The following is a 72089-nucleotide window of genomic DNA, read 5'->3' on the forward strand; positions in this document are numbered from 1 at the left end:
TAAGAATGGACCTCCGGAACGAATTAAGTTCTTAACCCAAGGTAACCCAAGATATTAGCCAATATCTTCTAACATAGTCGCAAACAGAAAAGGTGAACGGGTCAATGTATATATACTAATTATGCCTTCTGCTCCCCAGCTATTTATGCTGGCTTTATTGCACCTTGCATATGTGCTTTGCTTCCTCATATTGCGCTGACTTCTGACCATCACCAACAGAGGAGTCAATGACATGAGGTCGACTTAGTGAGAAGTTTCAAACTGGGGTAGCATCTGCTTGCACTGAGAGAAATGCACAGATTGTTTACATCAGTTTCCTAATCATTAGACAAAAGGGTGACAGTTGCAAGTTAGACCTGGTTAAAGAGCAACATGAAAACAATCAATCGAGTCCATCAATTAATTGCACCAATCAGCTAGCAAATCATTTAGTAGCTTCACACTTAGTTAAAATTAGAATGCCCTACCGTGAGCATTTAAATAGCGGGGCATCCTTTGGGGAGGAGTACGGAATTTTAAAAGGCAGCCAGTTAATTTTAGTGACAAATGCCCTTATGAAGACAGCCTATAAATGAGAAGAAAATGATGGAAGTCATTGTGTGAGTAATTGCCTGAAGTCGTAGCTACCCATTTATTACTTGAATAGATGACACTCCCGTTGATAAAGGTCTTCTTTCATCAAAGTACCTTGCCATTAAGTTATACTGGTGTTCACAAACAAACAAATAAGTGATATTATTCCTGCATTGTTGATAAATTGGTGTATACCTGAAGGAGCATCTCTGCCCCCATCATTCAGCCCGGACACTGAGGTCCGGCACCAAAGGCCTTCTGGTGGTTCCCTCACTGTGAGAAGTGAAGTTACAGGGAACCTGGTAGAGGGCCTTCTCGACAGTGGCACCCTCCCTGTGGAACACCCTCCCATCAGATGCCAAGGAGATAAGTAACTATAGAACCTTTAGAAGTCATCTGAAGGCAGCCCTATATAGGGAACCTTTTTAAAATGTTTAATATTGTATTATACTTTTATATACGTTGGAAGCCACCCAGAGTGGCTGGGGCAACCCAGTCAGATGGGTGTGGGGATCACACAGGGCCCCCGGACGTTTGGCAGTCTATTGACCCTGTGCCACCACTGTGATTGTTTTTTTCAGTGCCACCAACCCGTTTCTCCTCACGGGTACACATGGAGTCCAGTCAGTTGGTATCATTAATAAATAATCAAGTTTATTTTATAGGCATGAACAAGCTTATGGTTTCAGTTAATTTTTCTTGGCAGTTTCTTAATCTTAGTTCCTTAACTGTCCTATTCGTTCCTAACAACTTCAAACTGATTATCCCAACTAACTATCTGACTCCACCTATCGATTCCTCTCACTCTCTCACCACACAACTCGACCAACCCATAGACTATTATCCTCCCTCTTCCTTCTCCAACTCCCAACTCTCAACTGACTTTCACACAACTCCCCCTCTAACCCTAACTCCTCCTATCAGTTTCCACTGGCCAATCACATCACACTCATTTTAGCCCTTTCCTTATGACCCTCCTAGGAGGCAAACGCCACATAGGGCAAGGTACAAATAATCAAAAATATTATTATTGTTGCTGGCGGGTGTTATAGCTGAAAAAGCTCTTAGCATCAGCCTGCTGACAGTGGCTGTGATTCAAGAGGGCACTAGGTTAGTTGTGGGTGCGAGGCATTCAAGCATTTCAAGATTTTACTGGGCTGCACCCTCATAATCCCTGACTCATAATCCCATGATTGCATCCAGCAACATCCAGAGATCTGCAGGTTCCCCACCCCTGGCTTAAAAGGTAAAGGGACCCCTGACCATTAGGTCCAGTCATGACCGACTCTGGGTTTGCGGCGCTCATCTCGCTTTATTGGCCGAGGGAGCCGGCGTACAGCTTCCAGGTCATGTGGCCAGCATGACTAAGCCACTTCTGGCGAACCAGAGCAACACACGGAAACGCCGTTTACCTTCCCGCCAGAGCGGTACCTATTTATCTACTTGCACTTTGATGTCCTTTTGAACTGCTAGGTTGGCAGGAGCAGGGACCGAGCAATGGGAGCTCACCCCGTCGCAGGGATTCGAACCGCCGACCTTCTGATTGGCAAGTCCTAGGCTTTGTGGTTTAACCCACAGTGCCACCCGCGTCCCTCTACCCCTGGTTTAGCCAATAGTTAAATTGTTAGCTTCCCTTTGTTTTTGTCTAATCTACTGAGTCTGGGGTTGCAACCGTGGGGTGCAGGTTGGAAGGAAGGGCAGAAATGAAAACGTTACAGCTTCATTTAACTTCAGTATATCTTGGAATCTGTCCCAGCCCACAGTTCATGAGGAGAAGTTGGAAAGCACACTTTATGTATTGCCTTGTGCCTTTACTTTAAGAAGTGTTTGTGTGTGTGTGTGTGTGTGTGTGTGTGTGTCCCCTATCCACATTCTGTTTGATGTGGCAGTTGCTACGGCAACACTACTTCCCTCCTTTAAGAGTGAAGTAAATAAGAGTATAAAATTCGCATGCAGTAGATTGTCAGTATGTAAGCTACTGTTGCCCGGAGGCAGAAATCATTTACAAAGTCTCTGCTTTCAAAAGATTGCTATTTACTTTTTAACACATTACTGTAACACACATCCAAAATACAGTATACTTTCATTGCTTCTTCCTCCTGCCTACCAAATCATTGATAACAGCTGATTTAGAGATAAGGAGTAATTACTGACCACTAACGTATATACGTTGTGGAAGGTATAAAAAATAAGTGAGCAGGCTAAGCCAATTCTTAAAAGAAATATGCTGGAATGGAAGAATCAATTTCAAATGACTTGATATCAGACCTTAGTTTGACAGGTTTTTGAGGTTTGTTGAATGTATCTTTGACATATTTTAGGGAATACCTTTAAAGAGCATTTTTCCAGTCCCTAGATTATTGGTGTATCATCCCTTATGAGTATGCAGCAATGAAAATTCCCAGAAGATTCCAGTCCTTTGGACGTTAGCAGCTACTCACACTAAAACCAGCTAGCAAGTTTCATTAAGGAGGATTTTCTGGTTGTCAAATGCTGCCACCCCCCCACCCCCCCGCTCACTTTATTCTTTACTGAGTGACTCAAAAATTATCCAGGGGAAAAGAGTGACACTAACTATATTTATTCTGTTTTCATGAGTGTAATCTCACTCCACTGCAGAAGTGTCATTTTATGGGAGAAATGAGTTCTTCACACCATTAACAGTGTGAACAGAAAGCCTATTGTCTACTGGAGTTGTTTCTTCACTATTAACAGTTAATAATTAGTGACACTTGCTACTGATAGGATCAGGCATTACACAGACTCTGCAAGCAGATCCAATTCTCCAAGGGAATAACTCCTCCGAATGCTGGGAATACAAAATGAATAAACATTGCTTGTAGTGGAAAGGCATAGCTGGTTTACTCTCCAACATTTCTCTGGTGAAAATAGGGATGTCCTATATTATTATGAGGGACGTGGGTGGAGCTGTGGTCTAAACCACAGAGCCTAGGGCTTGCCGATCAGAAGGTCGGCGGTTCGAATCCCTGCGATGGGGTGAGCTCCCGTTGCTCAGTCCCTGCTCCTGCTCACCTAGCAGTTCGAAAGCATGTCAAGTGCAAGTAGATAAATAGGTACCGCTCCGGCGGGAAGGTAAACGGTGTTTCCGTGCACTGCTCTGGTTCACCAGAAGTGGCTTAGTCATGCTGGCCACATGACCCGGAAGCTGTCAGCGGACAAACGCCGGCTCCCTCGGCCTATAGAGCGAGATAAGCGCCGCAACCTCAGAGTCGTCCGTGACTGGACCTAATGGTCAGGGTTACCTTTACCTTATATTTATTATTATTATTATTATTATTATTATTATTATTATTATTATTATTATTATTATCACTCCCCGTCCATCTGACTGGGTTGCCACAGCCATACTAGCAGCTTCCAACATATATATAAAAAAATAACAAAACATTAAACATTTAAAAAGCTTAGGGCTGATTTCAGACCCACTTTCATTTTATGCACAGTTGTGTTTTAGTCCATGATTTATCACCAGCTGAAGGCATTATGTTTGAGGTAATATTATATTTCTGCATGTGATGTTTGATTTGGCAGAGCTGTTTCACACCTGTAAAGTCACCACTTGGCATTGATGTCTTGGAATTACAAATGTGCAAAGCCATCCCTAGACGGATTCAACCTTCTCATTTGCCCTTCACAAGACTCTGTGAGACAAGAGCCGTCAAAAAACCTTATATCTATTAATGCAACAATGAGGCCTGCACAAAATTAAACAAACACATGCAGGTAGGGGGTAACCTGTGCAGGTAAAAGGTAAAAAAGGTAAAGGACCCCTGGATGGTGAAGTCCAGTCAAAGGTGACTATGGGGTTGCGGCGCTCATCTCACTTTCAGGCCAAGGGAGCCGGTGTCTGTCCACAGACAGTTTTCTGGGTCATGTGGCCAGGGTGACTAAACCGCTTCTGGCACAACTGGACACCGTGCTGGAAAACAAAGTGCACGGAAATGGCCTTTAGCTTCCCGCCGCAGTGGTACCTATTTATCTACTTGCACTGGCATGCTTTCGAACTGCTAGGTTGGCAGGAGCTGGGACAGAGCAATGGGAGCTCACCCCGTTGTAAGGATTCGAACCGCTGACCTTCTGATCGGCAACCCAAGACATAAATGTGATGGAAGGCACAGCTTCCCCCTCCCCTGAAAAAAAAGCATTGGGTGTGCATGACCTGAGTGTTGTCAGCCACCTCTACTATTCAGAATTCAGCAAACGGCACCCAGCAGGCCTCAATAGCACCCAACCAACCGGCCACACAAGCTAGTCAGCAATAGGATATGGTTAGTGAAGATGCCTTGAGTTGCTCACCAGTCCATAACTGTCTGCACTAAATGCCAATCATGTCCCTATTTTCATTGGAGAAATGTTGGAGGGTATGGAGTTATCTGACTCCTGAGCTGTCTGAAGGCAATCCTGTATAGGACTTTTTTTTTTAAAAAAAAGTGTAATGTTTTATTATATTTCTACCTGCTTGCCCCATTGTGTGTGCCTGCCTGCCTCCCTTTCTGTATGTCTGACCTCTCCGGAGTGTGTGTGTCTGCGTGCCTCTGTGTAAGGTGAGTGGGTGTGCGCATGCAAGGTCTGTGTGCATGTGTGTTGACCGCACCCAGTTTGCCTACACACTCTTGCTGCCATGTGACTCTTGGGGGTGGGGTGGCCGACAATGCATACCCTCCAACATTTCTCCAGTGAAAATAGGAACAGCCTATTCCTCCATGGTGATGATAATAATAATAGTATTACAGTGGGACCTTGGGTTACATACGCTTCAGGTTACAGACACTTCAGGTTACAGACTCCACTAACCCAGAAATAGTACCTCGGGTTAAGAACTTTGCTTCAGGATGAGAACAGAAATCGCGCAGCGGCAGTGCAGCAGCAGCGGGAGGCCCCATTAGCTAAAGTGGTGCTTCAGGTTAAGAACAGTTTCAGGTTAAGAACAGACCTCCTGTCAGGGAACTGACATCGGAGCCAGAGGCGGAGGCGAGGCTCTCAAACGATGCTGGAGAAGGGCCCAGCAGGGGGAGAGGCGGCTCACCAGCTGGGGAAGCAAATCAGCGTAACACCAGGGATAAAGGGGGGCAGATGGGGGAATCGGCGAGGGGGCTCCAGGACTCCTCGCCGGAGACCAGCGGGGAGAGCACGGGTCCTCCGCTACCCACGCCCTCCCTGCGCAGAAGACTTCCGCTCAGGGAGAGTAGGAGGAGACTTGGAGTCAAACAACTTTTATGTTGGAGAAGATTTAAGAAACGCCCACTGACGGATTCTGCTAGCGACTGAGGCAGCCACGAAGTGTAGGGCTGTCCAGACAGAAAAGGTTTAACAAGGCAAACTAGCCAGGAGTGGCACCAACTTGCGCACGAGTAACCCCTACATTTATTACACCTCCGGAACGAATTAAGTTCTTAACCCGAGGTACCACTGTATTTATACCCTGCCCATCTGACTGGTTTGTCGCAGCCACTCTGGAAAGCTTCTAAAATGTATAAAAACACAACAAAACATGAACATTAAAAAAGCTTCCTTATGCAGGGCTGCCTTCAGATGTCTTCTAAAGGTTGTATAGTTACTGATCTCCTTGGCTCGGGGGTCGCATAACTCCATACCCTCCAACAGCGGCGTAGCGTGGGTTGTCAGCAGCCGGGGCAAGGCAAGTAATTTGCGCCCCCTAACCCGGGGGCAAGGCAAGTAATTTGCGCCCCCTAACCCCTAACCTGCCGCCGCTGCCAGCTTCTTCTTGCTGCTGCCTGGTCTGGTCTGGTGTGGTTCTCTCCAGCGCTCAGCGCTGCGCTGGGCGGCCGCTGCACTGTCCCTCCCCCAGATAGTCCCTCGCTCTCTCTCCGCACCGCACGCCTGGCACCCACCCCCTCCACAGTGGGCGGCGGATTCGCACAGCCAGCACTGCAGTGAGAGAGAGTGAGCCAGGTAGGGGCAGAGAGCTGCGAGTGCGAGCGCGCCCCCCCCCCAGATGTTGCGCCCGGTGCGCCCGGCCCCCCTGCACCCCCAACGCTACGCCACTGCCCTCCAACCTTTCTCCAATGAAAATAGGGATGTCTTGTCGGGGGTGTGTGTGTGTTGGGGGAAGGCAGGACAGGCCCCCAGGCAAACGCGCTGGCCCGTCTCTTACTTCTGCATGCCGCTCAGGAGATTCATCAGTCTTCTTCCCTTCCTTCTTCCTCAACCTCGGCCCTCCAGATGTTTTTGGCCTACAACTCCCATGATCCCTAGCTAGCAGGATCAGTGGTCAGGGATGATGGGAATTGTAGCCTCAAAACATCTGGAGGGCCGAAGTTGAGGAAGCCTGGTGTAAAACAAGCTTCTGCTCTCGTGACTCCAACAATCCGTGCTGGAATGTAAATACACAGAGGTGATAAAACAATCCCACATATTTGCACAGTGGGGGAATGGAATACTAACACATCTACCCTATCCTCCAAAAGAAATAGGGATGTCCTATGGAAAGGTGGGACATTACAGTTTCAAATCAGAAACCTGGACAGCTCCTTTAAATCTGGGACTGTCCCTGGAAAATAGGGACACTTGGAGGGTCATGTCAATGTGGCCCTTGAGTGGGATCTGAAAGTAGGCTGTCCTTCATCTTCACCCAGCACATTGTTCACAGTCCGCACCCATACACACGCCTCAGGTGCCAATATAAGACACAACACCACTAGAAAGTAGTGTTTTCTTTTTAACTCTGTGCTGTATTGGGAGCGTCCCTGATTCATGATTTCGCCTATCCCTCCTCCTGCTTGCCTGTTTCCCGTGGAGTTTCCAAGCGGCGCTGCACTCACGCTCCCAGTCTCTCCCCGCCATTAATTGTTCATAATGCATCCCTCTGAAAGAAACACTCTTAATGACATCTCCGTAAACATTTCATATTGCTTAGAGCACTAAGTGCTCTAGGAAGTTTTCTGGAGATGCTCTCTCATGGGGATAGAAGCAGCCAGCTTCATGGTTTTCGACACTGTACTGCCTTGGGACTTGGAGGAGCAGACGTATATTTTAAAGTTACATATGATTAATTTTTCATGCCACTGAAGCAAATTGGCTTTGTAATTAAATTCATTTCCAATTGCATTCCTCCCCTTAACAGTACTATATGCACATGCACCCAAAATACTGTACATAACAATTAAGGGGAGTGTGTGTGTCTCTGTGTGTGTGAGTGTGTGTGTGTGTGTGTGTGTGTGTGTGTGTGTGTGTGTGTGTGTAGGCATATTCTAAGTTCAAATTGTTGATGACTGGTTAAAAAAATGCCAAGTTACCCTTGTACTGTGATTTTTCTCTCTCCATGCATTTTGCATCAGAGTCTGCTAACAGAAAGGAAATGCTGTAAGGATAATATTCATAACAGCATTTATAATTCTATCACTTCTTAGAGTGAGCAACGGAACATGATGGGTACTCAGCAGCATTAAATTAAGGACAAATATGTTATTAAACCTGCATTATGCATGAATGTGCTGAACGAATGGGGTGGGAGGGGTGTGTGTTGTCTTTTTTTATACGGCTCACTCTTATGCTTTTGGATTCTCTTCTTCAGGAAGATGTGCTATCCTTTCTAAAAGTGCTGTAAAAATCCCCACCGAGGCAGATGAAGCTGCTTAAAGTCCATATATGCATTTTCACATGTTTAATGGATAACAACACACACCACATCAGGGCCGGATTTACGTTTGAGGAGGCCCTAAACTACTGAAGGTAATGGGGCCCTTTATATGTCCAGCTGTCCTTTGTCAACAACAAATTGTCGCAGCTTTTTTGAGTTGAATATATGCCACATGGTAATTTATGGACCTAATAGGTATCTAAAGCCAATTTTACATAACAAAATATGTGATATTTTAGGGAGCAGGCTAGCAGGCGGGGCCCATTACTTACATCATAGGAGCCTTGTTGTTGTTGTTGTTTAGTCGTTTAGTCGTGACCGACTCTTCGTGACCCCATGGACTAGAGCACGCCAGGCACTCCTGTCTTCCACTGCCTCCCGCAGTTTGGTCAGACTCATGTTTGTAGCTTCGAGAATGCTGTCCATCCATCTCGTCCTCTGTTGTCCCCTTCTTCTTGTGCCCTCAATCTTTCCCAACATCAGGGTCTTTTCCAGGGAGTCTTCTCTTCTCATGAGGTGGCCAAAGTATTAGAACCTCAGCTTCAAGATCTGTCCTTCCAATGAGCACTCAGGGCTGATTTCCTTAAGAATGGATACGTTTGATCTTCTTGCAGTCCATGGGACTCTCAAGAGTCTCCTCCAGCACCATAATTCAAAAGCATCAATTCTTCGGCGATCAGCCTTCTTTATGGTCCAGCTTGTTCAAGGAGCACCACTCAAAAGGACATGGCCACAGGACTAGAGACCTTCTGGGCTTATATTGGCACCATTGTGCTTCCCAGGGATATGACGTGTCACCATGCTGTCCTTGCATCCTTCCCTAAGGGTAATCGTAAAGGACCCCTGGATTGTTAAGTCCAGTCAAAGGCGACTATGGGGTTACAGTGCTCATCTCACTTTCAGGCTGAGGGAGTCAGCGTTTGTCCACAGACAGCTTTCTGGGTCATGTGTCCAGCATGTCTAAACCGCTTCTGGCTCAACGGAACACTGTGATGGAAACCAGACTTTAACGTTTAACCCAAACTTTGGAGTGAGCCAAGCAAATGAAATTGTAGCTAAATTCCTGTTGAAAGCAATGAGGAAGTCAGTTGAAATCTTAGCTAAATTAATGTTGCCACATTTTCCTATCTGTCAATAGACTTTTCTCAAACTTGTACTTCAATTTTATTTCTTTTCCAGAAAGAAGCTGCCCATAAAATGATACCAACGCACTCTATAGAAATCACCAACCATTAGAAGGATCCCTTTCCTCCTTCTCTTCCCTTTATGTTGGCGTTAGAGCTTATTGCCTTGTTTATATGGTTTCCTTCTCTTCCGTTTGCAGCACACGCTTTATTCTGAAAAGTGCACACTGTCTTGTTTAAACGATGCTCCGGTATGCAGCTGTGAAATTCAATAAAACCTGTTATATACGGCCTTTGATCAGCTTGCAAAAACACCTACTGGCAACACAGCGAGTTTATTCGCAGATCTAGATTACCATAATATTCCAACCTTTAAAAAAGAACAAAAAACCACAGCTGAGTTGAGGGCTCCGTTAGAGGCAGAGCTCTTTACAAACAGCAATGCCTTATGGAGCACATGAGCTAAAAACAAATGAAATGCTAGCATTCTAAATGCAGCGTTCACCAAATTCTGATTCAGCTCCTTTAGTTGGCCACACATACCAAGGGAAAGGCTTGTTCACATTTCCTCTTGTGTCACTGCTTTCCTCCAGGGAAAACCACTCTTTAGTGCTCAATCGGAACAAATAACAATTCAGGTTTTTCACGGGTTGATGTTTGCTCCGATTTAGAGGTAGAGAAACCATTTCCCCTGGGAATGGAGTGAGGTATGGAGAAAAGTTGTGCTTAGAAAGTGTTGTCAAGTGAAAAACTGCTCAGATTTGTGCTTGGTAGGCATGGTACCAGTGTGGAAAAACTAAAAACTGAGATGTGAAATGGCACAATGAGAAATCACAGTTAGGTAGCATAAGTCTTCTCTCTCTCTCTCTCTCTCTCTCTCTCTCTCTCTCTCTCTCTCTCGTTTTTACCAAAATTGGTAAAAGCCTGAAGCCTTTTATCTTCTTTAACGAGGACTAAAAAGCCAAAGTTGCAAAACCCCTCTGTTGAATTTCATTCACTTTAGGAGCCTTCCCCAACTGGATGCTCTCCAGACCGAAGGCATGATATAAATACAAGAAAATAAACTTGCATTTAAAAAAAAATATGGATCTGCTAAGGAAGACTCAGTACATTTTAAGTACCGGTATTCATCGTCGTATAGTTTACATTGGTTCATCATTTTCCACAAGAAAGCATCTTAGGATGACTTCCAAATCCATAAAAGACAAAATAATTTCATCATCAAGTAGAAAAACTGAATACATAGGAAAAACCACCATACAATAGAATTCCTAGAATTGCTGCTGTAAGGCAAACCATAGTGTTTGGGAAGGTCCAGTCAACCACAATATTTTGAGATGAAAAAAAAAGGGCAGACAAGGCTGGCCCACCCGTGAGGCAGGCTGAGGCAGCTGCCTCAGGCAGCAGAAGTCCATTAGATGGTTCTCTGCAAGATCTCGTGAGAACTCTGCAAGATCTTTCTGGGACAAACTGCTGGCACGGGCAGCACAGCAGGGCAACAGCAGAGCAGTTGCACCTCAGGCAGCAACATGAGACGTACTACCCCTGAGGGCAGGCAGCTTGAGAAGAACTCATGCCTCTAGTTTCAAGGTTGTTGTTGTTTAGCCGTTGAGTCGTGTCCGACTCTTCGTGACCCCATGGACCAGAGCACGCCAGGCACTCCTGTCTTCCACTGCCTCCCGCAGTTTGGTCAAACTCATGTTGGTAGCGTTGAGGATTTCCCCCTCATGTGGAAAGAGTTCGACAATTTATCAATCAGAAGCAAAACAGGGACTGCCTGGACTTTTGATTCAAGTTTATAATCCAGGTTTATCATTTTCTTTCTTTCTTTCTTTCTTTCTTTCTTTCTTTCTTTCTTTCTTTCTTTCTTCTCCTGCTTGTTTGCCTGAGGGTGAAAAGCAGACACCTGCTTGTGAAGCTCCAGCGTTATACCCCATCTCTGCTTTCATGTGGTTACTGTGCCTGTCCTCTGGAGTATTAAATGAGCAGAATGCATTATAGTTTTCAACTTTGATGCTGCATTAAGATGAATATGCACCTAATGAGCTGAAAAATTACCATTGCTGCCTTGGGGGGGGGAAGCAAGATTGCGTAGGGCAAGCTAATAAGGGCGAGAGTGTGCCTCTTGATGCTCCCATCTCATTCACATGGCTCTTTGAATGAGACTCATAACCAAACACAGGTTGCATTCACATGACAGTTTATCTCATTTCCCTGACGCTTCCCTGTTTATATTTGACCTTTCACATATCTGAAGAAGTGTGCATGCACACGAAAGCTTATACCAAGAACTAACTTAGTTGGTCTTTAAGGTGCTACAGGAAGGATTTTTTTTATTTTGACTATGGCAGACCAACACGGCTACCTATCTGTAACCTTTCACGGGACGTACAAGCCACTTCCAGAAAGCAAATGGGATATAGCTCAAGTTACACACTTATTTCCACATTCGTTAACTCCAGAGGAAATCCATTCACAGCCCACTTTACCTGGAGAATCATCAAAGGGAAGTGGCAAGAATTGGGTAGCATATCAGTGTGGATTTTTTTCCTGGTGTTTCATGGGGGAGCAGAAATATGCATGTATGGAAAGGGTGGGGGAGTCACAACGCTGTACAATGGCATTCATTGTTGTGTCGAGTGACGGCCACTTGTGCGAACGAAATTTGGCACGGCAGGTTGGTATATCGGTCCAAAGGCCACAGTTCTGTAAGACAACAGGTACTGCAGTGTGACAGAAACAATCGAAAATGGAACAGGAGTGCCAACATTATAAGCAGCTAAACTACTGCAATATTCCCCACCTCTACAATTTCACAGTGAAGGATGCCTGAGGAATTTGTTCTTTGCAAACTCCAAAAAAAGAACTGACCTGATCTGGACCTTGCGAAACACCTTTTTTTTAATTGACAAGAAATAAAGTTAAAAAAAGGAAAAGGAAAAAGAAACACTTGAAAAAAGAAAAGAAAAGAAGTGAAAAGAAAAAAGAAGAAGAGTTTGGATTTGATATCCTGCTTCATCACTACCCGAAGGAGTCTCAAAGCGGCTAACATTCTCCGTTCCCTTCCTCCCCCACAACAAACACTCTGTGAGGTGAGTGGGGCTGAGAGACTTCAGAGAAGTGTGACTAGCCCAAGGTCACCCAGCAGCTGCATGTGGAGGAGCAGGGACGCGAACCCAGTTCCCCAGATTACGTAACTACAGCTCTTAACCACTACACACACTGGCTCCCAAAGAAAAGAAAAGAAACAATACTATACTCAAAGAAAAGAAAAGAAACTATACTATACTATACTGAAATGTTTCAAAGTTTTTTTAATTGTCCTTGAACCTTCCTGCCACACTTGCCACCCTGTCCTGCCACACCAGTGTGATGTGCCACACCTTTTGAGAACCACTGTTTTATACATTTGTCTGGTCCTGCTGCTGAATTTGAGGATCACTGTATCCCTTACAGCTAATTCAGCCATCTACGATAGGCTGGCTACTGCCCTGAATTACCCACATGTTATTGTACAGAAGATTGGGAAGACCTGAAATGTTTCTTGCTCTCAATCTTACTTCAGCTCTGCCAAAATCAATTTAACTCAGTCCTAGGGATGCAAGTGGTGTTATGGGACGCGGGTGGTGCTGTGGGTTAAACCACTGAGCTAGGGCTTGCTGATCAGAAGGTCGGCGGTTTGAATCCCCACAACGGGGTGAGCTCCCGTTGCTCGGTCCCTGCTCCTGCCAACCTAGCAATTTGAAAGCACATCAAAGTTCAAGTAGATAAATAGGTACTGCTCCGGCGGGAAGGTAAACGGCGTTTCCATGCGCTGCTCTGGTATGCCAGAAGCGGCTTAGTCATGCTGGCCACATGACCCAGAAGCTGTACGAAGGCTCCCTCGGCCAATAAAGCAAGATGAGTGCAGCAACCCCAGCACTGGACTTAATGATCAGGGGTCCCTTTACCTAGGGACACGGGTGGCTCCTGTTGCTCTGTCCCAGCTCCTGCCAGCCTACTAGATTGAAAGCATACCAGCATGAGCAGACCGTAGGTACCATTGTGGTGGGAAGGTAAATGGCGATTCCGTGTGCTTTGGCTTCCAACACAGTGTCCTGTTGCGCCGGAAGTGGTTTAGTCATGCTGGCCACATGATCCAGAAAGGTGTCTGCAGACAAACGCCGGCTCCCTCGGCCTGAAAGCGGAGATAAGTGCCACACTCCACAGTCGAATTCAAGTGGACTTAACTGTCCAGGGTCCTTTCCCTAAGACAGTCCTAGTTTAAGAGAAACCTCTTGCTCTGTTTCAGTTAGGTCAGTTGTTACCGAGATGTGGCGATCGCAGGCGTTTTCAGCCAATGTTATTTTCCACTGTCATTCACAGTGTTCCTTGCCTGCCAACTGGATTACAGGAAGCCTTATTCATGCTATGTTCTGTACAGATGAATATGAAGTTCATTTTCCCCTCTGGGGAAATGTTGCGACAATAAGTTGGCAGAGGAGAGAACAAGTGGAAAGGAAGACGTGGAAAAAATCTAATAAATGTGTTGCAAATTAAGAACATGGGAAATAAAAGAATTTGGAATTGTCCTTCCTTGGGGAGAAAAATCTGTACAGAGAGGAAAAGCAGCCATGAAGAAAAGATTGGGGAGTGTGTGCATTGCTGGGCTTCAATGTTCGTGCTTGCTATGCACAGCATTTAATCTTCAGATATTACTGGATGTTTAAGGCTCTAGTGAACATGATGGCAATGCAATGACCTTCAGGGAATAATATTCTGAGGTCCACTTATAGGCCTGGCTCCACTGGGCAACTCCTTCCCTTGAACTGTGCCACCTGGTCATTATAGGAATAGTTGTTTAGAAATTGGCACCTGGGTTTAGATTTCCTCTTCCCGCCATGTCCCTTCTCTCTTGTGTGCCGTGGTTTTCGTTTGTTCATTTTAGATTGTAAACCCGATAGTAGGGGCTGTCTTGTTTTCACTGCATGTAAGCTGCTCTGGAAAGGGACCCAGGTGGCGCTGTGGGTTAAACCACAGAGCCTAGGGCTTGCCGATCAGAAGGTCGGTGGTTCGAATCCCCGCGACAGGGTGAGCTCCCGTTGCTCGGTCCCTGCTCCTGCCAACCTAGCAGTTCGAAAGCACATCAAAGTGCAAGTAGATAACTCTGGCAGGAAGCTAAACTGCATTTCTGTGCGCTGCTCTGGTTCGCCAGAAGCGGCTTAATCATGCTGGCCACATGACCCGGAAGCTGTACGCTGGCTCCCTTGGCCAATAAAACGAGATGAGCGCCGCAACCCCAGAGTCAGTCACGATTGGACCTAATGGTCAGGGGTCCCTTTACCTTTACCTTTAAGCTGCTCTGGGAGTTTTTTTAGACTGAAGTGCAGAGTACAAATGCTCTAAATAAATAAAATAAATATAAATTTGTACCTTAGGGGGTGCACAGGCACTGAGAATTGGTGCTTCCTTTAGAATAAGCCAGTTGCCAGATTCTCTCCTTCCCTCTCTTCCTTCCGTTATTTATTATTTAATTTAACTTACTTAAAACACACGCACTTCTATAGCATCTTTCATCATCTTACATTTTAGGGTAGTGCACAACATAGAAGATCAATACAATAAAACACAAATATAAAAGAACTAGGAGAAACCTTGCTGCAGGCCTGGGTTAAGAACCCTGCGAGGGAGTTGTATATAACTTTGATATGAATTAGCTTAGTAACCAGCAATGGTATGTGGAACCTGATTCCAGCAGTCAAGATTCAACAGGCAATACTGTAAGGTTGTCACAGGCCTAAGTCCATTGATTTCAGTGGATCTGCTCTGAGCGGGTGGCGTTGTGGTCTAAACCACTGAGCCTCTTGGACATGCTGATTAGAAGGTCAGGGAATCAAATCTGTGAAACCGGGTGAGCTCCCGTTGCTCTGTCCCAGCTCCTGCCAACCTAGCAGTTCATACCAACGTGAGTAGATAAATAGGTACCACTGCAGCGGGAAGGTAAACGGCGTTTCTGTGCACTCTGGTTTCCGTCACGATCTTCTGTTGCTCTGGAAGTGGTTTAGTCAGGCTGGCCACCAGCGTCGGAGCAAGCCGATGGGGCGCCTGGGGCGGGGCACGGGGCACGGCCAGCCAGGTCAGGACACTCTGTGGGGCCTCTGGAGTCTGCCTGCCTCCTCCCACTCACCACCCTACAGCTGGGGGGGGGAGACAGTGAGCAGACTGTTGGGGCCTGCAGAGAGATGCGTGGCTCGGGCGCGCTGCAGACCCCTCACTGGGTGCTGCCCAACATTTTGTCACCCCCCTCAGTGGTCACTCTCACCCTCACCACACACCCCTTCCTATGCCCTTGCTGGCCACATGGCCAGGAATGCTGTCTGTGGACAAATGCCAGCTCCCTTGGCCTAAAGCGAGATGAGTGCCGCAATCACATAGTCTCCTTGACTGGACTTAACTGTCCAGGGGTCCTTTACCTTACTCTGCATGTGACCAACAATGAAAATCATCCATTGTGTTTATACGTCTGAGAGAAAAATATTTATATGTCATTTATTTATGCTAGCATTTTCAACCTGCCTTCCTGTGATGAGGACATTCAAGGCAGCTGAAAAAAATAAAACTGTACATCATAAAGCAAATTGAAAGAAAATTTAAAAAAATCATAGTGGCATAGTGGCAGTACTGTTGTTCTTATTATTCTTATTAACCTGTCCTTCACCAGAAGGGTGCAGTTACAGCAATATTAGCAATGAAATATTAATATGGCAAAATGAAATATTATAGAGCATCCATGTCCAAAGTCCATTTCGGGGGCCTAATCCAGTCCGCCGGTCAGTTTAATCTGGCCCCTGTGGCAGTTGGTTGGCCCTTTGGTCGGTCCTCATGGCCCTTCACTTCATCAAATGTGGCCCTCTTTGAATAATGTTTGGACACCACTCTTATAGAGCATTGCAATGTAAGCTCCATGTGGCAGACTTTGTTGATGCTGGTTTAGGAAAGCAGGGGGTGGGCCCGAAAGTAGGTAGGGAATTGAATCAATGAAATTCATCACAACATAACTGTTGTGGGTACACATAACTGACACACAACAAAGTGGCAGTGAAAATTTCCAGCTGGCAGTTGGACAGAATAGTGTGGCAGTGGGGGGGGGGGCGAAACAGCGGAGTCAGATAAATTGATTAGTTTTCTTTACCGATATCGTGAATGATGAGAAACTGAGTCAATATCAAAACAAAGAAAGTAGATCCTATAGTTGTGTACCTATTTTTTGGGCCATCCTGTATCTTTTCTTAACAAAAGATTTCACTGAATCCAAGTTGCCCTCCTCCCCCCTCTCCCTTTTGAATAACATATGGTGTTGTAGTAAGCGATAGCTACAGCTATGGATGACTCAGAACCCGCAATTTCATAATGCCCCTTTAATGCTCATAATGGGGCTCTCTATCACCCGCACAGCTGCATGGTTGCAAGTTAACACGTAATGGTTCCGCTAAGTAGCTGTGCGAAAGACGTCCCAAATGGCCGCCAGCACTCTCTCGTCCCTCACGGCCAGCTACAAATCAGCTCCTATGGCAAAGCACAAGGCTGGAAGATATTAAAATAATAATAATAAAAAAATACCCCAGCCATTTATTTCTGACAGTGATTTGACACCTGGCTGATGGAAGAAGCTCACACTCTGACCTCTAGACTGTAAGTTCTGCTAAGAGAGAGATTCGCTTGAAATGCCCATGGGTTTTTGGATTCCTGCTAATAGCAGGCAGTCGAATGGATGATAACATTATGGCAAGGAAGAAATGCTCTCTCAATTAATTTTCCATCATGTTACAGCCATTATCATTGGATGTCATCTAGAGAAATGTGATGGGGGTGGGGTAGAAAAGTTTTGAAAGTGCCAGTCATTGAGCCCATTATGTAACAGCAAGATCAGAGAGTGGAGTAGCCCATATATATATATATATATATTTAATGCTATTGATTCAAAGTTACTTTGGGTAGAAAAATGCACATGAGAAAAGGTAAAGATGTTCAATGGAGAAGTGCATTCACTGTTACTTATTATTATTATTAATAATAATAATAATTTCAAAAACATAGACTATATGATTTGGTTTGGACATTCAGGTAACCTAGCTCCATTTCATTGGGACAGGATTACCTGGTCCTAAAGAAATCTGGTCAGGTTATCCAGGTATGTGTATATGTGCATTTGTTTCCTTGCCCAACCAGGCAGAGTTTGAGCTCAGCAGTGGTGTAATGTGTGTGAGCCACAGGGGCGGTTGCCCCAGGGAACAAAATTGTTAGGTGTGGAAAATTTCAGTACCAGGTGCTGCCTCAATACAGCTCCATGCTTCCATTTCTGGGCTCCATTGAAAACGGCGTCCCCATGTGAACCAGGAAGTGACCTCTCCAGATAATGGAACGACTCTTCTTTTATTATCTTTGGGGCTGCGATCTCCTGGGCGAAGCAGGCACTGTTAGGCAGTTGAATATGCAAGTGTACTCCATCCATTTCTCTCCCTCTCATGCACCCCTCTGACTGCCCCGGGTACTGGCAACACACGCTATGTTACTGGAGCTCTGATGACATTGCACCTGGGTTGGGAGAGAGGTGGACCACCTTGACATGTGATGTAGAGATCCATGTGCTGATGCCAGCCTTGGCTAGAACCTATTGGGCCATGAGGAAAGTGGCCATAGCTCAATGGTAGATCATTCGCTTTGCATGCAGGAGGTCCCAGTTTCAATCTGCTGAGAAAAACCCATGTCTGACGCTTGGGAGAGTTGCTGCATAACCCTATCCAGTATGAAGCAGTTTCCTATATAAGTCCATGCCACCGCCACCAGCCAATTCTTCATGGTACCTACTTTCCCACCATTGGAGTGCAATGCAGGAATAGCTGGTCGCTTATGGGCTGTGTAGGATCTCTTTTTTTCTACCTCTCAGACAGGTGGGCCTGGGTTTGTCTGTTTCCCCATCAATTCAACACTTCGTCCCCAGGGAGAGTGTAAAGGTAAAGGTAAAGGGACCCCTGACCATTAGGTCCAGTCGTGACCGACTCTGGGGTTGCGGCGCTCATCTCGCTTTATTGGCCGAGGGAGCCGGCGTACAGCTTCCGGGTCATGTGGCCAGCATGTCTAAGCCGCTTCTGGTGAACCAGAGCAGTGCGCGGAAACGCCGTTTACCTTCCCGCCAGAGTGTTACCTATTTAGCTACCATACTTGCACTTTGACATGCTTTCGAACTGCTAGGTTGGCAGGAGCAGGGACTGAGCAACTGGAGCTCACCCCGTCACAGGGACTCGAACTGCCGACCTTCTGATCGGCAAGTCCTAGGCTTTGTGGTTTAACCCACAGCACCACCCGCGTCCCTAGGGAGGATGTAGAGGAAAGTAAATAGGAAGCAAAGCAGTGTCAGGAGAGCAGAGGAGAGGAAGCAGAACGGTGGAGGCCACCCTCTACCCTTCTCCGTTAGCTTCCAGAGAATAGGAAAGCAGTCTTGAATTACAGCAGGGCTTTTAGGTCGATAACAGCTCAGAGACAGCCAAACAGCAGAGTTATGAGATGTTAGGAGGAGGAGGAGGAGGGGAGGCAGAGCAGCTAGCTGACACCTCACTGGACAGCATAACCGACCCCCCTTCTCCCAAGTTCATTAAGGGTGGAAGAACAAAGGGCACAGAGACAGTTGTCCATGGGTGGGCGGACACTGTAGAGGCAGGTGTTGTTGCTAGAAGGGGAGGAGGAGGAGCTTGGTGCGAGCAACGCCATCATTGAGGAATGACTGGATTTCTTTGTCTCTCGCCATGATGACTCAATAAAATTAGAAGTGAGAACTTCCTTGTTTCCTCCCTGCTTCTTGGTGCCATCAAGAGAGGGAGAGAGTTCCTCAAGCCTCAACAAGCGGTCATGATAACAGGACTGTACCGGAAAAGTAATGCCATCTGCAAGACCACAGGCGAGTATTCCAGGACGCCTCTCAACTGATGCGTGACTCTTGAGACTGACCACCCAGGACTGTGAGTCTGGGTTGGGAGGGGAAGTCTCTTGTCAGCCTGCCTCATGGACCCAGAGTTATTGTTGTTGCTGTTGTTATTAATTAAATTTGAATACCACTCTTCATCCGAAGATCACAAGGCAGTTCACAACACAAAAATGTAAAATGAGAATGCACAATACACAATACAATGGTACCTTGGTTCTCTAACACCTTGGTTCCCAAATGCCCAAAATCTAGATGTAAGTGTTCTGGGTTTCAGATGTTTTTCAGAAGCCAAACGTCTGATGTGGTTGTCGGCTATTGTTTCTGGGGCACCTGCACCAATCAGAAGATGCATCTTGGTTTTCGAACATTTTGGAAGTCAAATGGACTTCCAGAACGGATTAAGTTTGGCACTTTTGTATTTGCTATTTATTTTGAATTTTTGTTTTAGAGGCTTTTTTGGTTAATTTGTTTTTGTGACTGTGTGGAACACAGTTCAACTACTGATTTATTGTGTGATTGCAGAAATGGATAAAAGCCTCCCATCCAAACAAGGACTATCATCAGTGCAGGTAAGAATTTTTTATTATTCTTATTATTTTTATCATCTACAATACTGTCTTATTTATTTTATAGTACAGTGCATTGATTGTTGCTTTCATTTTATGGATCAATGGTCTCATTAGATAGTAAAGTTCATGTTAAATTGCTGTTTTAGGGGTTGTTTTTAAAAGTCTGGAACAGATTAATCCGTTTTGCATTACTTCCTATGGAAAAGCGCGTCTTAGTTTTGGAGCGCTTTGGTTTGGGAATGGACTTCCGGAACGGATTAAGTTTGAGATCCAAGATAGCACTGTAAAGCAAAACCAAAAAGCCCCCCCAACAACACCCTCCCACAAACACATCATTACTATTCATTTTTATATGCCTGTTGTCTTTGTCCATGGAGTTTTCTTGGCAGGGATACTGGAGTGGCTTGCCGGTTCCTACTCCAGGTGGATCACGTTTGGTCAAAACTCTCCACTATGACCTGTTCATCTTGGGTGCCCTGCTCGGCATAGTTCATAGCTTCTCTGAGTTCTTCAAGCCCCTTCGCCACGGCAAGGCAGTGATCCATGAAGGGGCTACTATTCATTAATATATATTTATTAAGATATATGAGAGTGTGAGTTCTGATGCCACATCCTGAGGGACTTTCAAGTAGTCACTGTTTTAGGGCCAAATTGTGGATATAATGTACTGTAGCTGCGGAATTGATAGTACTGAGTCATCAACCGGTGTCCCAGCCAGAATGATTCATTTCTTTGGGACATGTGGAAATAAAGCCCAACAAAATCAGTTCTTTGTAGACGTAACAGCAGGTTTTCAAATCTCATGAAATCAACAGGACAAGTTGATTTCACAATCTGCTTGTACAATTTGGGGGTCTATGGGAAGAGTGACTTGCCTGAATAGGTAAGGGACCAAGAACCGGGCTTGTTGGTTAGGTCAGAATTGCCCTAGGAACTGGCTCTTGAGTAGCACCCCACACATTAGCACTTCTGTACAGATTACTTGGCCAGAGAACCACATTGCAAAATTCAGGGAGGCATGGCTTTCAAAACATGGCTGTGTTTCGGTTCATGTGCTGTTTGGAAAATGTTAACATTGGGAGGTTTGCCTTTAAATATGAACTGAAAAGAATTTCTGTCCTATCCCTAGCGGTGGACAACTTTAAACCAGTTTTAATTGTGAAAACTTAAGTTTTCCAGCATTCACTTGAATCCCAGCTGCAGAATATCAACGGTTTGGAACCACCTGGGGCCTCATGTTACACAGAAGACATGTTTATGCTTACTTGAAAAAAGCTATGGAGCAGGGCTGAATTGGCTCGGACCTGTGGCACTGGGAGTTAATCCTCATTTCTTTCTTTATCTAAACTGCCCTTTGATGGTGCTGTTAGCACCATGGGGGGGGGAATAGCTGCCCCTTGGGAACAGGTTTGCACCATTAGTCTTGCTTTTATTAATGTTCCAGCCAAGGAACCATAAGCCAATCATCTGAAACTCTTAGGAGATGGAGAACCATTAAAATGGAAACAAAAGTTATTTTAAGCTTTTCGGCTACTGCGTTTCAAAGTAAGCTCTCTGGAAGCAAGCCTTCTTGTTTATTTCATTTTGCTTTTAGGAACTAGCTCATGTAATAGAAAATGAAGGCTTCTTGGCCCTTCAAGTGTTCAGCAAGAGAGATCTGCACAAAACAGTCCATGGGACTATTTTATCTGGCCACTGTTTTAAGATTTAGATGGCTTTTATGGATATGTTTCTTTGTGGGATTGTGTTTCATTTCCCCCCGGTTCTCTTGTATATTTCCAATGCCAACAACTTTGTTTTTTTTTTTTTCAAATGACAAGCAGTATTATCCATGGATTCAATAAATGAATCCACCAAAGAAATTAGGGAAGGAGTAGGAATCAACTGAAGGAGCGTCTCCACCCCCATCGTTCTACCCGGACACTGAGGTCCAGCACCGAGGGCCTTCTGGCGGTTCCCTCACTGCAAGAAGCCAAGTTACAGGGAACCAGGCAGAGGGCCTTCTCGGTAGTGGTGCCTTCCCTGTGGAACACCCTCCCACCAGATGTCAAAGAGAACAACAACTACCAGGCTTTCAGAAGACATCTGAAGGCAGCCCTGTTTCGGGAAGCTTTTAATGTTTGATGTATTATAGTATTTTAATATTCTTTTGGAAGCTGCCCAGAGTGGCTGGGGAAGCCCAGCCAGATGGGCGGGGTATAAATAAATTATTATTATTATTATTATTATTATTATTATTATTATTATTATTATTATTATTATTAAACAGCTCTATTACACATAGCAGGTTTCTCTAGCGTAGTGACCCTAAGATGTTTCTTGACTACAACTCCCATCATTGCTGGTGATTTGCTCTGCTGCCTGTGACTGATGGGAGTTGTAGTCGAAAAGATCTGGATGGAACCATGTTGGTTGCACCAAAATGGACTCTCTTCTCTTGGGGCAGAAGGAACTGACAACTTTGGAAACAGGTGCAAGGAGCAGGTTGAGCCTGGGAAAGTTATGTCGGATGACATCAAAAGAAACTTGGATAAATTCATGGAGGATAATGCTCTCAGTGACTACTAGCCATGATAGCTATGACATAGGTCTGGTGTCGGAGGAAGTATTCCTTAGTATACCAGTTGCTAAAGCTCACAAGAGGGAAGAATGATGTTGCCATCCCACCAGACCAGATCCCATTTGTGGGCATCCCATTGGCCAGTATGAGGTCAGGATGCTGGACTAGTTGAGTCTTTGATCCAGCAGATCCAGATCTAACATTCTCAGATTCCCTCACACAATCCTAACAATGTGAGGGAAAATAGCACTTTCTCTAAAGGCTTCACCCCACAAGACTTTTGGGAATTGAAGTTCAGTGAGGGCACTGAAAATTATTGGGAATAAATTCCTGCTATTCTCACAGTACAGTGGTGCCCCGCAAGACGAATGCCTCGCAAGACGGAAAACTCGCTAGGCGAAAGAGTTTTCCGTTTTGGAGGTGCTTCGCAAAACGAATCTCCTATGGGCTTGCTTCGCAAGACGAAAATGTCTTGCGAGTTCCTGCGGGGTTTTTTCCTTTCCCCCCCTTTTTCTAAGCCACTAAGCCGCTTATCAGCTGATCCGATAAGCTGATAAGCCGCTAAAAGCCGCTAATAGCACTAATAGCGCTAATCCTCTAATCCGTCAATGGGCTTGCTTTGCAAGACGAAAAAACTGCTAGACGAAGAGAATCACGGAACGGATTCTTTTCGTCTTGTGAGGCACCACTGTACCACAATTTCCAAGGTTCCTTGGTGAGATGGAGTAGCAAACCTATTAATGGCTATAGGTGAAGATACTGGCTTCTGTTTCAAGCACTGCTCAAATGCTTTGATGTGGGTTACCTGTTGAACTGACCCCCTAACTTTCGCTTAGCTACTTCCATAGAAAAGGGAATGGATGGATTGGGAGCGGCAAATGCATCCCTTCATTCGTTTCTTTTCTGTGAACTGCCCTGAGACCTCCAGGTATAGGGCGGTATATAAATTCTATTATTATCATTAAAAAGGTAAAGGACCCCTGACTGTTAAGTCCAGTCGCAGACGACTCTGGGTTTGCGGCACTCATCTCGCTTTACAGGCCGAGGGCATTTGTCCACAGACAGTTATTCTGGGTCATGTGACCAGCATGACTAAGCCGCTTCTGGCACAACTTAACACCGAAACCAGAGCGGCGCACGGAAATGCTGTTTGCCTTACTGCCGCAGTGGTACCTATTTATCTACTTGCACTGGCATGCATTCGAACTCCTAGGTTGGCAGGAGCTGGGACTGAGCAATGGGAGCTCACCCCGTCGCAGGGATTCGAACCACAGACCTTTTGATCGGCAAGCCCAAGAGGCTCAGTGGTTTAGACCACAGCGCCACCCACGTCATTATTATTATTTCATTGACTGTGCAAATGGCAGTGAAGAGATTTCCCTGTGTTTCGCCCCTTCAGTCCCTAAAGAAAGCTATAGCATGTCACTTCCCCCTCCAGTTGCTTAAGGTGTGAAATTCATTCAGAGTGCAAAACAAGCTGAAGATGACATGCCAAAAAGGAGTGAAGAGCAGAACTGACAACACTTGTCTTGTGTGGAAGGGTGCCCAGAGACTAACAGCAGCTCTGAGTTAGTATCTCATTAGATAATACCTTGTAAAGTTAGTCTTTATTGAGTCCTTTAAAAAGAAAAGAAAAGATTATAGGACCATAATTTGAAAATCATTACAGCTTTAAATTACTCCAGCAACTTCTGTACTGTAAAACCAATAGATGGGCGTCTGGAATCAGAAGCCGATTAGATGAGGCAGGGCATGACCAAAATGTAGGAATTCCTTACAGGGTTGGAAAAGTCAAAGATATCTTAGAAGCATTTGGGCTTGTGGAGGGTTATGACCTGGTTTCAAAAAAATATATATCCAGTCTTCTTGGATCATCTGATGGCTTTAAAAAGAAGTGATGGCTTTAAAAATCCTCTTTTTGTCGAAAGAGGATTTGACAAAAACAAGAACATAAGAAGAGCCTTCTGGATGAAGCCAACAACCCATTTTGTCCAGCATCTTATTCTCCCAGTGGCTGAACAGTTGCCTGTGGGGAAATCATGGGGGTAAAGCTATCAGGGGCTGATATGTTCTTTTTTTCCTTTACGTAATTTTAATTGAATTTTCTGTTATGAAATTTAAAGTATTCATTTAAACAACCTTAAAATATCAATCACTTGCCTTCTTCACTTTCCATGGCTCATTTTGCATATCATAAATCCCTGCATATTTTACACAAAATATTTATGATATTTTGCATATCATAAATCCCTGCATATTTTACACGAACTAAACCATTCATTATTCCCTTATTACATCCATCAAAACTTATTTACCCCGTTGAATTTATCTTAATGCTGCCAAAGTTTTCAAAAGTACACAATTTCCCCCCATATATTCAATAAACATTTCCCAGTCTTCTTTAAACGTATGTTCTTCTTGTTCCCTTGTTCTATACGTTAGGTTCGCAAGCTGCGTGTATTCCATCAGTTTAAGTTGTCATTCTTCTTTGATTGGGACCTCACTCGTTTTCCATTTTGGGGCTAACAAAACACGGGCCGCAGTAGTAGCATACATAAATAATCTTTTTTGACACCTGGGAATTTCCATCTGAATTACCCCCAGCAGAAAGGTCTCTGGGGTTTTTGTGGAGGGGAAGTGCTTTTAAACATTCCCCCCCCAATTCATTATAAATTATTTTCCAACACTCTTTAACCCTTTTACAGATCCACCACATGCAAAGAGCATTCCCTCAACCTCATTGCATCTCCAGCACTTATCTGTTTTAGCCTTATACATCTTAGCAAGCCTACTCGGAGTTAGGTACCATCTGTACATCATTTTCATGTAGTTCTCCTTCAAGCGGTCGACATGTTCTACTTCCACTGTCAGAGACAATATGCCTCTGGATACCAGTTCCTGGAAACTGCAGGAGGGGAGAGTGCTGTTGCGTTCAGGTTCTGTTCGTGGGCTTCCCATGGCCATCTAGGCCACTGTGAGAACAGGCTGTCAAACTAGAATTGTTCACTGGCCCAATCCAATCAGCTCTTCTTATTTTCTTATGTTCTTACTTGCTTGAAGTGGGTTGCTTCACTTTCTTTGAATGATCAAGCTAGTCCAGCCTATTTTTATGGAAGGTGCAAACATTCTCTGCTTGAGAGCTTCCCATAGGGTATCTTGTTGCAGGAAACCCTCCCCCCCCTTCATTCAGCTTGTACAAACTTGACACACACACACACACACTGCATACACTACGCTTCTGTTATAAATTCATAGAAAATCAACCATACATCAGATCTGCACCGTTCCACTTTTATTTCACTCCATGAAGGAAGGACTACAAAATGGGGAAGGTTTGATACAGGGCAGCCATAATCCCTTGAGCATACCAGCACATACAAGGAGGCCCTGCCCAGTTGCTATGCCAACCCTGATGATCCTAGACAGAAGACCATCAAGGTCACAAAGAACTTGCATATGGGAGTGGATTCAGCATGGACTGGAAAAAAGGACAATGACCTGCTCTTCCCTCTGGGGGCAGGAAACTGCATATTCCCCTTTGTCACCTGGAAAGTACTCATGGGGAGGGGGGAAAGGAGGAACCAACCAGGTGACAAGATACTCAGGTTACCTCCACAACTCCTCCCTCAACCCCTCGTTTTTGTGATGTAGTTGTGATGTAGTTGTGATGTAGTCTTAGGGGTGTAGTTTGGGGGATTAGTAACTAATAAAAGTTGGAGTCTTCTTTTGTTCTGGACTTCCATTTTGCTTCATCTTGTTGCTGGTGGGAGTCCTGTCACAACAGTATCCAATAAAGGCCAAGCCTACAGGCTGCTGTTTTGCTCCAAGTTATCCTGGTTGCTGTCTTTGTTTTTGTCCAAGGGAGCCCTCGGATTTCTCCGTTAACAATCTGATCCCCCTTCCTCATGGCTGGCAGCCAGAAATGGGAAAACAAGATGTTCTTACCATGGTATTTTATTCAATATTCACAGAGAGAGACGGATGATGCCACCTCTCAGGTAATGGCGTTGCTCCGAGTAAAGTCCCACCCCCTCCGTCTCTCCTATACTACATCATCCCTGCGTCAGCTAATCTGTGCTTTCTGCCTCTGAGCTTTCTGTTCTACTACTTTCTGTTCTACTACTCTCAATGCATGTCGGGTCCTGGGAGGGGCAGGTCAGGAATGCCATCCAAAGAAACTGAGTCTGTCGGCTGTCTCTCCCCTGGTGCTTCTTCCTGCTCCTGCTCCCCTACGAATGCTACCAAGCTTCTCCCCTCTGCAGCATCTGAACTACGACCTTCTGCAAGCCACTGTTCTAAATCTATACTGTCTTCCTCTTCTAGGGTAGGTTCAGGAGGAGGAGGGGGGGGACTCCACCGTTCCTCCTCAGACCAGTCCCTAACACATAGGCATCTGAATGGGCACTTTGGGAACAGAGAGGTGGACCTGGTGGGCCTTTGGCCTGATTTAGCAGTCTCTTCTCATGTTCTTTCCCACAGTTGATTCTCAACATTCTCAACAAGCTTAACATTTTAGAGAGGGAAATAAACTCTTTAAAGTACACACACACACACATATATGATAACTTTTCTTTAAAAGCAAACTGTGCCAGATTGTAGCAGCTGCAAGTCGGGGGGGGGACACCACCAACATCTAGAAATGTCTTGGGAGAACATCTTGTGCTGTTTCTGTCCCAAGTTTGCAGAACTTGGATTTTTCTTACATGGCACAGATAAGCAAGTTGGGGGGAGGGGGAGACTTTCAAGGTTTTAAGAGGTCTGGTTTGTTCAAACAAAAGCTGAACTGAAGAATTTTCCTTCCACAGAATATATGGAAAGATAAGGCAATGAAAACTGTAATGTTTTCCTTGGATTTGTGAATCCCAAGGAATAGCATCTTCCAGAAAGAGGGGATGTGATGAGAAAGATGGATAAAACATGAAAAATAGCTGCATGACTGTTCCCATTTTTATGTTCTTTTTTTTTTAAGGGGTGGGGACTCTCTGGCGATGTAGTATATTATCAAATGATTGCCCTGAGCCCTACAACAGGAGAGAAGATAGAAGAAGAAGAAGAAGAAGAAGAAGAAGAAGAAGAAGAAGAAGAAGAAGAAGAAGAGGAGGAGGAGGAGGAGGAGAGTTTGGATTTGAAATCCCGCTTTATCACTACCCGAAGGAGTCTCAAAGTGGCTAACATTCTCCTTTCCCTTCTTCCCCCACAAAAAACACTCTGTGAGGTGAGTGGGGCTGAGAGACTTCAGAGAAGTGTAACTAGCCCAAGGTCACCCAGCAGCTGCATGTGGAGGAGCGGAGACACGGACCCGGTTCACCAAATTACGAGACTACCACTCTTAAAAACTACACCACACTGGCTCTCTTACTTTTCTCTTATTTTGGCTGCTGATCCCTTATTTGCGAGGCTGCTCGTCCCTTATTTTCAAATCTGTAAGTTGACAGCTATAAGGGGTACACGTCCCTCTGTGTCCCCCCAGAAAAAGCACTGCATAGAGGCTTAAGAAAGTGCCTTAAACCGAGTGAGGATACTGGTCCATCTAGCTCAATGTTATCTATATGGACTGCCAGCGGTTCTCCAAAGTTTCAGGAGATGCCAGCAATTGAACCCGGAACCTTCTGCATGCAACACAATAAGCTCTACCACTGAGTTTCTGGCCTTTGTCTCTTGTGTTTTTATTAGGCATGTGTTGTTGGAATGACGACTGACATATTTTGAGAGATAAACAAAATACAGGAAGTGAACCAGCCATTGGTAGGGCACTTGCACAATCCTATGCATGCCTACTCAGAAATCAGCCTCAGTGAGTTCAGTGGTACTTACTCCCAGGAAGCATAGCAACATCTCATCCATTAATATCAAAGGGACTTGAAAGTTCTTTATTTTCGTTGAATCATGCCCAAAAATTAAAGGTAAATGGGCCCCTGACCATTAGGTCCAGTCATGACCAACTCTGGGATTGCAGCGCTCATCTCGCCTTATTGGCCGAGGGAGCCGGCGTACAGCTTCCAGGTCATGTGGCCAGCATGACTAAGCCGCTTCTGGCGAACCAGAGGAGCGCACGGAAACGCCGTTTACCTTCCTGCCGGAGCGGTACCTATTTATCTACTTGCACTTTGACGTGCTTTCGAACTGCTAGGTTGGCATTAGGTATGATCTATTTTCAAAAGCCCTAAACAGTCATCTTTGCGTAGTACTAGGCACAATTGCTGCAAGATTTTGACTTGCTCCTGTGCCTTTCATGGAAGTTTGATTGACATATGTCAGCATGAAATGAAACACTGCATCCTCTTTCCACAGGAACCTGCCCAGGCCTTGAAATCAGCCTCAGAGACGTTACTTTCACATCCACCATCAAAATCCACCACAGTGATGGGCACCAGAGACAGGACTTTGTCAGTCATGGCTCTGAATCTCTGGACATGGGTGGCACTGTGGTCTAAACCACTGAGCCTCTTGGGCTTGCTGATCAGAAGGTCAGCAGTTCAAATCCCCGCATCGGGGTGAGCTCCTGTTGCTCAGTCCTAGGTCCTGCCAACCTAGCAGTTTGAAAGCACACCAGTGCAAGTAGATAAATAGGTACTGCTGTGGTGGGAAGCTAAACGGAGTTTCTGTGCACTATGGTTTCCATCACAGTGTTCTGTTGCACCAGAAGTGGTTTAGTCATGCTGGCCACATGACCCGGAAAAGCTGTCTGTGGAGAAAAGCTGGCTCCCTTAGCCTGAAAGCGAGATGAGCGCAACAAGCCCATAGTTGCCTTTGACTGGACTTAACTGTCCAGGGGTCCTTTACCTTTTACTGTATATCTGGAACTCTTTCCCGAAGGAAGTGCAGATGGCCCCATCTTTTTGAGTTTTTCAATCAACATTAAAAGAAAAAAACACATCTTGTTTAAACTTACATTTTACGAAAAGTGATTTACTGGGTTTTTTAATGACTACTGTTCTTCGTTTTGCAAGCAGATTTTTATTATTATTTTGTGTGTGTGTGTGTGTGTGTGTGTGTGTGTGTGTTTAATCATTTTAAATTGTTATTCATAGGCTGCCTTTGGAGGGCTTGAGAGATGGCACATACATTTCTTTAGTAAATAAATAATACTAATCTCCATGCTGTGAAAAGCTTTGCAGGCTAATTACTCTACACTGAGACACACAAGAGCAGGCTGGCCGATTTGTTCTGGTCAATTGGCAACTTTAATACTGTGCCCGTCCAGATTCTCATTGTTATCCACACATCATCTTGTTGAGCATGACATGGGTTGCTCTCTGTTTTGCAATGCAGATGGAAATACACATTTTCAAACAGTCCCAACACACATTGCAGCAAATTCCGCCTATCTTTTACAGCAACTGCCTGATATGCGGCTAGTAATTTTTTAGACTTCTGCCCTATGTATCCCAGCACCTCTGGGACTATATGGAATATAAATTAAAAGCTTGAATAAACAAGTGCGCAGCAAAACAAGGTTAATACAATAACCAGACTTTCATGTCTATGTAGGGAACACACACACAGAATGTAACTAATCCCAGCCTTACAAAATCTTAAAACCACAAGACAAACACAATTGTAACCTGAATCTCTAATTTGTTTGTTAATGGTATCTCTAATTACTCCATCGCGATGTTCACATTGCTTTAAAGGCAGAGCCAGAGGCAAAATTTCCAGAGCTGCAACTAAAAGGCTTGGATTTCTGAAACTTTAAATAATTTGATGGATGATGCTGTAGAAAATATTAGCGAAAGAAGAGAAAAGGAAGAGGAAAAAGAAAAAACAAAGAGAAAGAGAACAATGACAAATGAAACAAGGATCTGCATTGAAACATCAAAGGCTGCCCCTATTCAGAGTATATTTGATGCCAAAGGCTTTTGTGATTTTTGTGTGACTTGAATCGTATCCTTCACTTCCAAAGAGGGAAATGGCATTAATCTTTTATCTGTTTTCTGCTGGGTTTCAGCTGTACACCGTAATTCAATATTTATTTGATCAGCAGAGACTCACCAGAAACGCATGCTCTGTGAACAAGGCTTGTAAGCTTCTTTACAAGTGAATCACTAATGTTAGAGCACCTTATGTGACCTGGATAAGCGGGTGGACAGCTGCAACGGCCCAAGGCAAGCCACCGTCTCTTGCCATTTCCCAGCTATCTCCTGATTCCTCAAGACAGTGCTGCAAAAGAGGTGTAGAAAATCATATACGGTGTGGATTAAATGGGGAGAGTCCTTTTTCATAGTACTGAAACCCACAGTCATCAAGGTGAAGTTGAAGGATGGAAGATGCAAAGGCCAGATGAAGACATGCTCAGACTTCCCAAGTATCCTTATTTTCCGGGGACAGTCCCAGATTTACAGAAGCCATCCCAGTTTCTGATTTGATCCCAGATCCTTATGACATCCCTATTTTCATTGGGGAAATATTGGTGTGTATGGCATTATGTGACCCCCAAAACTAAGGCAATAAGTAACTATACAACCTTTATAAGACATTTGAAGGCAGCCCTGTATGGGGAAGTTTTTTATTTTTTATTTTTCATGTTTTATTGTGTTTTTATTTATGTTGCAAGCCACCCAGAGTGGCTGGGGAAACTCAGTCAGATGGGCAGGGTATAAGTACAGTGAAACCTTGGTTCTCGAATGGTTTAGTTGATGAACAAATTGGCTCCTGAATGCTGAAAACCAGGAAGTAAGTGTTCCAGATTTCAAACACTTTTTGGAAGCCAAACGTCCGATGCGCCTGTTGGCTATTGTTTCTGGGGCGCCTGCATCAATCAGAAGCCGTGCCTTGGATTTTGAATGTTTCGGGAGTTGAACGGATTTCTGGAATGGATTAAGTTCGAGAACCAGGGTTCCACTGTAATAAATTGTTGTTGTTGTTTAGTCGTTTAGTCGTGTCCGACTCTTCATGACCCCATGGACCAGAGCACGCCAGGCACTCCTGTCTTCCACTGCCTCCCGCAGTTAGGTCAAACTCATGCTGGTAGCTTCGAGAACAGTATCCAACCATCTCGTCCTCTGTCGTCCCCTTCTCCTCGTGCCCTCAATCTTTATCTTTCCAAACATCAGGGTCTTTTCCAGGGAGTCTTCTCTTCTCATTGTAATAAATTACGATGATGAAATAGGGTGTCCCTATTTTCATAAGAGAAATGTTGGAGAGTATGCATGCTGAAGCCCTCAACTGTGTTTAAGGCCCCATTTGCACTATACAGTGGTACCTCTGGTTGCGAACGGGATCCGTTCCGGAGGCCCGTTCGCAACATATAAAGCCTGCAACCTGAAGCGCCGTATCTGCGCAGGTGCGCGGCGTGATTTGGTGCTTGTGTGCATGCGCGAGCGGCGAAACCCAGAAGTAATCCTTTCTGGTACTTCCGGGTCGCCGCAGGATGCAACCTGAAAAAAGGTATCGTGAAGCAAACGTAACATGAGGTATGACTGTACATTTAAAGCTACTTTAAATGCTCATGTAGGATCCTGGGAACTGTAGTTCATTAAGGGTGCTGAGAGCTGATAGGAGGTGCTTAGTCCCCCCCCCCAGAGCTATGATTCCCAAAGTGGTTTACCAATCCACCCCTCTTCCCAGCTGGTATGATGCTGCCTTAAATTGATAGTGCAATCGGGGTTTAAGAGGCCTCATAGCATTGTCTTTTTATCCCCACCAAATGGGTATGAAACAATGAAAATAGAAATAACAAACTTTTATATTTGCATACCAGCACATAGGCAAGGCTGCGACTCAGAACCGACCATCTAACTAAAACATATATCTTGCAATGAGCCTATTTGCCTATGGAATACCTTTAAACGAAAACACCTTGTGTTTTCTTACTTAGCATACATGAAACATTTTATTGCACCACAATGCAGGCAAGAGGAGTTGCACACCGTTAAGCAGTGGCAGTAGAGCATGCCCTGGATGTGTTCTGCACATAGCACATTTAAAGCACTTCTTTTCACGATCATGTAAAATTAAAGTTTACTCATAACCCAAGGCCCTAAACTGTTGCGTACATAGCTTGTGCATAAATCCAGCACGGATGAAACCCAGTGCCCATTTAAAGGGGCTGCAAATGATTTTTGTGTGTGGAGTCAAATAACACAAAAATGAGCCGTAAATGGGCACTATATTCTATTCGTTTCCAAGAAATGGCTTTGACATTGAGTGAAAGCTCAAACATACAGTGGTACCTCCGGTTACAAACTTCATTCATTCTGTTCTCAACCCGAAACCGCTCGTAAGATGAGGCGCACTTTCGCTAATGGGGCCTCCCGCTGCTGTCGTGCTGCCGGCGCACGACTTCCGCTCGCATCCCGGGGCAAAGGTCGCAATCAGGAGCACCTACATCTGGGTTAGCAGAGCGCGTAACTCGCAGCATTCGCAAGGGGGACAGAACGTAACACGATGTTTCACTGCAATGTGGAAATTACCGTATTTTTCGCTCTATAACACGCACCCGACCATAACACGCACGTAGTTTTTAGAGGAGGAAAATCCGTAGGCATGCCACCTGTAGGCATTGCCTCCATAACACGCACAGACATTTCCCCTTACTTTCTAGGAGGAAAAAAGTGAGTGTTATGGTGCAAAAAATACGGTACATATCCTCCAAGTGTCCTGTTTTTACAGGGACAGTCCCAGAATTATGAAAGCCACCTCAGTTTCTGATTTGATCTCAGAATGTCCCTATTTTCCCAACCAGTGCTGTCACAACCAAGCTTGGAGAGGAAGATGAGCTGGCGCTTGTCTTGAGTAAAGGTGGCGGCTGTGAAACAGCATCCCGTTGCCTTTCCAGGGCTTCTCCAGGGCCGCCACTGCTAGCCTGCTCCCTTGGGCAGCTCATAGTGGCTGCTGGAGAGCGGGTGAGAAGGAAGAGAAATTGTCACTGCTGAGGCCCAGCCCCACATGACGCGCTGGCTCCGAGGGGCAGGAAGAAGGGCAGGGCTGAAAAAATGTATAGAGTAAGTAATAAAATGTGTTGGAAATGTAAAACAAAAGACGGTGAATTTTTTCACATGTGGTGGACGTGTGAAAAAATGAAAAAATATTGGGACATGATATATAACGAAATGAAAAAAAATATTTAAATACACTTTCCCAAAGAAAGCAGAAGCATTTTTGCTAGGGATAACAGGGGATGAATTAAAAAAGGAAGATTACAAACTATTCATGTACGCAATGACCGCCGCTAGAATCTTAGTGGCTCAGAAATGGAAATCCCAAGAAATCCCAACTTTAATGGAGTGGCAGACAAAAATGTTTGAATACATAGAATTGGCGAAATTGACTTATAAGATTCGAAACCAAAAAGTAGCAAAGTTCAAAAAGGATTGGAGTAAATTTGTTGAATATATACGGAGTAATTGTAAGAATTCAAAAACTGTAGCAGGATTAATGTAAATCTTGTGATGTGGATGGAGTGTAAATAAGAAACTGTTAGAAAAGATTTGAGACATGAAAACCGTTGAAGGGATGGAAGGAAGTCCGGGCGCAATAAGGCGCAGGGTAAATAAGAAGACATACCAATTTTTGAACGTAAGAGTATTTATTTTATTTTTTATTTTACAAAAAAGCAATAAAAAGTATTTGAAAAAAAGAAGAAGGGTAGGGCTGCTGTGGGCAGGGAGAAAGTGGGAGCAAGGTGGAACACGAGGAGTCTTGATTTTTTTTATTTAAAAAAATGCTTTGAGCACCCGTGTTTAATCTTGCCCCTTTCTCTAACAGTTATTTCTTTTTGTGTGCTTTTCCTTTTGTCAATCTACCAAATAATAAAATTAAATAAAATTGGGCTTAAGGGATTTTCTTGGGATGGTAGAGGGCCTGTGTGCTGTATCCTATTGCACTCGCTCTTCTGAGATGGAGTGAGAAATGTCCCTATTTTCATCTGAGGAATGTTGTAGGATATTAAATTAACAGGGACTCATCAAGGAAACTGAGTAAACTTCAGTTCCAGCTTCCATATCACATACTCCTCTCAAGGAGGAAGCACCAGAGCCAAATCATCAATCAGGAATGCTCTGAGTCGACAAGTAACTCATAGGTTTCTCGTTGGCTAACTATGAATGGGTTGATCATCAGACAAAGTAAAAATTTATCTTCCTCAGAGTGGTGGGCTATGAAACCTATGGACTGATTTGTGATCTTCTGGAGCCATAAGGTCCCGAAATGATGCCATTTCATAATATAACTAAGGCAGTGTGACAGGTGATTATAAACCAATGCCATCAGCCAGTGCTTTAGATGGGTCTTCCATGCCAGCCTACCTAGTAAATCTGTCCTGCAATTTGTGGCAAATTGGTGCCAGCTGGCTAGCCATGCCGGGTTTTGTGAGTGGTCTGGATAATATATTATGAGATCCTCATATTGTTTGTGGGAATCTGAAACAAAGCATTCTGGCAGGGCCTTGGCCGTTTTGCCGGAATTTGAGCCAGCTGCTGTCATTATTCATGAAGTTTTCCAAAGAAATATCAAGCTGTCCAGCAGGGCATCAAGCCACATCATGGAAACCTCGGCTCCACAGCAGTTACAAAGCAGATTAACAACATATAGAACTGGAATTTCCATGGTCAAGGAATAAACAACAAGCCTGCTAATTGGGTAGGGTTGCCACATTTCAGGTAGTAAAAATCTGGACACCCCCAAAGTTGTTGAGCTCTTTAAAGGAAAACACAAAAATTGTTGAGTTCCCTCCCCCACCCCCAAAAATGCCAATAAACTGCCACCTTCTAGAAATTTTCCCCAGGGACCGAGCAACAGGAACTCACCCCGTCACGGGGATTCAAACCACCGACCTTCTGATTGGCAAGCCCTAGGCTCTGTGGTTTAGACCACAGTGCCACCCACGTATGTTGGGTGCATAGGCAGATTCTACACTTTCATTCAAAAGAGCCAGCTCTACCATTAGGCAGACCTTTGGTGTCTGCCTCAGAAAACAGATGTTGGAGATTGTGGCATGGGAGTGCAGTCTTGGAGAATAGGTAGCCTGTTGTTTATCCCCCTAAGCTAGACTTCTGCCCTCAAGTGTGACGGAGGATGGTGTTGCATCCCCACTAGTGACGTAACATTCAACTACCAGTGTGTTTGGCATCTCTACATAGATCAGGTGAAGAAGGCATCTTCTTGCTCTTTGCTTCAGGCAGCAAAATGTCTTGGGCAAGCCCTGTATTGTCTCAGTGGTGGTCCCAATATGTTCTTAGCTTGTCAGTGATCATTCTGATGATTGTTGCTCTGCTTTTGGAAACAGTCCCTGAGATATTTCATACCGATCACAGTTGGAGACAGAAATTATTATGATTATTATGATTACGATTTCAACAGCCATACTTAGAGCAGATCCATTGAAACTGATGGCCCTAATTCCATTAGGTTCAATGAGTCAGCTCTGGGTTTGATATCCCCTATTGTTTCTTCCTTTTGTTTCCATGCTGACTTTCTTCCCGTGAGAGCCCAGGATGGTGGACAGCACACCAATGAAATTTATTCAGTAAAAGCATCTTTAAAAATAAATAAATCTAACCCCCCCCCAAAAAAAAAAACTGAAACAAAGCCAGCTACTGAAATTTCTGTCTCCTCATTCCTTGTAAGCTGTGGCTGACTCTGTTCTCCTTCCTCCTTTTTTATAGTGCTTTGCTAGAATTCTTTGTAGAGAAGAAGAAATCCCTAATTATTTACCTGCCAAAGCCCTGACCTGTCTTTGACTTACTGTTATTTAGTTCACTGTCAGATTTCTGGAAAGAAAATTGAAATGATGGTGAAATTCAACTGGGGATATTCACCTCTCAGCTTCCTCTTCTGGGTGCCTTTGTACTTTTCAAAACTTCTACTGTACAAGGAGGAGCCAGAGCTCAAGGACCGCAGTCTTGTCCATTCATAATTGACAGTACCTGGATATCCTCACAGCCCCACTCGAGAGACAAATTCTCTACATGAAAAATGAATTCAGGGGGAAACAGGCATTTGTTTCTACAGAACGATATTTTATTTCTGCTTTTTCCACGTGAAGCTCGAGCTTGCCAAGTGTGTGAAGAGTTGACAAGTGCAAAAAATTAGTCATCTCATTTGCTTTCACATTTTTTAAAAACTTGTCCTTATTTTCTCTGTTAATTTTAAAATCAATCTCAAAAAGAGCTACTGCCATTCATTCCTGGGCAGAAATAAACCACAGCAGATTATATTTGGGATGGAGAAAAGGGGAGGAAAAACAACAACATATATTTAGGCACCAGGCAAAAATATTCCTCTTCTCCTGGGTCTTTGGCAAATTAGACCATCTATGTCCTTTTAAGATTGGGGGGGGGTATTGTTTTTGTTAGTTATTATTATATGTATTTTTGTGTTTCTATATTGTAAACAGTCCTGTGATCCTCAGATGAAGGGTGGTATAGAAGTTTAATAAATATATAAAATAATACACCACAGTTGGGGAGCCACCACCAAAAATGCTCTATCCCTTGTTGCAGCATAATATAGTTCTTCTAGCAATTTAGTTGGGAAAGAGTCTTGAGTGCAGGCCTGAAAGCATGAGCAGGATGGTATGGAACATGGGAAGCAAACATGATACCCTCCAGATATTGTTGGACTGCAACTGCCATTAGCCTTGACATACCATCCAATGTTTCTCCATTGAAAATAGGGACATGCTATTCAATTGCTATTTTTATTGTTATTATTTTATTATTTCTACCCTACCTATTGGACCGGATTGCCCCAGCCATTCTGGGTGGCTTCCAACATATATAAAAACATAATAAAACATTGATTTTATTTTTTAAAAAACCGTCCCTATACAGATGTCTTCTAAAGTTTGTATAGTTACTTATCACCTTGGGTCAAGAGTCACATAATTCGATGCCCTCCAACATTTCTCCAATGAAAAAATGGATGTCCTAAGGAAGAGCGGAACATTGCGGGATCAAATCAGAAACTGGGACGGCTTCTGCAAATCTGGAACTGTCCCTGGAAAATAGGAACACTTGGAGGGTCTGTCAGGAGGTCCTACACACAAGTAGGAGTCTGGCAGAGACACATGCCCGACTGGCATGTTCTCTCCCTCCTGGTTGGTCGGGAGATTCAAAATCTTTCTCTTTGAACTTAAAGAAGAACAGATGAATTTGAGGACCAGAGCCCTATCTGAACTGGAAAAGGAAAGCTTGACAGAGTTTCAGGAGGCGACAGGACTAACATCAGTTGAGAAAGAGAGGTATTTGGGGGTTAGTATGACTGCCAAAAATATGAATCTGTTTAAGGATAACTGTGAAGGATGTTGGATTGAAGAGAAGGGGGATTTGGAAATATGGACAAATCAGAAGTTGTTACTGTTGGGCCGAGTTACTGTGGTGGGGATGAGGGCTGCTGTGTTGCAGGGGATGTTGCTTTTGTTTCAAACATTGCAAGCTTTGGATGGGATGGATTGTTTCAGGAGGTGGCAGAGGGATGTTTTTAGAGTTGTTTGGCAGGGCAGGAAGCCTCGAGTAAAACTTAAGATATTGATGGATGCCAAAGAAGGAGGTGGACCTGCCCTGCCAGACCTTTAAATTTCGTTGTGAACCATCTGCTTTTTGCTGGTTGAGAGAATGGCTGCTTCTTGAAAACACTGAAGTGTTGGACAATGGCAGACGAAGTTGATGGACTACATGGAATTGGCGGAAATGACTGGCAAGATCCGAGACCAGGGAGAAGAGTCGGTGGAAGAAGATTGGAAAAAGTTTAAAGACTGTTTATAGAAATATTGTAAAATTAAGGAATGTTAGAAAACTGTTGGAATGAAGTTATATGGCTTTAGTAGAAATGTTATAAGGAATTAAGTATAAAGAGATTAATAGAAAATTAAAGGAAAAATAAGGCAAGAATGTGTTAAGATAATTATAGGATAGAAAACAGAGTAAGATGGAAAGGAATTGCTGAAACAATTAATAGAAGTGGAATACAAAAAGGGAGGTGTGAGGAGGTCGCTGGAAATAAGTGAATGAAATATAAGATATTGAAAATGTTTGAGGTGTTTTTAAATTGTTTTTGTTGGTTTTTGTTTTGTTTTGTTAGTTCATGTAGCGTTTTTGTATTGTATTTGTATTGTTTTTTCTCTTTTTTGTTTGTTTGTAGTGTTGTGTTGAAAATGTTGAAAAAGTAATAAATATCATTTACAAAAAACAACAACCCCAACTTTCTCCAGTCAGCGTACAGACTCAGTAGCGCAGCATTTGGCTATACTATGTTTATTTACACATACATACTTGGAGCATCGTAACTCAGCTCTTTCCTCTTCAGCATCAGACAGCAAAGAGAAGGAGCAAAGGACAAATGTCTTACATCACAGAAACACAGTAATAAAAACATCCTGTCTCCATCACTTCCCACAATGTGGAATGAAAACATACACCGTCATGTGATAAAAACAATCCCATGACTGCAACACGGGAAAAGAATCCTAACAGGGTCTGCCTTGAAACCTGGCCGTGCTGGGTGAAGCTGATGGGAGTTATAAACCAAAAATGAAGGGAGGGCACCACATTGGCTTTCCCTGTTACAAGGAATTGGGTTATTGCAGGGTTACAAGTTATTGGGCCCAACCTTGTACATTAGCTGGCTGGTATAATTTACTGTGAATTCTGAGTAAGCGCAGCATAAAATCAGAATGAACTGGGCATGTCTCTGTTTTCTGGCAGAATTTGTCCAGTGTGGAGGGAGACATGTAGACTCTTGGAACGCAATGCTTTTCTTCGACTCTTGAGATGCTTGTCCTACAGATAAAGCAAATGTAATCTGTAGTTAAGCTAACATTCTTTCTGCACTTACTCAGCACAGAGAAGCTGATGGCATTTTCAAAATCTCTGTAGAGCCCCTGGCAGATTTGTCTGCAATCTCTCACCTCATATTTGTCAATGGATTCTGAGCTAACATTTCAAGGCTATTACCCAAGGGTTAAAATGGTTCACTGTAAACAGCTGTAATATGTGCCTCCTTTTGTGTGTGATAAACAGCAGTTACGTTTCATACTTGATTTATAATTTATAACTGAGCATGAGGCCTTTGCACCAAAGCTGTGTTCACTATCACTGATATGTTTTAGGCATCATCCAAAAAAATGGACAAAAGAGAACACAGATTTGCACAAAAATCATCTATGTTCATTTATTTCTTTTACAATTTGGAGATCTTTAATTTTTTTAAGGTGTTTTCAGACCCTCCAAGTGTTCCTATTTTCCAGGGACAATCCCAGATTTACAGAAACTGGCTTGGTTTTTGACTTGATCCTGAAATGTCCTGATCTTCCTTAGGACGTCCCTATTTTCATCGCAGAAATGTTGCAGGGCATGTGCTTTTCAGTGTTCTACATTTTTAAAGTATGTTTTTATTTTACTTTTAATGGCACTGGTTTTCTATCTTTTGCTTGTGCTGTCCTGATTCACTTTGGGAGGAAAGGTGGGATATGACTTGAAGCAATCAAGTAAAATATTTGTAGAGACACGCTTTTAGAAGTAATAACTGCAAACTACCTGCTCCCTGGCATATCACAGAAGCTGAGGTGGGGGAAGGGGTTGTCTCCATCACACAGAGGTGTGATGGAGCCAACCATCATTTCATCTCTGGGATCTGTGCCACCCTCCCAGTTAAACAAATGGAGAGGTGGTTGACAGCGTCTTGAGGAACTATCAATGAGGACAGGGTTAGAGGAGGACATGCTTTGCTTGTGGGCTTCCCATAAGCTCCTGCTTGGCCACTGTGAGAACAGAATGCTGGACGATGGGCCTTTGGTCATTCCCAGGAGACCTCTTTAAATGTCCCAGTTAGGTTGTTCCTACTGGGATTCAGTGTTTTCTGTCCCCTCTGCCTTTGCTTTGCTCTCTTGAATCTTCCTCTTAGAAGAAAGAGGACCATTATCAGGGATGGACCAGGCGAAACCAGATGGCCTCAAATATTTTTATTTCTTAGAAACATTTTCTCCCAGACGCTATTATTTTATAAACCCAGACTGTCTACTGTACCGTTCTTTAGCACATAACCATAATGCAATAGAGAGGCATATGAAATTTAGCAAGCAACAGCTAAGATTAATGTATTCATAGAGCTTTATAGGGCTTTTGTTTGTAAAATCAATTAAAAGAAATGTTCTAGAAATATATTTTGCAAAATAACATTTCCCCTCTTTTTCTATTATTTACATACTTTGGAAATCCAAGAGGAATACCCCATTGCACCTAACTGATTTCTCTATTGAAGTTACAGTATTGAGGTACACACTATCGGTTAGAATACGGCCCTTAGGTAGCAATATACTCTTCCTGTTAAATTCAAATATCTGGACTCCAGTTCTCTCCCAGAAGACTCCAAGTTTCCCCAAGCAGCAGCTGCATTTTGTCCTTGCCGTGAGCTCGGCGAGGTCCAGGAGAACAAATTGTTCTTTAGCAGAACAAAACCCCTGAAAATGATAAGGAGGTTTTGCAGACAACCAATTAATTTCTTAACACAGAAAATGCAATGCAGTTTTCTACATCCTCTTTAATTCAGATCTATAGTTTTGCCATGAGGCTTCAGGCGACTAGGGCAATTGCCAAAATGACCACCGCATTAGTTGCCAACTTGACAAAGACTCTCCTCCTGCAAGAGAGGAGAGTGGTTGTGGGCGGGAGCCAGTCTCTGCCTCAAGCAGCGGGCGTTAGCCCCCTGCCTCCCACTCACCTGGCTGGTGCCCACGCCCACGGGCAAGCACCCAACCAGGTGCCTTTGAGAGGGCGTGTACAGCAGCATAAATTGCTGCGGCGCCAGCCTCCCGGCCTCACTCTTCGTCATCCCGTCACGAGTCACCCACCCTCCACTCCCTTAGAGCTCAGGGTCTCAGTTTTCTTTTGGCCTTGCTATGGATAATGGCTTCTGCGGAAAGTGCGACATAACACAAAATGGACTCCACATCTAAAAGGGTGGAAAACACAAAACGCTGTAGGCATGCCCCACTTCAGTCACACCCATCAACAGGGCACCCACATCAGCCACTGTCATGTTTGTTTGTTTGTTTGTTTCATAAATTATCCCTAAAAATATGCAACCTTAATTTAGGTAAAGGTAAAGGGACCCCTGACCATTAGGTTCAGTCGTGGTCAACTCTGGGGTTGCGGCGCTCATCTCGCTTTATTGGCCGAGGGAGCCAGTGTACATCTTCCGCGTCATGTGGCCAGCAGGACTAAGCTGCTTCTGGCGAACCAGAGCAGCGCATGGAAATGCCATTTACCTTGCCGCCGGATCGATACCTATTTATCTACTTGCACTTTGACGTGCTTTTGAACTTCTAGGCTGGCAGGAGCTGGGACCAAGCAACGGGAGCTCACCACGTCGTGGGGATTCAAACCGCCGGTCTTCTGATTGGCAAGTCCTAGGCTCTGTGGTTTAGACCACAGTGCCACCTGTGTCCCCAACCTTAATTTAAATGCATACAAAAAGTTAAAGCCATTTTCACTCACAGACAGAAACTCTTTGCACCTCTTTCCTCAGAAATGAAGGGAAAGAATCCATTCTTGACATCCAGTGAAATGTTGGCATGTTTAAAGGGACGGGTTCAATGTTGAAAGTCCAAGGCCATGAAAAGAGGAACTGAGCCAGTGAAAACAGTGTTTTGTACACTGCGGATTTTTGAGGGAGTGTTCATTGACACCATTTGCAGGCGTCATAGGAGGTGTTGGCAACCTCTGAGCAAGAGTATTGGGCTTGGACCAGGGAGATCTCTGTTCAAATCCTCGCTGAGACATGGCCAGTCACTATCTCTCAGCCTAAACTATTTCATAAAGTTACAAGTCACTACATCACTTCCCCCTCAGCTGCCCAAGGAAAGTTGTTTCATATGTGCAATCCATTGTACGACATAAGGTCAAAGGCTCTCTCCCGCTTTAGTTTCCATATGGGTAGTTGTTTGAAAGCACCCTAATGAAAATCATATTCATGTGAAAAGAATGTGGCTAGTGTACAATGGGAATCTTCAAACAAATTGTGTCCTACTTGAAAGCATCTGATGGAACCCCCTAGAGGAGATATGTATGCATATTTTGATGGGACACTGGCTCACCTCTCTACCTTAATTCTGAGACAGGGAGGTAGATGAATGTGTATAAAACTACCTGTACTCTGTCTGTGATCATTGTGGCTGCTGGTGGCAAAATAATTGGTACATTTTAATTTTCTCAGCTTTTGCCTTCCTTTTCTCAGTGAAAGTTACTGTACACAAGTTGAAACCCCCTTTTTGAGAGGGGAAGATTGCCTTTTCCTACCTATCCATGGGGTATTTAGAAGTTCATTGGGGGCAGTCAGCAGAAATGGGGAATAATCAGGGCTCTTTTTCAGCTGGAACTCACCGGAACTCAGTTCCGGCACCTCTCAGGTGGACACCATTGCCATTATAAGAGAACAAGGGAGGTGTTCAAGGTGAGTTCCAGCACCTCTTTTTCTAGAAAATAGCACTGCAAATTATCTCACTTACACTAGGTCCCATAGTCACGCTGTCCATTGCTATTCTAGTGGGGAGATAGACAAGATCTCCGGTGGTCATATGGCCTTTTTTTTTTTTGGCTTCTGGTCATCTGCAGACATATAGCCTTGACAAGGATGCTAAGGCACACAACATTAAAGACTATGTTTCACAATACACAGTGTTCCTAGCACAGAACCACCAACTATTATTTGCTCAATTTATAATAGGTCAACATTTTACCAGTCTGGGTATTTCCATTGCTTCACTGACTCTGCTGGCAGTATTTCACACTGAAATTTTTATAAGCCTGTCATGTGCTGGATAATCTCCCTATAAAATATCCCATCCAGTAGAAGTGTAGGAACGACTGGATCAGAAATAGCATATTGATCATACTAGACTGTAAATATAGTGAGACGCACAAGGAGATCAATAGCCTACTATGTGCGGTTCTACTACTGTGAGTGCAGGTGAATCAATTTTAGCTCTTAACTGCAGGATTTTTGATTCCATTGTTTAAAGTCGAAGAGAAACATTTGTGTGCGCATGCACACACACACGCAACATCGCCTACAGTCCGCCGTACTTTTGCAAGGAGAAAGAAGCAACAGACATATTTCTAATCTGGAATCTGGAGCACAGTTTTCTCTGCTCATGGCCATTTAAGCTCATATATTCTGCTATAAAGCTGCAGCTGTGATTGGCAACAGGGGATGTTGCATTCTCTCCCTCCCTCCCTCCCTCCCTCCCTTGCTTTGAACACTTAGCTCCATGCTCTTCTTGCTCATATCTAGAATTACAGTCATTCTCTTTTGCAACGTCACGGTTATGAATGTCACTGTTGAGGCAGCCGAAGTCATCCTGATGCAAGAAGTGTAATATGTAAATGTTATCCTTTCAGTGGTTAAAAAGAAATGACAATAATTTCAATGAATGGCAATTTGTTGTCCTTCTATGACACCCAAACTCTGCTGTCTGAAGCACTTCCTTCACCTCCTTCTCACAGTAGGGTTGGATCATAGTTCATTCTAGCTGGGAGTAGAATTGGTTTAAAACAGAATTCCTGAGATGAAAGGCTTGGGGGTGAGGAGCTGGCTTAAGAAACCTACACCCAACCATTCACATTCAAGGCTGCTCAGGAAGAGTGTTTGTGTGTGTCAGGCAATTCCCCCCCCCCCCACTCAAGAGATTTTGCAGTATACAGTCATACCTTGGGTTGAATGTGCTTCAGGCTGAGTGTTTTCGGGTTGCGCTCCGCGGCAACCCAGAAATAAAGGAGTGTGTTACTTCCGGGTTTTGCCACTTGCGCATGCGCAGATGCTCAAAATGACATCACGCGCATGCGCGGAAGCAGCAAAACACGACCCAGGCACTCGCAGACACGCCGTCGCATCTTACGTTCCATTCAGGATGTGAACAGGGCTCCAGAACGGATCCCGTTCACATCCTGAGGTACCACTGTAATCACCAGGAAAGATGCACAGTATAGGAGAGTATGATGAGGGGGTACTTGTTTTTCCTGTTCCTTTTGTGCTATTGCCATTCCTAAGCCTACTCTGGGCAACACCACAGCTTTGCAAGGCAGTTTAGTTGCACTCTACACTTCAACAACAGATAAAAAGGCGTGCCATCTTCTAAAGCTGGCAAGAGCAACATTTGAATTCTATTTACAATTCCATCTTTGTATTCTTCTGGAACACCCGTTACTTTGCTTCCTTTCTGACACTTGTGATGGCTTCTTTAATCTCAGAAGCTTTGTAGGCTATCAATGGAGAAGACTAATACATGCAAATGTAACATTTAGACCACTGGATATATTTTTTGAGCAGTTCAAAGGGAACATCAGCTTGAAGCTATTGGTTAGATTGCGAAATCGGAGGCAGGAGACCAAACCGTCTTCCAGCTTCAAGGACTCTTTGCATGGGGCTAATTGCAAAACAAAGCCATTGGACTGGTACTGATTAGCTATTTACGTTTTTGATGAAATGTTCTGAAGTATGTTTTGATCTCTAATTAGGGCTGGCCTCTAGAAGCAATTCTTTCCCTGCTCTTCTAACAAGACCTACTCAGGAATCATTCAATCAAGTTGGTGAAAATAACTACCATAATGTTCTTAGCCCTCCCCGGAATAGACATATTTGTAAGCGCAATGGAGGGAATAGAGAGGTGGAATGGACCAGGGGGGTGGGGAGAGGGAGAAAGGATTTAGAAAGAGCTGCCATGTGAAAGCATTCCAATCACTCGCAAGTTGGAAATAATTTCAATTTTAAACTACAATAAATCATGTCCTCCTCTTTTCCATTCTTCATAACCTGTGTTACAGAATTAGCAGCTGTTTGTAAAGAAAAATATACCCCAAAGGGGAGTAAGTTATGATTGATCATTTTTTGACATGCTAGGGTGGGGAAGATAATGTTCCACTTTAGTTATTGATGCAATTTGATAGCATCCTGTTGTCTCAGAACATATGCTTTTCTTTAGATGAATCATATTTTGCTTTTCTCAACAGAGAATTAGATGAGAACAGACTGGATGGTCTATAATCCAGTTAAACTGAACAACATGGATTTGAGCTTGTTCGGTTCCCACTGGTGCACAGATCTTTGCATGAATCAGATGTGTGCCAGGTCTCGTGGGAAAGAATGGAGAAGTGGCAGCACTCAGCCGAACTTTATCCAATTCAAAGAATTCTTGGCTAAACTAGAAGCTACATGAAAAGGTGTCGCTTGAAAGCCTGTCCGGTTTTTTGTTTTAAAAAAGCAGGTGCAGCTGGGGGCCATCTGCACTGCCCAGGGAGGGGAAGTTTAACCCTACCTTCCCCAGAGTTGTGCCACTAAGAAAAATCTCCCATAATGCTATTGACCTCAGGGCAGGAAATGAGAACCGCTGGGCCTCCTGATGTCTCCAAACTACAACTCCCATTAGCCCCAGCAACCGTGGTCAATGGGTAAGGAGGATGGAAGTTGTAGTTCAAGCAAAGGTCCTTCACAGCTCCATTGGAAGAAGAAAAATGTTCCCATTGGTGCCAGCAGGAGCCTTGGGGTGAGGAGAGATTCAATTAAAAGTGTTGGTGCTAACCTTTAAAACCCTAAATGGTCTTGGCTCAGTATACCTGAAGGAGCGTCTCCACCCACATCGTTCATCCCGGACACTGAGGTCCAGCTCCGAGGGCCTTCTGGCAGTTCCCTCACTGTGAGAAGTGAAGTTACAGAGAACCAGGCAGAGGGCTTTCTCAGTAGTGGCACCCTCCCTGTGGAATGCCCTCCCAGCAGATGTCAAAGAAATAAACAACTATCTGACGTTCAGAAGACATCTGAAGGCAGTCCTGTTTAGGGAAGTTTTTAATATTTAATGCTGTATTGTTTTTAACACTTGATTGGGAGCCGCCCAGAGTGGCTGGGGAAACCCAGCCAGATGGGCGGGGTATAGATAATAAATGATGATGATGATGATGATGATGATGATGATTAATCGGAACATAGATGTAATTTTCATAATTTACATACACTTTTTAAAAAGCTGTCCACTTTGGCTGCAGAGGCCGACCAGCTGAGCTCTGTCATCACTGACATTCTACCTTCCCCGGTTTTAGGGTACATAGAATGGTGTGCCTGAAAATGTGGTAGAACGGAAACTTTTAAAAGATTGTAAAGGTAGACCGATGCGTTGTTTTCACGATTGCCCCTCAGTATTTCTACACTAAAAACGCAAAACAAAAACCCACACCAATTTTATAATGTCATGGCTTTCAACAAAGTATCCAGGGTATGGTCTGGAAACTCCAGCTGCTACAAAATGTTGGTTGTTTTTTTTAAATAATATTTATTACTTTTATAGATTACAAAAAGGGAAAAGAAAAACAGAAGAGAAGACAAAGGAGGAAAAACAAAAAGGGAAAAAAAACAATACAATACAGTATATAGACAATGCAAAACACAACCTAAACTCAAGACTAAACACATTAAACTGAACTAAACAAACCCAACTCCCTAACCTTAACCCTAAATATAACAAAACAAAAACAATTTAAAAACATACATCATCCCTTTTCCGTACTCTATCTTTCATTCCCTTGTTTCCTCGACCTCCTCTCACCTCCCTTTTTGTATTCCATTTCTATTGTTTCAGCAAATCCTTACCATCTTTCTCCATTTTCTATCATATTGTAAATAACATATTTTTTAACCTTATTTTCCATTAAAACTAAAATACTTATATATGCTTAACTCCTTATAACATTTCTGCTAAGCTCATAAAAAATCATTCCACCATTTTTCTATCACTCATTAGTTTTACCATATGTCTATATATAAACTTTAAATTTTCCAATCTTCTTCCACCATCTCCTCTCCCTGGTTTCAGATTCTGCCAGTCCTTTCCGTCAACTCCATAAAGTCCATCAACCTGGTGATCTTATGTCCGAGGCTCTTAACTCTTTTCCAAGTCCCTTCTGCAGGTGTTCTTCATTTTCTTTAATGCTAAAGAGCAAATCTCGGGGAAACTCCAACCTATCAATACTTTTCTTCCTTCTAAACAGATCAGCCAAATTTCCGTAGTTGAAGCTACAGTCCATAAAGTATTTCAGGGCATATTTCAAGATTCCTCCAAATCCAAAGGCCCCCAAAACTTCAATCTCCTCCAAGCCCAAGTCCATGTCCCAAAAGTCAGTTAATCCCTGCATAGAGAGATCTTTCCAACTTTCCTTCTTTAGTCCAAGCCGGGATCCATTCCTCAAAGTCTGACTTTTCCTAGATTCAATCATAAAAGGCCTCAACTTATAGTCCTCAATTTGCTTCTGTAAAGCCACGGATCCCGCTTGTATTACTTTATGTTCAACAACAGCAGCTTTCTCCTTCTCCTCCTTCTCCTCCACCATTTGTCCTGCCAAAATGGATTCCTGTACCAAGTCCTGAATTATTTCTGTGTTGGTGTTCACTTTTTGACTCAAATTAGTCACTTTCTGTTCCAAATTATCAACTTTAAAAGTCATGTCATCCATCTTCTTGTGAAGCTGTCCCAGCGAACAGCTTATCTTACATAAAACAGTCACAATGGCCTCTCCTGTCAACATTTTTAAATGGTCCAAGGTCAATCTCCGGTTCTCAGAATCCTTATCTGCAGCTGGAAATCCCTCAGTTACACTCCTGTAACAGTTTCAAAAGCTCCCTCTAGAGGGAAACAGTCTCCACTTGTATCAGTTCTTTCAGGCACAACTCAAGCATTAAAGATATTTTCAATTTTCAGTTATTTTTCCTCCTTTTTAAATGCAGAAGAGGACAATGGAAACAGTATCTTGCTCTTATTTAGCTAGCTGTCAAATCCGTTCTGTCAATGCATTCTCTCCAAACGTCATCTGGCAGCCCGTTCCCAGGTTCAGAGCAGTGGTAATTTGATTTTTCACTCTCTCCTGCAAATTTTTCCCCTCTTCTCCTGCTTCCAAGGGGGGTTTTGTATTTTAAACCGATGAAAATTTAATCCTTTGCCAAGAGCTTTCAAAGACTTTAGCTTGTAACGTCTTTGCTTCAGTCTATTTACAAAAGCGGAAGGCGGACTTCCTGTTTATGACCTTCCCGCTTCAGTGCCAAATTAAGGTATTTAAAAATCCAATTTTCCATTCTACTCACGGGTAGTTGTTTAAAATCCAATTGTCCACAGGAAAAAGTCAGCGCTCTCCGGCAACAGCAATGCGGCTTCACTCCGTGAAAGAAGCAGTCGATTCAAAGCACCGCGCCACTCACCCCACGTCGCTCTGGATCCCCAAAACAGGGTTTCCCCACAAGTAGGGGAGGCACAAAAGGTGCCAGCCGAATCCCAGGTTCACAAGCTTCTCCTGCTTGTGATTTCAATGGGTCTCCACCTTCGCTGTGGCGGTCAGACCCTGTTTTTCACGGAGCAAGTTCCTCCCGAACGGAGGAGCTCCGCCATTGCCGGAGGCGCCAACCCGGAAGTCCTCAGCTGCTACAAAATGTTGTGACTAGACTGTTGGTGGGGACTGCAGATGGTGACAGCAGCCCCGAAATTAAAAGATGCCTGCTTCTTGGGAGAAAAGCAATGACAAACCTAGACAACATCTTAAAAAGCAGAGACATCACCTTGCCAACAAAGGTCTGTATAGTTAAAGCCATGGTTTTCCCAGTAGTGATGTATGGAAGTGAGAGCTGGACCATAAAGAAGGCTGATCGCCGAAGAATTGATGCTTTTGAATTATGGTGCTGGAGGAGACTCTTGAGAGTCCCATGGACTGCATGAAGATCAAACCTATCCATTCTGAAGGAAATCAGCCCTGAGTGCTCACTGGAAGGACAGATTGTGAAGCTGAGACTCCAATACTTTGGCCACCTCATGAGAAGAGAAGACTCCCTGGAAAAGACCCTGATGTTGGGAAAGATGGAGGGCACAAGGAGAAGGGGACAACAGAGGATGAGATGGTTGGACAGTGGGAAATAACTGGCAGAATCCGAGACCAGGGAGAAGAGTCGGTGGAAGAAGATTGGAAGAAATTTAAAGATTATTTACAGAAATACTGCATAAATAATGAATGTTAGAATGATGTTGGATTGAAGTTAAGTGGTTTTTAGCAGCAATGTTAAAAGGAATATGTAAAAATGGATTGTTAACAGGTGACAATTTAAAGTTATTATATTTTAAGATAAGAGATTAAGATAAAATCAAAGAGGGAAAGGATTTGCTGAACTAACTAATTTGAACTGGAATACAAAAGGAAGGTGTGAGGAGGTCGGGGAAACAAGCAAATGAAAGATAAAACATGGAAAGACTAATTTGTTTTTTAATTTTTTTTATCTTGTATTTTTATTTTGTATTTTTTTTCTTTACTTTTTCTTTCTTTTTTTTCGTTGCTTATTTTTGTAATATGTTGAAACTCTAATAAATATCTTAAAAAAAAAGAGAGAGAGATGGTTGGACAGTGTTCTCGAAGCTAACAACATGAGTTTGACCAAACTGCGGGAGGCAGTGGAAGACAGGAGTGCCTGGTGTGCTCTGGTCCATGGGGTCACGAAGAGTCGGACACGACTAAACGACTAAACAACAAGACTACCACTAGAACAAAACACTGGTGCTTCAAAACATAACAGCTGGCTGCCCAGGTGCTGACAGATCATTTAAGGTTCTTGTGTTATAAGCTACTTAAGAACTTGGTCCCAGGATTCCTTAAGAACCACCTCATTCTTTATATCCCTTCCTGATATAACTGAGGTCTTTGATGAGTCAATGTTAGGGGTCCCCCATGGCTCAGATACCTGGCTTGCGTCTACCAGGAGCTATGAGTTCATACTGCTCTTTGGAACTCCCTAGTAGTTGAGATTAGGCAGTTTCCTTCTGTGTCGAACTTCAGATACAGTCATACCTCAGGTTACAGATGCTTCAGGTTGCATGTTTTCGGGTCTTGCACCGCGTCAAACCCGGAAATACCGGAACGGGTTACTTCCAGGTTTTGGTCTCATGAATGCACAGAAGCACTAAATCACGCTTTGTGCATGGGCAGAAGCACCGAATTGCGACCTGTGCATGTGCAGATGCAGCGCTGTAGGTTGCGAACACTGCGGGTTGCGCCCGTGCCTCCCGCATGGATCACGTTCGCAACCCGAGCGTCCACTGCACTTTTTAAAATATGTATCAGCAGACCATTTGCACAAGCCGCTCTGATTTCATGGTTAAATTTTTACTGATTTTATCTTTTGTGTCTTTCATAGCCCCACTTTCCATTGCGTAGAAACCACAGTGTTAAGCAGCCTATGATTTATTGCCGCAAATGAAATATTGCATTTGGATTAGAATTCTGTGTTGGATATCCCTCACAGAACTACAGGTATAGTACTGAGAGAAGGGATGAATCTTTAAACAAGGATAAGACCTCGGTCACTGTCATACATTCCTACGCATCCTTTTATTTTTCTACACTCTGTATTTTAGAACTCATCATTGAGTGTGCGAATTGACTCCATGTATAGCATTGTTTCTGTGGTGAGGTGCAGCAAGGAAAATTGGATTGGAGCAGTTTCAGGTAGGTAGCCGTGTTGGTCTGCCGTGGTTGAAAGAAACGAACAAGAAATGGGTAATTAGATTATAGGTGTGGTAAACCTGTTGACGATTGTTAACGACTGCAACTTCTCTTTCCAGTCTATTTCTGAAATTCTTTTGTAGCTGTCTTATTACAAAAGAATTTCAGAAATAGACTGGAAAGGGAAGTTGCTGAATTGCAACTTATTACCAAACTTAAAACCATGAAGAGTCTCTGAATAGAGACATTGGATTCTTATCTCATTATACATGATAAAGCTATTTTTGGCCATCTCATCCCTTGCTTTTTCCTGTAAGACCAATCACACTCATTAACAGTCGTCAACAGGTTTATCACACCTATCAGCCAATCACCCATTCCCAATACCCCTCCCCACTCTGGTGGGGTGACTTCTGTTTCAGTGTATCTGAAGACGTGTGCATGCACACGAAAGCTCATACCAATAACAAACTTAGTTGATCTCTAAAGTGCTACTGGAAGGAATTTGTTGTTGTTTGGATTAGAATAGTTATATGTGGCAATCCCCACTTACATGTCTAAAGAACTGCTTGATGAACTAGATCTAAGTCGTCGCAGGGTAACTATGTCCCTGCAATCCAGTACTTGACAACTCTCATTTTGATGGACTGCTCGTATTTTGGGACCTTTGCCAATCATAATTAGAAAACTTACTGTGAACAGTAACTGGAACTGGTCCGAGCCGGTTGGAACCGGTCCAGACTGGTTGGAACCGGTTCAGGCCCATTGGCACTGGTCCTAGCTGGTTGGAACCAGTTCAGGCTGGTTGGAACCGATTCAGACAGGTTGGAACCGGTTCAGACCAGTTGAAACCGGCCCAGCCCAGTTGGAACTGGTTCAGACCTGTTGGAACTGCTCCTAGCTGGTTGAAACCGGTTCAGAACTGTTGGAACTGCTCCTAGCTGGTTGGATCCGGTTCAGACCTGTTGGAACCGGTTTAGACCGGTTGAAACTGGTTCAGACCGGTTTAGACCGGTTGAAACCGGTTCAGACCGTTTTGGACCGATTGAAACTGGTTCAGACCAGTTGAAACCGGTTGAAATCGGTTCAGACCGGTTGGAACCGGCTCAGACCAGTTGGAACCAGTTCAGATCGGTTGAAACTGGCCAAGACTGGTTGAGACCGGCCAAGACTGGTAGGAACCGGCAAAGACCAGTTGGAACCGGTTCCGACCGGTTGTACTGGTCCGAGCCGGTTGGAACCAGTTCCGACCGGTTGGAACTGGTCCGAGCCGGTTGGAACTGGTTCAGACAGGGTGGAACTGGTTCAGACGGGTTGGAACTGGTCCAAGCTGGCTGGAACCGGTTCAGGCCAGTTGGAACCGGTTCAGACCGGTTTAGACCAGTTGAAACTGGTTCAGACCAGTTTAGACTGGTTGAAACCAGTTCAGATCAGTTCAGACCGGTTGAAACCGGTTCAGACCGGTTGGAACTGCTCCGAGCTGGTTGGAACCGGTTCAGACTGATTGGAACGGCTCAGACTGGTTGGAACCGGTTCAGGCCAAATGGAACCGGTTTAGACCGGTTCAGACTGGTTTAGACCGGTTCAGACCGGTTGAAACCGGTTTAGACCGGTTCAGACCGGTTGGAACTGGTTCAGACCAGTTGAAACCGGTTTAGACCGGTTCAGACTGGTTGGAAACGGTTGGAACCGGTTCAGACCAGTTGAAACCAGCTCAGACCGGTTGGAACTGGTTCAGACCAGTTGAAACCGGTTTAAACTGGTTGAAATTGGTTCAGACCGGTTCAAACCAGTTGGAACTGGTCCAAGCTGGTTAGAACCGGTTCAGACCAGTTGGAACCGGTTCAGACCGGTTGGCAATGGTCCGAGCCGGTTGGAACTGGATCAGAGTGGTTGAATCCGGTTTAGACCAGTTGAAACCGGCGCAGACCAGTTGGAACCGGTTCAGACTGGTTGAAACCAGCCCAGACTGGTTGGAACTTATCCACGCCTGTTGGAACTGGTTCAGACCGGTTGGAACCGGTTCAGACCTGTTGGAACTGGTCTCTGCCGGTTGGAACCGGTTGAAACCGGCCAAGACTGGTTGGAACCGGCAAAGACCGGTTGGAACCGGTTCAGACCGGTTGGAACTGGTCCAAGCTGGTTGGAACCTTGTCAGACCAGTTGGCACCGGTTCAGACAGGTTGGCAATGCTCCGAGCCGGTTGGAACCGGTTAAGAGCGGTTGAAACCGGTTCAGACCGGTTGGAACTGGTCCAAGCTGGTTGGAACCGGATCAGAGCGGTTGAAACCAGTTTAGACCGGTTGAAACCGGTTGGAACCATTTCAGACCGGTTGGAACCGGCTCAGACCAGTTGAAACCGGTTGAAACCGGTTTAAAGTGGTTGAAACTGGTTCAGACCGGTTCAGACCGGTTGGCAGTGGTCCGAGCCGGTTGGAACCGGTTAAGAGCAGTTGAAACCGGTTCAGACCGGTTCAGAGCGGTTGAAACCGGTTTAGATGAGTTGGAACCGGTTCAGACCCGTTGGCACCGGTTCAGACCGGTTGGCAATGGTCCGAGCAGGTTGGAACCGGTTCAGAGAGGTTGAAACTGGCTTAGACCGGTTCAGTCCGGTTGAAACCGGTTGGAACTGGCTCAGACCGGTTGGAACCGGCTCAGACCGGTTGGAAGCGGCTCAGACCAGCTGAAACTGGTTGAAACTGGTTCAGACCGGTTCAGACCGGTTGTAACTGGTCCAAGCTGGTTGGATCCGGTTCAGACCTGTTGGAACCGGTTTAGACCAGTTGAAACTGGTTCAGACCGGTTTGGACCCATTGAAACGGGTCAGACCAGTTGAAACCGGTTGAAATCGGTTCAGACCGGTTGGAACCGGCTCAGACCGGTTGGAACTAGTTCAGATCGGTTGAAACTGGCCAAGACTGGTTGAGACCGGCCAAGACTGGTTGGAACCGGCAAAGACCAGTTGGAATCCTTTCCGACCGGTTGGAACTGGTCCAAGCCGGTTGGAACTGGTTCAGACAGGGTGGAACTGGTTCAGACAGGTTGGAACTGGTCCAAGCTGGCTGGAACCGGTTCAGGCCAGTTGGAACCGGTTCAGACCGGTTTAGACCAGTTGAAACTGGTTCAGACCAGTTTAGACTGGTTGAAACCAGTTCAGATCAGTTCAGACCGGTTGAAACCGGTTCAGACCGGTTGGAACTGCTCCGAGCTGGTTGGAACCGGTTCAGACTGATTGGAACGGCTCAGACTGGTTGGAACCGGTTCAGGCCAGGTGGGACCGGTTTAGACCAGTTCAGACCGGTTGGAACCGGTTGGAACCGGTTCAGACCAGTTGAAACCGGCTCAGACCGGTTGGAACTGGTTCAGACCAGTTGAAACTGGTTGAAACTGGTTGAAACTGGTTCAGACCGGTTCAGACCGGTTGAAACCGGTTCAGACCGGTTGGAACTGCTCCAAGCTGGTTGGAACCGGTTCAGACTGATTGAAACGGCTCAGACTGGTTGGAACCGGTTCAGGCCAGGTGGGACCGGTTTAGACCGGTTCAGGCTGGTTTAGACCAGTTCAGACCGGTTGGAACCGGTTGGAACCGGTTCAGACCAGTTGAAACCGGCTCAGACCGGTTGGAACTGGTTCAGACCAGTTGAAACCGGTTTAAACTGGTTGAAACTGGTTCAGACCGGTTCAGACCGGTTGGAACTGGTCCAAGCTGGTTAGAACCAGTTCAGACCGGTTGGAACCGGTTCAGACCGGTTGCAATGGTCCAAGCCGGTTGGAAACGGATCAGAGTGGTTGAATCCGGTTTAAACCAGTTGAAACCAGTGCAGACCAGTTGGAACCGGTTCAGACTGGTTGAAACCAGCCCAGACTGGTTGGAACTTATCCACACCTGTTGGAACTGGTTCAGACCGGTTGGAACCGGTTCAGGCTGGTTGGAACCGGTTCAGACCTGTTGGAACTGGTCTCTGCCAGTTGGAACCAGTTCAGACTGGTTGGAACCGGCCAAGACTGGTTGGAACCGGCAAAGACCGGTTAGAACCGGTTCAGACCGGTTGGAACTGGTCCAAGCTGGTTGGAACCTTGTCAGAGCGGTTGAAACCGGTTTAGACCGGTTGAAACCGGTTGGAACCAGTTCAGACCGGTTGGAACCGGCTCAGGGCAGCTGAAACCGGTTGAAACCGGTTTAAGCTGGTTGAAACTGGTTCACACCGGTTCAGACTGGTTGGCAATGGTCCGAGCCAGTTGGAACCGGTTAAGAGCAGTTGAAACTGGTTCAGACCGGTTGGAACCGGCTCAGACCGGTTGGAACTGGTTCAGACCAGTTGAAACCGGTTGGAACTGGTTCAGGCCAGGTGGGACCGGTTTAGACCGGTTCAGGCTGGTTGGAACCGGTTGGAACCGGTTCAGACAAATTGAAACCGGTTTAGACCGGTTCAGACTGGTTTAGACCGGTTCAGACCGGTTGGAACCGGTTGGAACCGGTTCAGACCAGTTGAAACCGGCTCAGACCGGTTGGAACTGGTTCAGACCAGTTGAAACCGGTTTAAACTGGTTGAAACTGGTTCAGACCGGTTCAGACCGGTTGGAACTGTTCCAAGCTGGTTAGAACCAGTTCAGACCGGTTGGAACCGGTTCAGACCGGTTACAATGGTCCTAGCCGGTTGGAACCGGATCAGAGCGGTTGAATCCGGTTTAGACCAGTTGAAACCAGTGCAGACCAGTTGGAACCGGTTCAGACTGGTTGAAACCGGCCCAGACTGTTTGGAACTTATCCACACCTGTTGGAACTGGTTCAGACCGGTTGGAACCGGTTCAGGCTGGTTGGAACCGGTTCAGACCTGTTGGAACTGGTCTCTGCCAGTTGGAACCAGTTCAGACTGGTTGGAACCGGCAAAGACCGGTTAGAACTGGTTCAGACCGGTTGGAACTGGTCCAAGCTGGTTGGAACCTTGTCAGACCAGTTGGCAATGCTCTGAGCCGGTTGAAACCGGTTAAGAGCAGTTGAAACTGGTTTAGACTGGTTGGAACTGGTTGAAACAGGTTCAGACCAGTTGGAACTGTTCCAAGCTGGTTGGAACCGGGTCAGAGCGGTTGAAACCGGTTTAGACCAGTTGAAACCGGTTGGAACCAGTTCAGACCGGTTGGAACCGGCTCAGGCCAGTTGGAACTGGTCCGAGCCGGTTGTAACTGGTTCTGGCCGGTTGAAACGGGTACAGGCTGGCTGGAGCTGGTCTGAGCCAGTTGGAGCTGGTCTGAGGCAGTTGGAACTGGTCTGAGCCGGTTGGAACCAGTTCAGTCCGGCTGAAACCGGTTTAGACCGGTTGAAACCGGTTCAGACTGGTTGAGACCGGCCCAGACTGGTTGGAACTTATCCGAGCCTGTTGGATCCGGTTCAGGCTGGTTTGAACTGGTTCAGGCTGGTAGGAACTGGTTCAGGCTGGTTGGAGCTGGTCCAAGCCGATTGGAATTGGTTCAGATCTGTTGGAGCTGGTCCGAGCCGGTTGGAACCATTTCAGTCCAGTTGAAACCGGTTTAGACCGTTTAAAACTGGCCCAGACCAGTTGGAACCGGTTCAGACCTGTTGGAACTGGTCCGAGCCTGTTGGAACCTGTTCAGACCACTTTGAACCGGTTCGGGCCGGTTGGAACCAGTTCAGACCGGATGGAGCTGGTCCAAGCCGGTTGGAATCGGTTCAGATGGGTTGGAGGTGGTCCGAGCCGGTTGGAACCGGTTCACACCAGTTGAAACTGGCCCAGACAGGTTGGAACCAGTTCAGACTGGTTGAAACCGGCCCAGACCAGTTGGAACCGGTTCAGACCTGTTGGAACTGGTCTGAGCCGGTTGGATCCAGTTCAGACTGGTTGGAACTGGTCCGAGCCGGTTGGAACCGGTTCAGACCAGTTGAAACCGGCCCAGACCGGTTGGAACTGGTAAAGACCGGTTGGAACTGGTCCAAGCAGGTTTGAACCGGTTCAGACCAGTTGAACTGGTCTGAAACCAGTTCAGACCGGTTGAAACCGGCCCAGACCAGGAGAAACCGGTTCAAACTTGTTGGAACTGGTCCGAGCCGGTTGGAACTGGTTCAGAACGGTTGGAACTGGTCCAAGCCTTTTGGGACTGGTCTAGGCCATTTGGAAGCGGTTCAGGCCGTTTGGAACTGGTTCCAACCTTTTCAGACTGCTTGGAACTGGTTCAGACCGGTTCAAACTGGTTCAAACCGGCCCAGACCGGTTGGAACCGGTTCAGACCTGCTGATTCTGAGGCAGTTGAAATGACTGAGAAATGTTCTTTCTCAATTTTGTAAGGTATGGCGTGTCCTTCTAAGCTGGTTTCTAGCTCCCTTTTAGCTCTGTCCTATTGGTGCTTCTCTTATTTTTTATTATTAATTTCTTCTTTTCCATGTTCATATTCACACCCTATTTAACATACTCTTATACCACTTCCCTCATGTTTTCTCACTACAGAAATGTGTCTCTGAGCCAGTTTGGGAGAGGGTGGAATAGTGCTGAAAGGAGGAAGTTAAAAAGTAACAGTGACGGGGGTGGGGGTGTTTTTTAAATATCAACCAAAAGGGTAAATTGTTTTGCAGAAATTTAATAAATGGTGTTGCTTTGGGATGGGACTTCAACTCTGAAAGATGGAATTGCTGTACAGTGGTACCTCGGGATACAGACGCTTCAAGTTACAGACGCTTCAGGTTACAGACTCCGCTAACCCAGAAATAGTGCCTTGGGTTAAGAACTTTGCTTCAGTATGAGAACAAAAATTGTGGGGCGGTGGCACGGCATCAGCAGGAGGCCCCATTAGCTAAAGTGGTGCCTCAGGTTAAGAACAGTTTCAGGTTAAGAACGGACCTCCAGAACGAATTAAGTTCTTAACCCGAGGTACCACAGTATATGGTAACTGAATTATATAAAAATGTCATTATCAAACTATCTCATCTATTAGCCCCCCAAAAGGGGGGGCTATGTCCATTACAGATTACAAATCTGTACTCATGACTATACCTGGCTAAAATTAGCGATGCATAATTTGTGGTCCTCAGTACTACATATCACATCACTCTGGACCATGATTTTGTTTCACCTTGAATGTGCTAGTTGGAGTTGCTGGGAATTGGAGTCCAACAACAACTGGAGGACCACATAAGTTTCCCACTTCTGGCTTAGGTAAACCTCTACAAAAATTATACTCTTTGGATAGTCATTTCCAGAGGGTGATGGTTGGGCCCCAATGTGGGATCCCTCTGGGTTCAATTTGATCCCACATGCTGTTTAACATCTATATGAAACCACTGAGTGAGGTTCTCCAGAGGTTAGGAATACATTGTCAGCGATAACACACAGCTCTACTTCTCCTTAACATCTATGGGAGTGCAGTGGCTGTGTTGGACCATTGTCTTGTCTCGGTAATGGACTGGATGAGAACCAATAACCTGAAGCTCAATCCGGATAAGACAGAGGCACAGTTAGTGGGAGGTTCCCTAGAGTGGATGGATGGGAGGTTATCTACTCTTGATGGGGGTTACACTCCTTCCGAAGAAGCAGGTATGCAGGGTTCTTCTAGATCCATTGTTCTCGCTTAAGGCTCAGGTGGTCTTGGTGACATGGAGTGCCTTCCATCAGCTGTGGCCGGTGGTCCAGCTGCGCCCTTATCTGGACAGAGATAGCCTAATTTCTGTCATCTATGCACTGGTAACCTCTGGGTTAGATTGCTGCAACACATTATATGTGGGGCTACCGCTGAAGACAGTTCAGAAACTTCAACTGGTAGAGAATTTAGTGGTCAGGTTGCTCACTGGAGCAAGACGCTTTGAGCATATTACACCAGTCCTGGCCCAACTGTGCTGGTTGCCAAATAGTTTCCAGGCCTATTTCAAAGTGATGGTTTTGACCTATAAAGCCTTAAATGGCTCAGGACCACAATACCCCAAGGGCCGCATCTTTCCATATGAACCTACCTGGACCCTGAGATCATCTTCTGAGGCCCTCCTTCATGTGCTGGCTCTTCGAGATGTCCGGAGGGTGGCAACACAAGGACGGGTCTTTTATGTGGTGGCCCCTCACTTGTGGAATACTCTTCCCAGGGAGACTCACTTGGCGCCTTCATTTTATATCTTTAGTTGCCAGGGGGAAATATTTCTCTTTTACCAGGCCTTTGGCTGATTAAACGTGTGTGGTGTAGTGGTTAAGAGCGGTAGTCTCGTAATCTGGGGAACCGGGTTCGCGTCTCCGCTCCTCCACATGCAGCTGCTGGGTGACCTTGGGCTAGTCACACTTCTCTGAAGTCTCTCAGCCCCACTCACCTCACAGAGTGTTTGTTATGGGGGAGGAAGGGAAAGGAGAATGTTAGCCACTTTGAGACTCCTTAAAGGGAGTGAAAGGCGGGATATCAAATCCAAACTCTTCTTCTCTTTGAAATGTGATTGTGGGAGGGGGGGGGGAGACCGGTTTAGCAAAAACAAGGATCACTTTGCACAGCGCATCGTGAAAAGACCACAATAGATGGTGGTGTCTATAAGGTCTGGTAGCTTTTCAGAAACTTTAGATAAATGAGTTTAGCAGTGATAAATAATTTGAACTTCTCTATTCCAGGAAAGTATACCTCTGAGTATGAAATGACAGGGGACAAATCGCAGGAAGTGGCTTTCACTATCACACATTGATCACGAGCTCCCAGAGGTGTTTTTGGAGAACGAACGCTGAACGTGATGGCATTTCATATTGACTCAAAAAGGTGGAACTGACATTCTCATGCAAGCAGTGCTGGAGATGAAAGAAGACAACCTTTTTTTCCTGGCAAGCTGGACAGCATTGGCTGAGTCTGCTCTAGTTCGAAGGGGCACCTTCTCTGTGTTAAGGAAAAAGCCAAGCACAAATGCTGTCATAGGAGCTGTGATGGCAGTTTCTGCAGTACCAGCATGAGTTGAGTGGGTGTGGAGATGTCATTTTTAGTTTTCAAGGAAAGGGATAACTAGCTGATGAGATAAATAGAGATAGAGATAGAAATCGAGATCCACTAGTCTTCTAAATTTCATCTAATAAATTATAGAACGTATAACATTTGAATGTCTCAGATTTTGGAAAATATTGCAACTTGTCCTGAGAAGTAAAGAAGCCGCAGTCAGAATGGAAAATCAGGTAGACGAATGCCTTGTTGTGATTGGCTGTTGCTCTTTCTTGTCCCTATATAAGCATATAGGATGCTGGAATGATAAAAAGGGAGGAATTATTTTACCCTCAGATGAAAACCCCTTCTTTCCCCATGCCGGTGAATCAGTCTCGCTCTCCTTTGTTTAAATTTGGAGACTCCAGCAGAAAAGAAACCAGCCCCATCTTTTTCCCCCCACCTAGAATTTGGAAACATCCCCTGATATTCTGCCAGCAGCAGAAAAACAGAGATCATTTAGCTGAATTCATATTATGAATGTTAGCTCTTCAAGCAGATACATTATTGAAATTCAAGAGAGATAAGAAAGCTCCTTAGTTAACTCTGGAAACTTTTCATTTTTATGGTTTTGGTTGGCACTGATTCTGCAGCACAGGAAAGCACACAAAGGTCCCATAATATTCCAAAGGATTTTAAGTAAAAAGCTATTTAAATTAGCCCCACTCCAGTCTGAGACGTTAATTTCCTACAGAAACTAAAAGGGAAAGGTCTCTGGGGTCTTATGAATGTTTCCTAATTCTAGCGTTTGGTGCTGTTAAAAATACTTAAAACCAGTCAATTTTGCTTAAAGATGCCAACTGCATGAAAATAACCCCCACAGTTTGAGCTTCAACTATATTCTAAAAGCTACAATTGAAACATTCTTAACATAAATGTTTAGAGCTCTGCTGTTTCATTAGGAAAAGGAATCAAACAGAATATGCCATATTATTTCATCAATTCCGCATTGCTTTTGATATGCAAAGAACGATACAGCCCTTGTATTTTCGTTCAAATTTTAAAATCTGGATTTTGAACTTGAAATTTGACCTCAAAATTCAGAAGCTGACACTTTTGCTTCTGTTGCATGCTTACAGAAAGGTTACACGATTGATGGGATACATGAGAAAAATTAGTGGAACAGCTTCCGCTTACTAATGCCATTGCGTGGCACGTATCATATTCTGAACACAGCTAAGATATGTTATCAAATACTGCCCTGCATCAACTCTTGAAAATAATGTCAAATATAAAATATGGGCATCAATCAACAAATATTTTCGACTTCAGTTACAGATGCCAACAGAATATTCAGTGAGTTTGCAGTGTGATTTTTCTGGCACCCCTCTTCCACCTTCCTATTTCTTGTCAGAGCAAAGCCTTTAGCTAACCGTTCCCCTGACATGCTAGGGAGGCAGTTTCACATGTACATTCTCCTATTCTTAGGTGTGGGTTTATTCCCCGACACACATTTTTTGTCTCAGCTCTGGAAAAAGGCTCTCCTTTCACACACACAGGACCTGCACCAGATTTCAAGGAGGTCCATGGGATGGTGCCCCCAGTAGTTCTCTTCCAACAACCCCTCCATATATACCTGCCCCATTCCCAGTGTCGGATTTACATATAAGCTAAACAAGCTATAGCTTAGGGCCCCACTCTCTTGGGGGACCCCCAAAAAATTAAAGGGAAAAAAACCTGGTTGTACATTTCCAAAATATAAGATAAAAAATAAACAAAATAAAACCTACATACAGCAACAGTGTTTTGTGTTGTGTAGGCTCCTATGAGATAAGTAATGGGCCCCCGCCTGCTAGCCTGCTCCCTAAAAGATCATTGGTTTGCTCATTTTCTATATATAGGGTGCCTACATTCTGCATGTGCAAATGGCTTTAGATACCTATTAGGTCCCTAAATTACCATACAGTGGATGCTCGGGTTGCGAACGTGATCCATGCGGGATGTACGTTTGCAACCCACAATGTTCGCAACCCACAGCGTCACGTCTGCGCATGCGCGTGTTGAGATTCAGCACTTCCGCGCATGCACAACCGCTGAAACCTGGAAGAAACCCGTTCCGGTACTTCCGCGCATGTGCATGACATCATTTTGACCATCTGCACATGCACAAGTGGCACAACCCAGAAGTAAGTCACTCTGTTACTTCCGGGTTTCCGTGGAGCGCAACCCGAAAGCGCTCAACCTGAAGCGTATTTATCCTGAGGTATGACTGTACTACCATATTGTGCCTATAGTGTTCCCTAAGCAACCATTTGTGTGGAGCCACAGAAGACTGATTGGTTGGGAAATACCCATGTGACTGGCCACTCAACTATGGCTGCTTTGTTCACCCACATTCCACTGGTTTATGTCTCATGGAGGAACCTACCGCCACCGCCACCCCAGCTTTGTGTTTGGATGAAGAACAGCTCACTGATCATACTGACATAGCAATGTTAATGTCCATGGTCTGTGCATGTAAGCCAAAGCCGGCCAGCCACTTGCCAGTTCTTTTCCGTTCCCGGGCAGAATATTACCAGACAGCTACTCATCGCCCTTGAACTCAGGAGAGTTCATAAAACGGGTTGGGATCCTTTGAAGTAGGAGGAAGTCAGGTAATATTAAAAATGTAAGAAATCTTGAGATAATATCATTTCACTTTTCACTTCCATGGCACCTTTCATCTCCAAGGATCCCAAATTGCTTCATAACTATACATAATGGGTGCCATTAAAATTTTTATGCTCTCTGCAATGCAGCATTCACCTTCCTTGTAGAACTTTCTCTACTTCGGCATGTCATATTCAGTTTAACAACAGAGAGAAGTGTAGCAAAAGGAACTTGGGCTGCAAATCTCAAAGGGGCTTACTTGGGCGAGGAACTTTTAACTTCTCAGGCCCTGTGCCAGAGATCCTGTTCAATGCCTGGGGTCCAGATGGTACTTTGAGGCACATTCTATGATACTGTTCTAGAACCGGTTTGCAGATGCATGGTTGTCAATGGATGGAGGCACGGTATAGACCAGGCTTCCTCAACCTCAGCCTTCCAGATGTTTCGAGACTACAATTCCCATCATCCCTGACCACTGGTCCTGCTAGCTAGGGATCATGGGAGTTGTAGGCCAAAAACATCTGGAGGGCCGAGGTGGAGGAAGTCTGGTATAGACCATGCAAGACAAAGAGCAGGACGTAAGCAGCACTCCAATTAAATAAGAAAACCATTGACCATCCGGTTTGAAAGAAGTGTCTTGCTAATTGACATCTTTCCGCAGGGCCTGTAAGACGGAGATGTTCCTCCAGGCCTTAGGTCTGGGCCCAGTCTGACTCCATTCTTTTTATGGGACCCTATATGGAAGTGGCCCCTTGGATTTTTCTATCGGCCCATATGGGACCAGCACGGGTGGCCGGGCCTGGTGAACATTTAATATTCCTTACACCTACGGTTGTGATTCATGGGTTCCCACTTAATTTTATTTTTATTTTAAATGTGATTTTGAGTTGTATTTTAACCAATTGTTTGTTTTGTGTTTTTAACCTATTATATATTTGGTGTTAGCCGCCCTGAGCCTGGTCTTGGCCGGGGAGGGCGAGGTATAAATAAAATTTATTATTCTTATAATTCACCAGTGAGACATTTCACGTGTAACTAACAGTTCGTCTTAGAATGCAATACAAATTACAGCAGCATGACAGAGAGGGAGGGTTTTCTCTTCTACTGACTGCTGAAAGTGCCAGGCATAGTTAGATTTTAAGGCTACCTGGTGGACCAGCGTGGAAGCATCCATTTCCTGGTCCACCAGCAAGGCTCTGCCCCTCTCTGGTGCCCATGACTGGGCAGTTTAAAATAGGGATTTGGGCAGGAAATCCCACTCGTCAATGCAGCCAGCCGGATGGTCTTCATCCATGCCAGCATCCATTCGAGTCCTGGCCACTGGGAATGGTGGCTGGCCTGCGAAGTGCTACAACAGCAGACCATCCAGAATAGGGTAAGAGGCCAATGTGACCACTGCTGTGACAGACCATCCAGAATAGGGTAAGAGGCCAATGTGACCACTGACTGCTTTTCAGTGACATCCTTTTAATTTCAAACGTTTTCTTCCGTTAGGCTTTTGGAATGGAAAATGTTTTCCACAGTTGGCGATCGTTGAAATTATTGTTATCCTTTAATTGCAGCATACGCCTGCTCTGGGAATGATGTTATTCTTGCTAATCATAACCTGCCATTATTTTCTTTATTGCTTCCTTTCACACACAGCAGTGTAAAAGCAGTTCTGAGCAAGCTAGTAGTTGTGCCGTTGAGGCAGGTTGCAAAACAATATTTGATGAGCAGTAAATAAATAGATTCTCTCTCTCTCTCTTTTGCAGCAGATTTCCAAATCCCAAGCATTTGACAAGTAGTGGTGTTTGTTGACAAGAATGAGGACTCTTCCAGACTTCCACTTGTCCTGTACCTAGAAGGCACGGGTCTGAGTGGATTCCGCTTATACCCCAGGCTTTCTAGACACCAGCCTGAGTCGTTTTTTGCTTGCCTCACCACTTTCCCCTTGATAAATTGCAATAAATTGGAGCAATCATCAGTCCGGAAGAAACCTGATTGACAATTGCTCCAATTTGGCAGTAAATATTGGGTTTCCTTGGGGAAAAGCGGTAGGGCAAGGGCAAGTCTGGATGAGCATGAAATAGAAAAGGGCAGGGGTGTCAAACTCAAATTCATTGGGGGCCGCATCAGCAGTTTGGTCACCCTCAAAGGGCCAGTTGTATCTGTAGGAATATGTGTCCACTCTTTATTATCATAAATTATTGTCACTGCATTCAATTATTACTGTTTTTTGTAATGATGTAAGTAATAACTAGCTCTGAAAGCAGAAACATAGTCAGAATAATGGCAAGTAGATATTCAAATGTACAATTATTGTACAATTTATTGAAAAATTATTTTTGGTAACAGACAGTAATTTTTTTTTTTTAACATACAAATATTGCCAAACACTGTTTATTACACATATGGCAAACACAAGGCATTAACTTTTTTAAAAAACTTTTCTGACTAGATGGCTGACATCGTTTTCCTGAGGTCAGTCCATCAATGTCTGGCGTTAGGTCTTGTGCTGTAGCAATCCGCAAAACAGCATGGAGGTTGGATCTGTCACATCACAGGATGGCATGCGCTCAATATAAAAACAAGTGGAGGTTTCCTGTGTAGAACGGCCGGCGCTGCTAGAGGGCAGACGTTCTCTGGCTTGTAGGCTGCCACACATGCGCTGAAGAGGCGGCTTTCTTGTGTCAAAAAAGAAAGAAAGCGAGAATAAAAGGTGAAGGCTGGCGGCCGGCGGCGGCTACACGGGCCACATGACGAGGTCTGGCGGGCCAGATTCAGCCCACAGGCCTTGTGTTTGACACCCGTGGAAAGGGGAATCTGGTAATCAATATGCCTGTATCTTGCTTGCAATTCAAGCGAGGACTCTCTCCCTCCTCTCCTTTTGAAGGTCACATTCCCTTGGGGGTAAGTGGTCGTGTGCCAGATGTCCTCATTGTTGCAGATATTAATATTGCAGATATTAATATTCAAAATTTGGGAGAAAAAGACTCAAAGGCAACTCCCTTCAATATGGAGACTTTGCAACCTAATCCCTCTCACATGATCTAAAGTTACAAGACTCACATGTTAGCTACCAGAGAAAAAAACAATCAGTGAGTTAAAAATTAACTTAGCAAGAGCTCAAAGTGCTCTCCTTGCTTTCAAAATAGCCCCGTGGGGAAATCCCATGTTAAACCTTCTCAAATATACCTTTACCCATTTTTCATTTCTGTGTCAATTAAACCATTATATTTAATAATCATTGGATAGAGCCAGAGCCAATGGTGGATGGTATTGAAGTCAGTGATGGGCAGGTTCAAAGACAATGTAGGTGGGGCACCCCTTTTCTCTCTTTCAGACACCCATTTCTCTCCCTGCCACCTCTTCTGGTACATTTTTCTTCTCCTTGTCCACTGCAGAAAACTATTATGAGGGCCACATAACCCAACTCCTCACTGTATGCAGAAGTTTCTGCTTCCTGAAAGAAAATATGTGCAGGGTAGTGATTTCAGGGCTAACAGTTGTCACATCCATGGTAACAAGTGTACTTAGGATGTTCAGGTTATGGGGAGCCACTGCACTGTCAAATCACAGGGTGTTTCAGATAATTGCTGGAATCAGCAAATGGGCACAGCAGGTTATGCAGTTAGAAACTGACAGTGTTCTTGGTGCCAGGAGTCCCACCAAGCAAGCAAGCAAGCAAGAGGAAGGAATGCAAAAGAATATGTGGGAAAAAGAGAGCAGAAGTCCAGCGTGTGGTATCTGTTGCTGGGCTGTACCATTACATATGCCAGACAAGGAATCTGGAATCATACATTTGAATGCTCCTCAACCCAGAAGGTTTTATGAAAGCCAAATTGTGGTTGAGTCTATAATGGCATGCAATCCCATTTAGATATGACAGTGCACCAGTTTTGCAATGATGCAGCCATTTCTACGGTGATTTGTTTCAAACTGTGTGTTTGAAACACCATTAGTCCACTTGACAATGGATGTCTCACTCAATCCAGTACAGTGGTACCTCGGGTTACCTATGCTTCAGGTTACATACCCTTCAGGTTACAGACTCCGCTAACCCAGAAATAGAACCTTGGCTTAAGAACTTTGCCTCAGGATGAGAACAGAAATCGTGCTCTGGCAGCACGGCGGCAGCGGGAGGCCCCATTAGCTAAAGTGGTGCTTCAGGTTAAGAACAGTTTCAGGTTAAGAACGGACCTCCAGAACGAATTAAGTACGTAACCAGAGGTACCACTGTATTTGCTTACTTGGAAGTCCCACTAATTTCAAAGTGAAAATTTCAGTGACATTTAAGCCCAAGTAAATGCGAGTTGTGATGTAAGAGCGAGTCTCCCCCTCTTGTTTTTAAAGAAACATTATTGCCAGAATCGCCAATTGGGTATTAGATTGTATTTTGGGCTGTGACATACAGTACTTTTCCGTGTATAAGACAATATTTTTTTACTCTAAAATAATGTTCAAAATTGGGGGTTGTCTTATACACGGATAGTGCAGAGGCGGGACGGGCGATTGGTTGCATCTGCAAGCAGGAGCTTGTCAGCGGCAATTTGGTGGGTGATTGGTTGCTGTGGCAAGGGCTGCTTTGGATTGGCGGCTGCTGCGGTAATTGGGTGTGTGATTGCTGGCTGCTGTCGGTGAGTGGGCAGATGCTTGGTGGCTTTGGCGATATGCGCGATTGGCTGTGTTTGTCAGTCGGGGTACTGATTTTTGGCATTCCCCCCCCCAAAAAAGCTTAACAACCCCGGGCAATGCCCCCCCCCAAAAAAATAGGGGTCGTCTTATACACGGGGGCATGTTATGCATGGAAAAATACGGTATATATATCCTGTCAAATTGCAAAAAAGGAAGAAAAAGTCCAATCACCCAATAGGGTCAGAATTGGAAAACCTATCAATACATAGTACAGCAGCCATGTAATTGTATGATCCACATAGCTTTTGTAACATTAGCTGTACATTTGTCAAACGTTACCTCTCATAAAGTGACATTCAGGATGTCTCTGTAATAAATCAAAGAGATCCGCCATCATTAAATACCCAGGGACACAATATGATGCAATAAGAAGATGTGAGATGCTGCCTGCAACTTGATTGATGGGTTCTCCACCTTACATGCTGTACCCATATGTCATCTACTTAATGGCATAATTCTTGTGCATAATTCTTGTGTTCTGTATGCATTGGCATACAGAAAGGAAGAAACAAAGGAATTGATAATGGGCAATAAGGGGCATAATCAAGACCACAAACTGTCTGCAATCTGCATTACCAATAGATCTCAAATCCAGAGGTAGCCCATTTGAGACATGATCGTACTGAAGTGACTTCTGCTTTACAGAAACACTTGCCTCCCCGAAACATTTCTGAAAGGATTAGGAGAGAAGGAAGAAGATAGCAACAATGTTGTTGTTGTTTAGTCATTCAGTCGTGTCCGACTCTTCGTGACCCCATGGACCAGAGCACACCAGGCACTCCTGTCTTCCACTGCCTCCCGCAGTTTGGTCAGATAGCAACAATAACTGTGTGCTATTTCTACACATTTGTCCCAGTTTTGAAAAACTGGTTTGTATCCCATGGTTTTAATAGTGGAAAACAGTTCATACAACCGTCTCTCTCTCTCACCACTTTTCTACCTGCAATCCCCTGTACAAAACCTCTATTGTACATGGCTGCAGCAGGAGAAGGGAACTGCCTGAAACTGATCAAAGACTTCTTGCTTTGGGCATCTTTGAGCCAGTGTGGTGTAGTAGTTAAGAGCGGTAGACTCGTAATCTGGTGAACCGGGTTCGTGTCTCCGCTCCTCCACATGCAGCTGCTGGGTGACCTTGGGCAAGTCACACTTCTCTGAAGTCTCTCAGCCTCACTCACCTCACAGAGTGTTTGTTGTGGGGGAGGAAGGGAAAGGAGAATTTTAGCCGCTTTGAGACTCCTTCGGGTAGTGATAAAGCGGGATATCAAATCCAAACTCCTCCTCCTCCTCTTCCAGCTCCTTATTTCTAAAATGGGAAGAATAATAATACATGGGAACTAAAACATACATTCATACTTGGTAGGATCTCTGTGAAGATTAATATACTTTCCTTGGGTGGAGCTTGTGGCGATCACACAGGGTCCCCGGACGTTTCACCGTTTATTGATCCCTGTGCCACCACTTTATTTCTCGCTGCCCAGGCGCTACCTGGTAAATTACTGAGTCCAGTCAGGGTTAAGTTGGAACATAAACTTCTGTTTATTTATTGCAGTCTAACAAACGTGTGGTTTCATAAACGGTCTCAGTCAATCACAATCATGGGCTGCCTATCCAGACCTATGACTTCCGATACCTGCTCTCGCTCACTAAACCACCTCTCAGATATTTACTTGTCTTCCTAGCTCCTAACTGTTCCTGACTCAGCTTATTTCGCTACACTAACTCAACCTACCCACTGACTCTATCCCAATTCACTCCCACTCCAACCAACCACCCAACTCCCAACAAACTCCTTCCTTTGCCCCTCCCAGAGCTGGTTTTATAGTCCCTCTGACTCCACCCCCGGGTTCTGATTGGGTAACCTGTTTAACTATTTCACCTCCAGCACTCTCATATGTTAACGTCACATAGCTTCCCTGATGAAGCTCTGTCTCTTAAGAACCTAAGGAGAGTCTGGTGGATCAAATAAATGGTCCATCGATGTCAGGGACTAGACTGATAGAGGCTGGAATGAGGTGGAATGGATACCACCACTCCCCTCCTGAACCTTCCCAAGAAGGGGAAAGCCGTCTTGATTTACAGCAGTGGTTTAAGGAGGGTCACAGCTCAGAGACAGCTGAACAGAAGAGTGTTAGGAGAAGAGAGGGGAGAGACACATCAGCCAGCTGACACGTTGTCACTGGAAAGCATTCCAGAGCCCCCTTCTCCTAGAACCCAGCATGCATTGAAAGTGCAAGAGCAAAAGACATCAGCGACAATTGGTCCCTGGCGGCCACCATAAGGGAAGGTGTTGTTGCTAGGAAGGGAGGAAGAGGAGCCCAGTTGGAGCAACGCCATCTTCCAAGTGGTCGCACTTTCTGAATCTCTCTGTGAATTTTGAATAAATACATTGGACACTGAAGTCCAGCGCCGAGGGCCTTCTGGCAGTTCCCTCCCTGCGAGAAGCCAAGTTACAGGGAACCAGGCAGAGGGCCTTCTCAGTAGTGGCACCCACCCTGTGGAACACCCTCCCCCCAGATGTCAAAGGAAAAAACAACTACCAGACTTTTAGGAGACATCTGAAGGCAGCCCTGTTTAGGGAAGTTTTTAATATCTGAAGCACTATTGTATTTTAATATTTTGTTGGAAGCTGCCCAGAGTGGCTGGGGAAACCCAGCCAGATGGGTGGGGTATAAATAAATTAGTAGTAGTAGTAGTAGTAGTAGTAGTAGTAGTAGTAGTAGTAAGACCTCTTGATTCCCGTTTCTGGCATCCAGTCATGACGGAGGGTGTTCGTAATCCCACGAAGTCTGGAAGATCTGACAATCTAGTTCAGCATCCTGTTATCACTATTGACCAGCCAGATCCCCAAGAGAAGCCTGAAAGCAGGACATGACCATAACTACACCATGTCCACTTGTGACTCCAAGCAACTGGCAATCATGAGACATACTACCTCTGATGGTAGACTGGAAACCCTTTCCAGTCTATATTAAAAGTTATTTCCCATATGCAGAGACTACAGCGGGGTTTGAAGTGTAAGAAAAGAGCAGAATATATTAAGAAACATGTTAACGGGGATGAAATTAGATAAGGCACAACCTCAAAATGCAATTGTATGTGATTTGGGTTATAAACATCGATGTTGGGTGAGATGGGAAGTCACTAGTTTTGTTCAATTAGAATATAATTGTTGAGTAACAAATGTGATTATCGTCTTCCAAAGCAACTACTCTATTCCAAACTTAAAAATGGAAAGAGTAATGCTGATGGTCAACAAAAGAGGTTTAAAGACTGTCTCAAGGCAAATCTTTAAAAATGTAGTATAAACACCAAGTATTGGGAAACACTTGCGAGCACTCCAATTGGAGAACAGCCTTTACCAAAGTTGTGGTGTCAAGGGTTTTGAAGACACTCGAATTCAGGATGAAAGGGGAAAACGTGCTAGGAGGAAGACACGCTTGGCAAATCCACACTGTGATCAACTCCTGCCCGGAAACCTAGGTCCCCATCGTGGAAGGACGTGTGGACCCAGAATTGGCCTCCACAGTCACTTACAGACTCATTGTTAAAACTGTGTTTATGGAAGACAATCTTACTTGGCTACAAGTGATCACCAAAGAAGAAGAAGAAGAAGAAGAAACTTTCTATATTTAGAAAGAGTAAAATATTATTTTACTTAAAAAGACAGTGGCTGTAGATCATAGCCATTGTGGCTATTAGCTATGGAGACCCTCATCTGCCATGAATTTGTCTAATCTTCTTTTAAAGCAATCCAAATTGTTGGCTATCACTACTTCCTGGGGGAGCAAATTTCCCAAGGATTCTCTACCACGAATTGAATTAAACCCTCCCATTTGCAGAAGGGCAAGTCTGGACTCAACCCATTATAAATAATGGGTGAAACTATAGCAACTATTTAAATTTAGCACAGTCTCTCCTTAAGCTTTTTGTTTTTTGTTCTCCACTGAAAATAGATTCATGGAGCAGAATCTGTCCGCTTATCCAATAGTTTCTTCCCAAGGCTCTCAAAAGGAGACAGACCTGCTTGCTGGTTAGACATACTGAGAAAGGTCATAAAATTACAAATGCAAAACTACAATATTTCCTGTCCTTCACTTATCATATGAATTGCAACCTGTCCGGGTATGTTATCTTTGCTTCCTTGCATTAGACAAGCTGCCTTGCCAGTAGCTTTCCAGATGCCAATCTCCGTATGCAGGCCTGGTTACTTTGTGCTAAAACAGAATGTCTTGTACTTCGGTGATTACATTGAAATGCTTCTTCCCCTTCAAAGTATGGCAGAGGACAATGGGTATTGGACAGACTTTGTTAATGCTTCATTTATATGCAGAGCCATGAGCTGTACCATGTAACCATCAAATTAATGAAAGGCATTCCTTCATATTTAAAGTCTTTCTATCACACCAGATAGCAGGATGTTTTATTAAAATAGATGCCTTCTCATCTGTTAATGCTCAGAGATTATTTGGGATCACCAGTATAAACTTGGGCTTCCTTACTGTACTTTCAAGAAAATGAAAAGTGTTTTGTTTTTTTTTTTAAAAAAAGGGGGGATCCAAAGGATAGAAATGCAAAAATTAACTAACTGAGTGACAGCTTACCAGGCTAGCTTCTCCATTGTTCCAATAAAATTGATCTCTGTGGACTTTTGGGGGGAAAACTAGCATATGAACAAGTAGGGTTGCCATATTTCAAAAAGTGATAATCCACAAAGGTTGTTGAGCTTTTTACCCAAAGTTGTTGAGCTATTTTTAAGGACATTTGCAAAAATCTACACTTCTAACCAGGGCCGGATTTAGGTTCGATAAGGCCCTAAGCTACTGAAGGTAATGGGGCCCTTTATATGTCCAGCAGTCCTTTGTCAACAACAAATTGTGGCTGTTTTTTTGTGTTGAATATATGCTATATGGTAATTTATGGACCTAATAAAGCCATTTGCACATAACAAAATATGTATTTTATCAAAGTAATTGTTGAATTGAAATACAATTAAGAAGAAGCATATTAATAGTGAAATA

This window comes from Podarcis bocagei (genome assembly GCF_964188305.1).
Source record: "Podarcis bocagei genome assembly, chromosome: 1".
In the NCBI taxonomy this organism is placed as follows: domain Eukaryota; kingdom Metazoa; phylum Chordata; class Lepidosauria; order Squamata; family Lacertidae; genus Podarcis; species Podarcis bocagei.